Raw genomic sequence first — 72089 nt, 5'->3', positions numbered from 1 at the left:
AATATATAGACAGTGAGACAAACATTGACAAAAGCTATCTACATTCATACTTCTCATGTTGTTACATCAACACTAACGGCAACGTAATAATGTTTAGACACGTTCAGATTAACTTTCATGAACAACTTTCTAACATTTCGTTTAGACTTCTAACATCATTCTCTTCTTCGTACATGTAAATGTCAAACTTAGAAGATTTTCCATAGATAAGGATGAGTTAGTAGTTATTTCACCATGCAAAAACCAAATTTTGTAACTTTCATCAATTTCAGTGACATATTTGATCTCTAATATTAGTGCGACTTTGTTTTTGACAACTTGCACATTTCAAACAAGGATAACAAAAAACGAATCATTTGTATTAAAAAATTTAAAATTGATGAAGTTTTCTACACCCAATTCATACTCTTTGGATATCCTACCCTTAAGCACCCATGATTTGCATTAACTCTTAGTGAGCCTAGTGTCATCACATTCCAACGTGTCCACATGAATCTACATAATTTTACCCAAAATTCATAAATCACATTTACAACTTTGACTTTTCAAAAGTCAAAAGTCAACATTTTCACATTTTACAACTTTGACCATTTTCGTCATTTTTGAGCTTGTGAGCATAAGTCCACGTCCATAATTTTTATTTATTTAAACCATATTTAAAATATAAAGCCTTAACTCTAAATTGATAATATGCATCCATATTTGTTGGAGTGACTAGTTTTTCTTTCTTTCTTTTTATTTTATTTTATTTTTAAATTTGAAATAATACCAACATTGGCCTACACTTCATAGCAAGCAAAACCTATTTAAAAATGATACCACATTTGGTATTTCTCATCAAGCCTACTTAATTAGTCTAACTAATTGGTTTAAAAATGATAGGAGATGACAAAATAGATATTTAAGACAAAATAGATATTTAAAGTGTTTAGTTTAAAATAAACGAAAAGTAGGCATTAACAAAAAGAAAGAAAAAGGGTCAGCTGATGGTGTAAGTTAATATTCAAAATTTGAAATAAATTTGAGAAATGTTTAAGCATTTCATACACAAACTTAAATTTGGAAGGTAAGGAAGTTATTGCCAACCTTGAAACTGAAGATAATAATAATAAATATAATTTTTTTTTGTAGACTCCGTGATCCGCATTTCATTTCTTTAGTTACTTAAATATAAATATAAATTTTTGTAGACCTCCTGATCTGCATTGCATTTCTTTAGTTAGTTAAATATATATATTTCATTTCATTTCATTTTTTGAAAAGAGGGCAATAGTATTTAATAATTATAGTATTGTTACATGATATAGATCGTGCTGTTTGGCTAACTTCAACCATAACCATTGGGATTGTATCTACATGTATACATCAATAAATATTTGATTTTATTTATTAAAAGTCAAAAATGCTATTATTGCCAACCTTGAAAGTGAAGATAGAATAATAAATATAATTTTTTATAGACCCCATGATCCGCATTTGATTTCTATATATATATACTTATAGAGTCGTGACCCACGTTTCATCTGTTATTTAGGTTGAATATATAAAATAAAAATAAAATAATTAAAAAATTGTATAATGAGCAATCCAAAGATAAAAAAAAAATTAAAACAGAAAAAGAAGTAATAATTGGAGGTGGGTTGGGAATGGTAGTATAAATATGAACCTCTGTTGTTTGGATAGGAGAGGCACTTACTAATTACCCATATTTCATAAGTTTGTGTGTATTTCTAGTAAGCAAGGAAATTGAAATGTCGGATTATACTCCAGTTCAGGATCTTGATAATCCACACATAAAAGAATTAGCAGAATGGACGGTAGCAGAGTACAACAAAGAAGGAGGATATCAATTGGCATTGAGTAGTGTGGTCAAGTGCGAGTCGCAGATTGTGGCCGGAGTCAACTACCGTTTTATCTTAACGGCTAAGGATGAAAACGATAATGAGGGAAACTATGAAGCTGTTATCTGGGAGAAAGTATGGGACCAATTCCGTAAACTCATTTCCTTCCAACCTCTCTTGACATGATGAACAGAATCAAGCTCATGCCTATATTTATATGTTCAATAAAACTATCTCACTTAATTGCCACTTACAAAACATAAAGTTGAGTCAGTTAAGTTTGAAATAATTGTATGTGTTTGGGTGTGTACTTGAGTTGCTCTCATTTAGTTAACAAGTTTGTGGAGTGCAGAGTCTATGTGTTATAATTGAGTTAATTAATAATATTTTATGCATTTTCGTTTTCCATTAAAAAAACATATTTTATGTTTTTTTTTTCTTTTTTGATAATAAATAAATAAAAATATACGAAGAATAAGAAGTATTGTTAAATTTTAAATAAACAAACAAAAAAAAAGAATTGATAGCAACTCTAGAAATAATAATTAAGTGTATAATAACATTTTCAAAAAATTGTAAACTAAAGTCTATTTATAATAGATTCTTGTTATTTATAAATGACTGATTTGTAATTTTTTTAAAATTGTTGCTATATATTATAAAATTTTGAACCTAATTGTTATATTTGCAACTAATTTTTTTTGAAATATATAAACGAAACTAAAAACAGTCTATATATGTGTAGTTAGTTATTTGATTTTAAGATATAACTTTGTAGTTATCTAATGTGGTATCAAAGATTACGAAACCTTACCCTTTTTGTAGAACTCAGTATAGGGTTATCATGTTTCGGTTTTTTATTTCATTTTTTTTTTAAACTGAAATTTTTAAGCAAATCATGAGAAGATTATATTGGTATGTTAGCATTCAAGACGAGGTGAAATAAAACAAAAAAAAAAAAAAAAAAAACTAAATATAAGAACAACTCGTGTGGGAAATAAACTCAATAAAATTGTAAATAAATATTTTTATAATTAATAAATTTAATTAATATGATGAATTTAGACATAGTCATCCAAATACAAAAATCGTATCATTGTTATGTTAAAAAGTTAGTGAAATTTGAATGACACGAATGAAAGTAATTTATTTTCATCTAAAAGTTAAAGGACTGAAACGAAAATCTTTAAAAATCTAGAAACCAAAGTAGAATAAGATAACACCTCATTTTAATTATATATTGGATGAAAGTCTATGTTTATCCAGGACACATATTCAAAATAGTTGATCAATAGGTTGCATGTATTAAAAGAGGAAGACATTGGGGTTTAGGTGTGGGTGAGTTATCTTTAAACGAAATCATGTCTTGCGTTCAGAAAATTATGCAGCCAGTAGAATTGAAGATAAGTGCCAACAAATGCTATTATTTCATCAAAAACAATGTTTATCATTTTCCTAATGTTACTTCAATCATTCAAGACGTAGCAGTTGATGAAGGTGATTGGGACAATTGTAGTCATGACTCCATGAAAGTATGGAATTACACCATCGGTGAGTATCAACACCATCCATCTCATTAGCTATCTATATGTTGTTATATATTCACTTTAATTTTGTTAACTTCAAATTTTCTTTATTCAGTGAATATATAACATTTTATCTGAAAGTCTCTTTGATTTGTTTTGTATATGTGATTACATTATTTTGTTAACAAAAGATGGCAAGGCTGAGGTTTTGAAGGAACAATCGAAATTCGATGATGAAAAGCTTAAAGCAATTTTCACTGTGATAGAAGGAGATGTGGTAAAGAAATATAAAAGCTTCAAGATCACTCATCATCTCGTACCGAAGAGTACTCCTCAACAATGTGTGGTTTACATAACTATAGAATATGAAAAATATGATTCTACCACACCCGATCCATACAATTACCTTCAACTAATTGGCAAAGCTTATAAGGATGTGGAAGCCCATCTTATTCATGATTAGTGCAAATTAAATAAAACCATTCTCCCATCCTTCTGTAAAATAGATATAGATGGAAGCTCCACTGTTACGTTTGCCTTCTTCTTTTTCTATTTTTCTTATACATGGCCATTTATGGTCTTTCAAACAATAATAATAAAACATATATGACAATATTAATACCTTTGGTTTAATTTTTTTTTTTTCAATTTTAGACGTTAACAACCACAATTTTGGAAATAATATATATTTTATAGTTTTTTGTTTAGAATTTGTAATTTATTATTCTGTCGAATCTAGAGAAAATAACTTGAATGGGGTGGTTTCGACCGATGAAAGCAAAATGAAGAATCTATTCCTCAGAATATTATGACAAAGGAAATTGATATTTATTTATGATATAGATGAATAACTTTAAAATAATAAGAATATAGAAAGTGAGACAAACAGACAAAAGTTATCTACGTTCATACTTATCATGTTGTTACATCAACACTAATGGTAACGTAATAATGTTTAGACACGTTCAGATTAGTTGAACAACTTTCTAAGATTTCGTTTAGACTTCTAACATCATTCTCTTCATACATGTAAATGTCAAACTTAGAAGATTTTTTATACATAAGGATGAGTTAGTAGTTATTTCACCATGCAAAAACCAAATTTTGTAGCTTTCATCAATTTCATTGACATATTTGATCTCTAATATTAGTGCAACTTTGTTTTTCACAATTTTCACATTTCAAACATGCACAACAAAAAACGAATCATTTGTATTAGAAAATTCAAAATTGATGAAGCTTTTTACACCCAATTCATATTCTTTGGATAACCTACCCTTAAGATTTTCATACTTGGTTGGAATTGTGGCAAGAATTGGTTCAACGATATTCATACTGACTTGTGATGGTTGAAGTTGGTATGGGCCAAAAATCTGACTCCAATCAACTGATGATCACTTCTAATTTTTGGATAAAATGAGGGATTTATTTTAAAAATAATTTAAAATTTGAAACATATATAAAAAATAGGGTGGATGCAAAACTATTTTTAAAAATAGGTGATTTGAGGTGAAGTCGTGTACGGGGTGGTACACGACTTCCATGTAGTGGATCCCACATATTCTATTTTTTCCTTATTTTTATATTTATACTACACTGGACCCCACATTTTTTTATTTTCTCATTATTTATATACGTGGGTCCCACACATTTCACTTTTTCTCTTTACTTATATATACATACTCCCATATAATATAATATATATATTAAACATTTAAATTCTAAAAATATCTTTCTTTATTAAATTAATTAATTTTTTCTTTTTTCTTTATATATATTTAAATATCACAATTTTCCATCTTCAATTTTTCTACTTTAATTTATTTTTTTCTTAATCAAAATTATACATATCTTTTTCTTCAAATTTTAATTTTTTTAAAAAAACTCATATATTAACAAAATATGTTATTAAAAATATATTAAACAGATGAAAATAGAAATAATAGAAATACTAGTTCGAGCTTAGATAAGTGATTTCAAAACAAAAAAGTACTTACCAAATCCAAGTTTGTACATGGTGGTGGTCGGCTGGGCACACGATGGTGGTGAGGGTGGTGGATTCGAAGATGACTGGACACGAAGGATTCTTGTGGCAGAAGCATGACGATGATCGGGCAAGGTGGTGGATTCGAAGACAACTGGCACAATGGTGGATTTGAAGACGAATGGACAGGAGGAGTTTCTTGTAGCTGAAGCACGTCGGTGACTGACTTGAGGGATTAGTTTTGAGCACAATGGCGACTGGGCACGATGAAGATTGGTTGTCGTTCACAATCTAGGGTCACAGATTGAGAAGAGAAGAAAATTAGAAATCAACTTGGAGAGAAGAAAAGAGAAATTGATAGGAAAGAGTAAAGTAAGAAAGAGAGGAAAAATTTTAGTTTTTAAAACCTAAAAAGTTTTTAAAAATAAATTAAAAATGGGAAGGGTCATTAACGTTGGTTTTTACAAAATACAAAAAATTGAAGAAAAAAATTAAAAATTGGTGGATCATTAATGTCGGTTTAAAAACGACATTAAACCTTTATCATTAATGTTGGTTTTAAGACATTAATGATCCGTCTTTTCAAAAACGACATTAAAGACAATTTTTCATTTTTTGCACCTGACATTAAAGACCAGATTTCTTGTAGTGGTAGGACCAATAGGATTTAAGGTTATAAGAGAACTCCACTAGTAAAGTTATGTCTAAGGCTGAAGGTACTTAAGTTGACGATTTACGGAATACCTGTTACTTGGGAACTAAGTAGGAACCAATGTTGAATTAATCTTATTCCTATTACCATAAGGTTCCACTAGGTAAATTAAATGGTTTAATACACCTAGAAACTTTAAGAGTAAATAGAATTTAAGGTTATAAGGGAACTTCATCGATAAAGTTCTGCCTAAGGTTGGGGGTACTTAAGTTGACATTTTATAGAACACTTCCTACCTGAGAACTAGCTTAGAATCGGTGTTGATTAACCTTATTCCTATTAAGCATGAGACGTCACTAGGTAAATTAAATGGTTTAATATACCTAAAAACTTTAGAGTAATTTTTTTTTATATAAGAATATACTTAGATAGATTCATTTAGGCGAAATTTAGGTAAGTACAACAAACCCTAAACTAATAGAATATTTTAATGGGAGAAAAATGATATTTAGGATATATCATTTTTTAGCTCTCACGTCCCTAAGAGTTCACATGTGAGATTCATACTCGGCTTTGTGTCACCCTGGGAGCGGCCTCCCTCTGGAATGTGTTTCTATGAGTCAATAAGAAGGTGAATAGGGAAAATGTTCATAGTAAGTGAGAGAAGGACATGTGTCAATATATCTTACGATCTTCTCCATTAGGTTGCATCGTGAGATTTCTATAATCCGCATGCGTGTCATCCTATAGCGACCATCCCTTCGGAGAGCCTGATTATAGAAGTCGGAATAACACAAACTCCAAAAATGGATAGGGTTTCTTAGGTTAATTGATGTATTTAGCTTGTACTGTCCTTTACTCATTAGTTACTGTTCTATTAGCTACTCTGTTAAGTTACTGCTGTAGTTAGTCACTGTTCGGATATATTTTGGAAGCTTTATAATTAGGCAGTTGTAACTCGCTGACTTTTAGGGTTAGTATAGAAACCCTTAGTTTATCATTTGAAAAGAGGAGAAAAAAGAGAATAATAAAAATTCCAGAACAAAGACTTTAGTCTTTTTGAGTGTCTATGTCCAAGAGTTTGGACACACATCATTAGTCTTCAACAGTTGTCTTTCCTTTCGATAGTATGTTGAAGCGTACCTCTGGGATTTGAAAATGGTAAGGTCACATTTACGGGACTAATTAAGCTAGTTAATGAATCATTGACTGTACAACGATAGCTAAGAACTATTGGAGTATGAGTTATTCTTGTATTAATTATTAGTTGAGATTATCTCAATTTAGGAGAGGAGTAGCTGATCATCCTTCGATGGCTGTTCCTCTAAACTTTTAAAGTATCGTAGCAAAAACTAAATCATTTGTTTGATTAGGGTTCTTTGATTGCTTGTTTTTTCTGAATTGATTGGATTATTTTATTTAATGAGTTAAGACAAATATAACTAATAAGATCAATTGATTGTTTCAACATGTCTTCTTCAATTACTCAATTGCTTAAAAATAAAAAAATAATTTGTGAAAATTATGCTACAAACCTGAATATGATTCTGGTTAATGATGATCTACACTTCATCTTAATAAAGGAATGTCCTCCTTTTCCGACTCGTAATCCATCTCATAATGTCAGGGATGCATATAATAGTTGGACAATGTCTAATGACAAGACATGTATCTATCTCTTGTTCAGTATGTTTGACATACTAAGCAAGAAACATGAGACCATGATCACTACACATCAGATCATGGACTCCCTCCAAGAGATATTTAAAACGAATAAAAAATAAGGTAAATATGATTTACTTGTCTTAGAAACATGTTCAGTGCAAAATGACCAAAATGTTTGGATACTTGATCCAAGAGCCACTAGCCATGTTTGCTCTTCTTTAAAGGAAACTAGTTCCTTTAAGCAGCCCGTGTAGTGGGAGATGTTAAGTTGTATTTCATAAATAGATTTCTGTTTTTATAAAACTTGTACATGTAAGATTAAAAGGAATCGTATATCTATTTCTTGTCTTATTGAATAATCATATAATGTGACATTTTCTTTAAATGAATCGTTCAATTTCTAAGAATGGTGTACATATTTGTTTAGCTAAGCTTGAAGACAACTTGTATGTATTAAGACCTAATGAAGCAAAAGTAATTTTAAATCATGAGATGTTTAAAATTGCTAATACTAAAAATAGAAGGCAATGAATTTCTTCTAATAACAATAACTATCTTTGGCATTTAAGATTAGGTCACATTAATCTCGATAGGATCAGAAAATTGATCAAGAATGAACTTCTAAATGAGTTAGAAGATGATTCATTGCCTCCTTGTGAATATTGTCTTGAAGGAAATATGACTAAAAGACCTTTTACTGGAAAAGGTTATAGAGCCATAGAGCTCCTATAATTTATACATTCAGATCTTTGTCATCCGATGAATGTAAAAGCTAGAGAAGGTTTTGAATATTTCATCTCTATTATAGATGATTATTCAAGGTATGATTATTTATACTTAATGAGGATGATTATTTATACTTAATGGGGCATAAGACTGAAGCTTTTGAAAAGTTCAAGGAGTATAAGGTTGAAGTTAAAAATCTATTAAGTAAAAAGATTAAAATACATTGATCTGATCAAGGTGGAGAGTACATGGATTTGAGATTTCAAGACTATATGATAGAACATGGAATCCAATTCCAATTCTCAACACATGGTACATCTCAACAAAGTGGTGTATGAGAAAGGAGAAATAGAATCTTGTTAGACATGGTTTGTTCAATGATAACTATGCTCAATTGCCTAGCTCGTTTTAGGGGTATGCAACAGAGACTGTAGTTCATATCTTGAACAATGTTCCCTTCAAGAGTGTTTTTGAAACACCTTCCAAGCTATGGAGAGGACATAAACCTAGTTTAAGTCACTTCAAAATTCGAGGTTGTCCAGTACACGTGTTAGTGACAAATTTCAAGATGTTGAAAAAACGTTCAAGGTTATGTCAATTTGTTGGTTACCCTAAAGAAATGACAGGTAGTCCATTCTTCGACCCATAAGAAAATAGAGTGTTTGTATCAAAAAATGCTACTTTCTTAGAAGAAGGCCACATGAGAGATCATAAATCACAAAGAAAATTAATATTAAGTGAAGCTATTGATGAATCAACAAGGGTTGTCGATGAAGCTGGTCCCTCATCAAGAGTTGATGAAACCAACACATTAGGTCAGTCTCATCCTTCTCAATCGTTGAGAATGCCTCAATGCAGTGGGAGGATTTTATCACAACCTAACTATTATTTGGGTTTAACGAAAACTCAAGTTGTCATTCTAGATGATGGCGTTGAAGATCCATTGTCCCATAAACATGTAATGAATGAAGTAGACAAGAACCAATGGGTCAAAGCCATGAACGACCTTGAAATAGAGTCTATGTGCTTTAATTCAGTATGAGAGATTGTAGATCTACCTGAAGGAGTGAAACCTATAGGGTGAAAATGGATCTATAAGAGAAAAAGAGATTTAGCTGGGAAGGTACAGACCTTTAAAGCTAAACTTGTAGAAAAGGGGTATACCCAAAGGAAAGCGGTTGACTATGAGGAAACTTTTTTTCCTGTTGCTATGTTAAAGTCTATAAAGATTCTCTTGTCCATAGTCACTTTTTATGATTATGAAATATGACAAATAGATGTCATGACTGTTTTTCTAAATGACAATCTTGAAGAGATTATCTTTCTGTCTCAGTCTGAGGGGTTCATAACCCATGGTCAGTTGCAAAAAGTTTGCAAGATGAATCGATCCATTTAGATCTTGAAACATTAGATTTGATACTGTGATCAAATCTTACGGTTGTGACCAAAATGTTGATGAGCCTTGTGTATACAAGAAAAATAAACAAAGGTAAAATAGCTTTCTCAGTACTTTATGTGGATGATATCCTTCTCATTGGAAACGATGTAGGATACCTAACTGACGTTAAAACTTGGCTAGCAGTCCAATTCCAAATGAAAGATTTGGGAGAGGCACAATATGTTCTTGGGCTCCAAATCATAAGGGATCGTAAGAACAAAATGCTAGTATTGTCTTATGTAACCTATATCAACAAAATATTGGTTCGATATTCAATGCAAAACTCTAAGAATGATTTATTACCTTTCAGGCATGAGGTTCACTTGTCTAAGGAATAATGTCCTAAGACACCTCAAGAAGTTGAGGATATGAGACGTATTCCCTATGCCCCAACTGTGGACAACTTAATGTATACTATGCTCTACGCTAGGCCAAACATTTGTTATGCAATGGGAATAATCAGTAGTCCAGCCCAGGGTTAGACCATTGGATGACGCTTAAAAGTATTCTCAAGCATCTTAGAAGAGCAAGAGACTACATGTTTGTGTATGGAGCTAAGGATTTGATCCTTACAGGATACACTGACTCCGATTTTCAAACCAATAAGGACTCTAAAAAATCCACAATGGGATCAGTGTTCACCCTAAACGAAAAAGTTGTGGTATGGCGTAGCATCAAGCAAGGATGCATTGTAGACTCTACTATGAAGACTGAGTATGTCGTTGCTTGTGAAGTAGCAAAAGAAATAGTTTGGCTCAGGAAGTTCCTGCATGATTTGGAAGTTGTTCCAAACATGAACATGCTCATTACTTTATATTGTGATAATAGTGGGGCATATTGTTGATGCATTTACAAAAACTCTCATGGCTAAAGTGTTTGAGGGTCATCTAGAAAGTCTAGGTCTGCGTGTTATGTACATTAGGTAATCTAGGGCAAGTGGGAGATGTGTAATGGGTATGAAGATGCCCTAGTTTATTATTTTTGTATATATACGTTTTATGTAATATACTTGTACATTTCACCATTTCCAATGTTAGAGGATTAAATTTTTATGTACATTTCATAGAGACTAGAGTTTTAGTCCAAGTGAGAGTTTGTTGGGATTTATGTCCTAAAACTCGTAGAATGTAAATATAATTCATTGACCATTATTAATAAAGTGTTATTATTATAATTCTAATAAATGTTATTGATTATATTATTACTTTTCTATTAATAACCCAAATTCAATAAACTAACATCCTAAGTTGTTTGATGAGTCTTGAACAGTATGTATAGATTACAAAGATCAATGTTCGAAATCAGCTTAAAAGGTCTATAGTATAGGGATAAGGTTGGGTAACTTATCCTAGTAACACTATGGATATGGCTCACTTTGTATTTGATATAAACGCAATGATCCAACACGTTCATGTAGGTGACATGCGAGTTAAGGTATCCTATGAAATGAGTTTTCATAAGATCGGACTGTGAAATAATAACCACTAGATGTAACTCCGTTAACTAGTTAAGTTTCTATTTCATTAGAATAACCTAGGCAACTTAGTCTTAATCCTGAGTGTATTATGAGCTCCTGTTGGTGACGGATTGTCCTTTGATTTCTACGAGTGAGAGTGTCCAGATTGTCGACTCAATAAACTTATCATTTTGGGGACAAGATCCAGTCGGGAGATGATAACACAATTACACAAGATGTAATTCACTACTTCCCTACTTGAGGGTAAGTAGATTAGTGTTCCTTTAAATGGTATCTCAAGGACATAAACAAAGGGCTCTAATGTCTCTCTATGGCACAAGAGAAATTATTGTTTATTGTTGGACCATAAACAAGTTGTTCATTAGAGAAGCACTGATATTTAAGGATTAGACGTAACCTAGAGGTAAAACGGTAATTTGATCCACATGGTGTTACGAACAGTTGTGAATGAGTAAATTACTGTTATTGGTCTATATTGATGAACACAAAAATATATCTACAGTGAGAATAGTTCAACAGTGAGTCTTTAGTGAAATGTACACATAGTTAACGAATATTGATTAATGTGACTAATGAGTTTAGTCAATTAATCTCATATCGTTGTAATTAATCTTAGATCGTTATAGCTTCAGATCTGTAGGTCCATTAAGTTCTCTTTCTAGCTCGTAAAGGGTAATAAAATTTATTTATATTGGTTCTAATTTGAAATGTTTAAAATTACTTTGGGAATTAGTTTAATATATGTATAGTAATACATTATAATATAAAGTTTATCAAACTTTATTATATAAATTTATTTTTGGATATGATTCAAAATTAATTTATGAGAGATAAAAATATTTGAATGAGTTTAAATAGTAATTTGATGTGAACTGGATTTCTTTTAAAATTATTGGTTACGAGAGAAACTTATATTTGAATAATAATTCAAATTTAATTTAAGTTAAATATAAGAAATTTAATTTAACTATTAATTAATTTGTAAATTAATTAATAATTTAGTTTTATTTTATTTAATTAAGTATGGTTTAATTAAGTTAGTATAAAACTATAAAATATTGGAGACAGGTTAGTTAAATAAGATTTAAATGAAATATTAATTAAATAAATTTTAATTAATTATTAACTAATTGATTAATGGTAAATTAATTAGTTGATTTGAAATTTTTATTAATTTAATAATTTCTAAATTAATAGAATCTCAGGATTCTCTTCTACTCTCTTTCCTACTTCAAGAAATAGAGTTATAAATACCTAAAAGAAAACAGTTTTCTAATTTAACGATTCAATCAAAAGAAAAAAATGAATAATTTTGCTTTTCTGCAAAAGAGTTTCTCTAAATAATCTCTAAACTTTTTCCATCTCAAATTCTTCTCATAAACCAATCTCATCATAGAGGATAGGAAAGTCTTTGACAAGTGGTATCTCAATTTGGAGATTTATTTTATTTATTCAAACACATAAACAAGTAATTAGAAAACATGTTTAGTCTCTAAGTCTTAATAAGAAAACTAGTTTTTTTAATTATTTTTGCTAATGTACTGGTATTTTGGGATTCTCAAATTAAATTGAGAAATGATTATGTAAAATCTCTAAAGTACTTTTATCCCTTCAAAACTAAATTTCTCCGAAAATCTTGTGTGAACATTTAGATAAGACCTAAACTAGGACTATATTTACCTAACAATTTTTTTTTTATTTTGTCAAATTATGATTTATGAACGATAATTTGAATTTTTTTTTATCCAAGATTTATCTTTTTCCTCTTTTTCTTTGCAAATAAAAGTTTTGCTATTTATTTTAAACTAATAACCTCGACTTGGTATAAGAAGTTAGATCATTACAATTAGAAACTAGAGGAAGGCGCAACTACTATTTTGTTGAAATAAAATTCTTGGAACGTATTAACCGCATTAAATGTGATGGATAAACATGTACCTCCTTACAAGATGTCTATTTCAACTAAGGAAATTAAAATGTAGGCGTATGTGGGAGTTGAGGATTTTGAAAGTCCACACCTAAAAGAGTTAGCAGAATACACCAAACAAGGCATCAATTGAAATTTAGTAGTGTGGTAAAGTGTGAGTCGTAGATCATGTCCAGAGTCAGCTACCATTTTATGTTGACGGCTAAGGATTAAAACGATAACGAGGGAAACTATGAGATAGTTGTCTAGGAGAAACTATGGGAGCAATTCAGTAAACTCATTTTCATGCAACTTGATCTCTTGACATGATTAACACAATCAAGCAGTACCTGTTGCATTTATACATACATATATTTATATGTAAAAGTTGAGTAAGTTAAGTTTGTAATGATGGTTTGTATTTGGGTGTAGAGTTAAGTTGGTTGGATTTAATTAAGAAGTTTGCAGGGTGAGACTACACGTTGGATTATTGAGTTAAGAATATTTGATGCATTTTCTTGTGACCTTGAAAAACACATTTTATGTTTATTTTTTTCTTTTTTTATAATAAATAAATAGAAATATATTAAGAATAAGAAATATTGTTACAAATTAAATAAATAAACAAATAAAAGAGAGTAACTATAATAGGCAGCTATTTTAGAAATAATATGTAAATACCCAACTTTTCTACCTAGTTGAGGTCATTACACTTAAATAAATATAGATTTTTTTATTTAAAATAAAAGAAAATACAAAATTTAAAGAAAAGGTTTCAATTATTCATTTAAAGTCAATATTAAAGTATATAAAGAAAGAATATAATAGATAAATAAAATACTAAATAAAACACTAATTTGGGCCCTAATCAAAATAAAATGAAATATTTGAAATTGCTCATAGTTACGAAAATAAAATACTCAAATTTAAGTACTCAAACATAACATGCAAAAGAAAACTTTAAGTTGTTCCTTATGGTGAACCATGGTCACTTCTTGTCATTCGTCAATTTACTTTTACCTTTACCTTTTCTTGAAAATTAAACAATGAAAAAATGAGTATAAATTTATACTCAGTAAGAGACCCAGTACTATTAGTCCCACTATGTGTCTATTAACTTTCCATTAGAATCTTGTAATAAATTTATACTGCATACTATTGTGATATTGAACGCACGCTATCCAGTGGTCCCGTAGGAACACATCTGGACTCTCGGTGAACCCGAAGGAATCATCCTAAAGGATAGTTGGGCTGTAAGTGATCCCGTCAAATCACATATCAAAACTAGCCACACAAGCATACATAGGTGGTGATCTAAAGGGACACCCATATGGTACGATTGAAACGAGTAAATCTAATAGAACACCATAGCCTAATCATATTCCTCTAAAATACTCAACCCTAAACATGAACAAAATTTAAAATTAATAATTTTGTCAACTATCACCCACTGTTTAATTAGGCACCCAAACTTACCCCAAGACTGAGGTTGAATCAAACACAACTTTGAATGGAACATTTCACACCTCAAACACTCCCACAAGAATTTAGTCAATCTTCAAGTAAAAATATAATAAACTTAATCCAAATTGTGAATTTATCTCAAACCAATAATTATCATTTGATGGGTATACCTAACCAAATCAAATCTTACCAAAAATTGGCTAAAAGGTGAGTTACTTGGAGAAAACAAAGCTCGACACACTTTAAGGGAGTTTGGCTCGAAAATGGCTCACGGATGGAGGAGGCGTGCGACTCGCGTTTGGTAGGGAGGGGGCACGTGGCTCGCATTTGACTCGGATGGAGTCAAGAAGCTCGGTTACTGCAGACGAAGGCTTCGGTGATGTGGTGGTTGGGGCTGGAGCTACGACAATGCATCAACAAATGGAGAGAACTTCAACGTAGAGAATGTCATGCGTGAAGGAGACAACGACGTTGAGCGGCTGATGGAGGTGTGGACGAACGAGGAAGACTTGCATCGGCTGCTTCACGATGACAGGGACGGAGACCAGATTCTTGCGAGGACGGTCGATGGTGGAAGATAAACGGTGACGAGGCTTCACCTGAGGACTGTCGGACGGAGGCAACGCCTGGAAAAACCTTGACGTTGGCTAGGGTTTCTAAGGTTAGTTTTGTGTGATGAGAGGAAGAAGATGATGAATAGTGAACTTGAAGCATGGTTTACGAGATAGTCTTATTTAATAATATTATTATTATTCTATCTTTAACAATAAGAATCCAACATTTCCTCTCTCCTCGTTAACTCTAACCCATCAAATCAAACTTTTCATCTCTCTTTTAATCTTTATTAAATACTCCTCCAAAATACTTAATTTCCACAAATTCTCCAACAACACCCAAAATTCAACCTAACAAAATTAAAATTACCTTAATAGTTTTGGGGTATTACATAATCATTAAGTCTATAACAACACTTTTAAAAAATTGTAAAGCAAAATCTATCTGTAATAGATTCTTATAGTTTATAAGCTATTGACTTCTCATTTATAGATTTGGATAAATTTTGCTACATCTACAATTTTTTTTATAACATTGCTATATATATGATAATATTTTGAACCTAATTATTATATTTATAATTATCTCTAGAAAAAATATAGACGAAATTAAAAACAGTCTATACATATTTAGTGATTTGATTTTTAGATGTAACTTTGTATTTATCTAATGTGGTATCTACAAACCTTACAATTTTTTTTATAGAACTCATATAGGGTTGTCATCCAACAACTTTTATTTTCATTATTTTAAAATTGAAATTTTTAGGCAAATCATTAGAAGATTGAGTAAAATAAAAAATATAAAAAAATGAATTAGAACTCGCATATTGGTTTTAACATCAACAACCAAGTGAAATACAACTAAAAAATAAATTTAATAGCAACTCATATAGAAAAATAAACTCTATCAAATTACAAATAAATATTCTCACAATTAATGAATTTAATTATTATGATGAATCCAGAGCTTAGTCATCCAAATATAAAAGTCACATCATCATTCGATTAAATAATTAGTGAAATTCTAATGACAAGGATCAAGGTAAGTTCTTTTTTAAAATTTAAAGACTAAAAGGAAAATCTTTAAAAATTTAGAAATCAAAATAGAATATAAGAGACTAAACTAGAAAATCTTTAAAACTTTATAAATCAAAATAGAATATAATACTAAACTAATAGGATTGAAACCTAAATTTAATTATATATCAGGTTATGTAACAGATATGGTTGAAGTGTACAGTACCGAATGGATGAATAATCTTTGTCATTGCCAATTACTTTTAACTTTGGATGAAAGTCAATGATTATCCAATATAAATATTCAAAACAGTTGATCAATAGGTTGCATAAATAAAAGGAGGAAGGCATTGGGGTTTGTGTGTGGGTAAGTGATCTTTAAACGAAATCATGTCTTGCGTTCAGAAAATTATGCAGCCAGTAGAAATGAAGATAAGTGCCAACAAATACTATTATTTCGTCAAAAACAATGTTTATCATTTTCCTAATGTTACTTCAATCATTCAAGACGTAGCAGTTGATGAAGGTGATTGGGACAGTTGTAGTCATGACTCCATAAAAGTATGGAATTACACCATCGGTGAGTATCAACACCATCCATCTCATACCTCTCTCTACATCATATATTCACTTTAATTTTGTTAACTTTAATTTTGCTTTATTATTGAGTGAATATACTACATTTTTTCTGAAAGTGTCTTTGATATGTTTTGTATATGTGATTATATTATTTTGTTAAAAAAGATAGCAAAGCTGAGGTTTTGAAAGAACAACCGCAATTCGATGATGAAAAGCTTAAAATAAGTTTCACTGCGATTGGAGGAGATGTGTTAGAGAAATATAAAAGCTTCAAGATCACTCATCATCCCGTACCCAAGGGTCCTGAACAATGTGTGGTTTACATAACTATAGAATATGAAAAATATGATCCTACCACACCCGATCCATACAATTACATTCAATTAATTGCTAAATTAATAAAGGATGCGGGCGACCATCTTATTCATCATTAGTACAAATTAAATCGTTTAGTTAAGTTTATGGCTTTTGGTATCAAAATAAAACCACTCTCTCATCCTTCTGTAGAATATGTGTATATATAGATGGAGGGGCTCCATTGTTATGTTTGCCTTCTTCTTTTTCTATTTCTCTACATGGCCATTTCTGGTCTTTCACACACATATATATAATAAAACATATATAACAATGTGAATACCTTTGTTTTTTTTTTTTTTAATTTTTTCTTTCAATTTTAGACTTTAACAACCACAATTTTGGAAATAATATATTTTGGGATTTTCTGTTTAGAATTTGTAATTTACTATTATTCTAGAGAAAATAATTTGAATGGATGGTTTCGACCCAGGAAAGCAAAATGAAGAATACAAACTATTAGGACAAAGGAAATTGGTATTTATGATATAGATGAATAATTTTAAAATTAACAAAGACATAGATAGTGAGAGAAACAAAATAAAAATTATCTTAATTACATTCATATTTCTCATGTTGTAACATTAACACAATAGTACAATGTTTAGACACAATCAAATTAGTCCTCTTGACCAACTTCCAACGTTTCTTTTATACTTCCAACATCATTCTCTTCATATATGTAGAGTGTACATGTCAAACTAATTAGAAGATTCTCCATAAACATGAGTTAGGTAATTGTTCACCATACCGAAACAAAATTTTATAACTTTCATCAATTTAATATTTGTTTGACTTTGATTTTCACTATTTTTACATTTTCAAACAAGTATTAGAAAATTCAAAATTGATGAAAACTTTCTACATTCAATTTATAGTCTTCGGATAACCTAATTTTGGGCATCCATAATTTATCTATTAAATATAAATTCTAAGAAAAAATAATGAGTAATGATTTAATAGAAAGAACGAAAGAATACAAAGGGCGTAAGAAAATGAAAGAGTGCCTACTTAAACTTTATCATTTGGCTAAAAAAAACTATCATTTGGCCATGACACCACAGGAATAATGTTTTCAATATCCAACAAAGTCTACATTAGAACAATGAAAGTACTATAACTTTAATTAATATGTTTGCATTAACTCTTTAATTGCTTCATTTACTTTCCATCTATCAATCTCATATCCTTGAACTAAAGAAAACAACATATGATAATATATTCTCAATGTAAAGGTGGACATAGAGTGGCTAAATAGATGAAAATTTTATCTCGAAATAAATTAAATCATGATATATTTTTCAAGAGCCTGAAGAAATCCACCATAAAAAAAGAAATAAACATCAAATAACAATAAATTTGTTGGTCCTAATTCATAAAGAACTCCAAAAAATTTCAGAAAATCATAGAGAAACAATGTCACTTTACAAACAAATTGAGCAAAAAGCTTCGAGTAAACCTAGGGTGACCAGAGAGAGATGCAAACCCATCAACACATAACAAAAATAAACATTATCAAGTAGGACCAAATTTAGATCCATACTTTAGCAATATTAACTCAAAAAATCTCGAAATAAAATTAGAGAAACACAAATCTATAACATAAACATCTCAAAGAGTTCAGGACCTCGCCAACAAGCTAGCAAAACATACCAAGTAGAATCGAAATTTCAGACACATTAAAGTAAAAATCCCAAATGAACCCAAAGAGACCAACATTAGAAGAGAAATAGAGATGTGAGATTCAACATTTGAGGAAGAAGAAAAACATACGATTTGGCATCTAAAGTCAGATTTGGAGTCATCACATAGTAGCAGAGCTTGTGATGGAGTTCCTTTGTGGTGGAGTTTGGGGCAGCGTGTAACGACTTGAAAATAATGAGTTCCTTTGTCACGGGCCCTCCCTGTCGCTCGCCAGCTTTTCTATCTTATACCTTTGCCTGAAATATTAAACATAGAAAATAATGAGTATATAAATATACCCAGTAAGGAACCCACTAGATGATCTGTTAATTTCCTATTAGAAACATAATAATGGTGTCATGTGTCCAATGGAACACACCTGAGCAAGTGATATCATACGAGCACCCCTAATTGTGTGAGTGATTCCGTAGGGACACCCCTAATTGTCAAAAGTGATCGTAGATATACGCACTGAACGAAACCGTACGAATCCCCCTAATCGTGTGAGTGACTTGTACGAACATCCCTAGTCGTGTGAGTGATCGTAGGGACACACTCCTAAATATATCTGTGATACGTAGGTACACCTCTAATCGTGCGAGCGATCCTAAAGGAACACCCCTAGTTGTGTGAGTAACCCCTTAGATAGGATTACAATATAGGTGGGGTGAAAGCTCAACAGACAAAGTTAACAGACACACCACAATCTAAAGCATGTGAACATATCATAAAGATCATAAACATGACATCAATATTAATCATAACGTCCTTAAATGGAGTACGATTTAATCATTGAACATTCTTTCATACTTAGGGCTTGAAGAATCCTCGAGAGAGTGACAATGCTTGTTGAATTTTTATGAAAATGCAACATTGAAAAGGTATTACTTATGAGTATTTATGTTCAATCTTATTTTGTTGTGATCAATTGAGATGCATAATATGCACTAGAAATTTGTTAAAGTGCTAGACTTATATGTTTTTTTGATAGGGTTGGAAGGGCTCCAAGGTACGTTTTTAACTATTGAATTACAATGAAAATTGTTTGGACTTGTTAGTTCAAAGTTTAAATTGAGTTTAGCTTGTGAAACTCAAAGATTTCATTTGTATATTGATTATATATGTTGGTGTGGAATAGTTTATCTTGCGTGTACCTAACAAAATGATTATGTTTGCTTGATTATATTTTTATTTGTCCATTTTCTTAAAGGTTTTGAGTGAACTCAAGTTTATGGTAGATTGGGGTACATTAAAGTTTATTGAACTTATTTTTCATTGTCCCATTACATAATGTCCTATATAAGGTGTGTATATATATCTTGTTATATTTTTTTAATCTTTCTTAAAGTTTATAAACCATGGAAAGTAAGTTGAATAGTAGTTTCTTATTAGCTTTTGTTTCTAGAGACATGTCTTTTATGTACATAGTTCTCTTTCTCTGTTTGGTTCTCTTTCTCTATCTCGATGTTGGAAAAAAGCTAAATACTTGAGGCATTGATTTCAGGAATTGGTGCAAGGGTTTGATCAAGAGGCTGCTGCAGTTGTTGTGGCAAGATTAACTTCATAAAAAATGGAGATGGAGGTATTCTTAAATGCTTATATCACTTATATTTATTCGTTTACGTCACCAATAATTCTCTTCAACATTTTACATTCACATTACTACATGGCAGTCCTCCATTTTCTTCTTTGTTGTGGTAATGTTGGTTCACAAATGTATGTGTTATGGATGCTTATATTCATGTTGTCTTTGTAGGTTCAACCGGAGTCGACAACTTCATGAGTTTTCTTTCAAAGAACATTTTCATAGTAGAATATTATCGGTTGGTCGTTTATGCTTCTGCAGAAAATCTTGTTAGATGTATTCTAATGCTATTTAAAATATTTTTTGATTAAGGGTTGAGATTTCGTACTTGTAAATTGTTGACACTTGATTGGAAATGTACGAATATTATCAATTGTATTATATCGTGTATATATTAAAGTGTTGGCTACTTTTTTCTATATGGGTGTCAATATTATAAATTCAAAATTGTCATTCTCAGCTACATTATTGTCATTTAAATGGTTCGTGTAATGGTGGAGCGGCAAGGAGAACAGGAAAAATTGTAGTAAATTGAGAAATTTGCAACAGAAAATAAATGATTAATTGTTGTCAATTCGAAAACGATGACAGTTGTTTAATAAAATAAATTGTCACGATTGTCCTATATGTGACAAAAAAAAAAGTCGTCTATAGCAAAACCATGACATTTTTATACAAAAAAACTGTCGCGATTAACATATTCATGACAATTAAAAAATGTCACAATAAATGAATTCGCGACATTTATTTAACTGTCGTTAATACACAAATAATGATAGTTATTTGTTGTCATAAAATAAAATATGACAGTTATTTGACGTCGTTGAATTCTGATTAATGACATTTATTTCATGTCATAAAATAACTTATTGCAACAATTTTTAAAAACTGTCATCGAAGGACTTTCCATGACTCCCGCTTCTATGACTGAAAATAACTGTCGCGAATTTCGTTTACGACAGTAAATAACTGTCGTCGTAGACCACTTTTCTGCTAGTGTCTGTTGATCGGAAGTTCTTTTCATTAGGTTGTTGCTCTTAACAAAATTTGCATTTGAATATATATTAAACGAAAATACATTCCTTATCTACAATGGTTCATATGTATATATTTAAAAAGTATGCCTTATTCACAATGGTTGAAAGCTTCATCATGAATGTTTCTCTAATGTATTGACGTGTATAATTGTTGGAATTGATGCCCTAAATCTTGTGGTCTTGTAGTTTGTAATTGTATATATTATACAAACATTTTATTTATCTAATAAAATAAAATGTGTTAATTATTTGACATTTATTTGCATTAACCCACAAAACCAATAAACTAACATCCAAGGTTATCTTTTGTAACCTAAACATGTATGTGGAGACATACAAGTGGACCATGTTTGAATGGTAACCTAAATGGTCTGTAGTAGATGGATAAGGCTGGATGCCTTATCCTGGTGACACTACGAATATGGTCTGCTTTGTAGTTGTTACAATTGTTCTAAAGTGCTATAAATGATTTGATCCTAATCATGCATGTCAAGACATTAGAGCAGGGGTATTCTATACAAAGAGTTTGTATAAGATCGGACCATTGAATGAATAGTCTCTCTTATTAACACCGTTACTAGTTGAGACTACATTTCACCAAGATGACCATAGGTGACTTGACCTGAATCCTGAATGAGTTGTGAACTCCTGCCTATGAAGGTAGTCCTTTGATTTGCATGGGTGAGAGTGACCTATATTGCCGACTCAATAGGCCTGCCATTTTGGCGATTTGTTTGATTAGGAAGTTGGGAACACAATTACACAAGAAGGAACTCACTCCTTCTCTATAGATAGAGTAAGTAGAGAAATTGCTCTCTTAAGGGTTGATTCCAAGGCTTGAACAATGTGGCATCACACCCTCTCTTGTCCCGAGAGGAGTTCAGTTATAGTGAGACTATAACTATTGTTCATTAGAGGGATTGGTGGTACTTTAGGAGTTAGATGTAACTACAAGGGCAAAACGGTAATTTTTGGTCTAGCTGTACTTATGAACAATTTGTGAAGGGTCATTGCATTGTTGATTAGTTATATCTAATGGACACAAAATTATATCTACAGTAAGAAGAGTGCAACTATTGGTCTTTAGTGGAATGACTGATAGTTAATGAATAGTGATTAATTTAATTAAAGAGTTTAATTAATTAATCTCACATCATTTGAGCTTTAATCTATAGGTCTATAAGGTCCCCTTGTTAGATCAATAAAGATAAATGAGAATCAAATTTATTTTGGTTTAATTTGAATCGTTCAAATTGATTAAAGAGAGTAAATTGTATATGATACAATTAATATAATGTATTTGATACATTATAATATAAAATTTTTACGAGAGAAGTTAATATTTGAATATGATTCAAATAATAATAATATGAATAAGATTCATAAATAAACTATAGATTAAAAATTAATATGGATTTGATTCATATTAGAACTATAGATCACATGAGAAATCTAAATCATTGGTTATATTATATATGATATATTATAAAATATAATATCATTTGAATTTATATTAGATTTATATTAATATTAATTTAAATAAAAGAATAACTCCCAACGGAGTTATTCTACGTGATAGAGAGGGAGTTGATAACTTCCCTCTTCATCTCTCTTCCTATCTTTTGGTTAAGATATAGAAGGGAGGCATGCAATCTTTCCAGAAACGGATTTTGACGATCTGTTGGTTCCAAAAAGAAAAATCTCTCTGCAAATATTTTTCTCTTTAACGAAAAAAAAAAGAACACAGAAGCCCCACAAACTCTCTGTTGTCTTTTTTATCTTGAGAATAATAAGGAAGACTTCGTGTTGTTCTCCTCGTGGTATTCTTTGGGAGGTTCGAGAATTCTTGAAAAGTTCTACAAAGGTTAGTTTTTTTTTTTTTTTTTTTTTCTATAGAAGCATGTTTAGGTGTTTTCTCTATGTTTCAAGTTAAATTTCTTTTTTACGGCGTTCACACGCTTCCACTATCGGAAGTCCATTCGTTCAATAATTTGGTAGGGATGATGGAGATAAGTGGGTTGTTAATGACTCCAATCAAAGGCTAGCAACTATAGTCCTGCCATAAAAACATTGTTCTTTTTCTGTATAAAGAAGTTAAATACCTAGATGAAAATAAAAAGTCAATACTTGAAGTTATTGATTTTCAAGGCACGGGAAGTAACAACACTTTCATCATGTCATTGGTTCTTTTTTATTTTTGTATTAAAATAGTTGCTAAAGAAAATGTGGATCCTTCTTTGTTCCCTCGAGAGTTCTTGGTTTAACACTTCAAATTTGGTGGGAAATGATGATGAGGTTGTATCAACATAACCATCTTTGACTTAATTGCTTGTACGGTTTATAAATTCTTGATTATTTAGATAATGGATATTAAAGAGTTTGATTACTATATTATAGTTTATAGGGATGAAAGGTGCCAACTTGTTTCGATGATGGTATGGTTTATTGTAATATTTTAAGTACACAATTTAAATAAAATGAAGAGTTTTAAAAGGCTGAAGGTGGTTTTAGACATGGGAGAGGATTTCAGAGTGTGGACGCCTAATCCTTTAAAAGGATCCTCTTCCTCGAGTAGCTGCTTTTTTCGTAGGTTTATTGATCATTCTCTATTAGTTGATTCAACTTTTTCTGCTCTATAAATAAAAAGACAATACTAGAAACTACCAAGCTTGGACATAAAGTATCCATCTTGAAACCATAGCCTCATGAACCAAAATTATGTTAAGCCAATTATTTCTGTAGCTTTATTTTGGAGTTGACTTCCAAAAGAATTTTAACCAATGCGGATTGGTATATTCTTTAATCCCTTTATTTTTCTAGTTTAAGCCTGAGGCTATATATCATTTCTAACATGGCAGCTTTAAACTTGCATATTATTAAACAATTTTGTTTGTTTGTTTTGCATTATTGTATATTAAAATTTTCACTTAATTTCACCATTTTATTGGTCTTTCAGGGAATTGGTATCAGGAGGTGCCACTAGCATGGACATTACTGCATATTAACTTTATGGGAAGAGAACAACCTTCTTGGTACGTTTTCAAGTTTATTCTTCAAAAATTACATCATTTTAATATTATGGTTTAACATCATAATACTAGCGAACCTGAGTATACTTTACCTAGTAAAGATACAGACAAGAAATTAGAAGATTGAATTTCCCACCTTCATTTTGATGTTTTGTTGAACTGAAAAAAATGTTATAGCACTAAAAATATAAGTTTTGATGTGCTTTCATCCATGAGGTAGAGTAGATGCTAGAATCTAAAATTATATAATGTTTAAATGGTCCTCAGGTTCTTAGGATTTCAGTTTCTTTTTTCACTTTATTGCATTGTTGTTGAAAAATCATAATGAAATCCTACCAAAATTTATTTTTATAGTTGTCCTCTTTAATCTTCTCGCGGTTGGAAATATCTCAAAAGCATTATGTGGAGAGCAAGTGGGTATACTTATCAAGTCTTGCATTATGATCTGGTCATGTAAGACAAGGGGAATGAGCAACAGATGTTCTTAAAATCTGGTTAATTTCTATTCTTATTTATATGTTGATAAATTTGCTCATAGTCATTTGAGATATCCCTTGACTTTCACGGCACTTTGTTTGAACTTTTTCATTGTCAGTCTACAAAAGAATTTACGGAGAACAATGTTTTTTTTTTTTTTGTGTGTTTATAGGAGTTATTAGGGAGACTATTGACTGCTTTCTTCATTACTATTAATATTTTTTGTTTTTAGATCAAATGAGATCCTTTAGGAGCTCAAATACAGAAAATGCGAAGCCAAATTGAGAAGTTGCTAGTCGAGCTTGTGTTCTATAAGGTTTGATGCAATACAAAGGTCACCATTCCAGTTTTGGATATGATTAAAGTTTGATTTATTTGTATAGAAGGTCAATTATGTATTTTATGCTTGAAATATATACTCTGATGGTAGATATGTCATTGCCAAAGTATATTTACTATATTAATTAAATCTAAATGTTTTTTCAACAGTGTCGCCTTGCGATAAGAGTAAGCTTTAATGATGTGCAGCCTTATTCATACTATCTTGTGTTAGAAAAATGAAAGAAGGCATAGAAATGAGCTTGGTAACTTACAACATTCTTGGAGATGGATTTGCCAAAATGAAAAATGCAGAGTAAGTAATTATCATTAGATGTGCGCATGTGTAGGTTCATAAATTTTCATTATATATATACAAATATATTTCTTTTGCATATATAACGTTACGAAATATGGCCACAAGCATGTTGCACTCATAGGATTTTCAAGGTTTTTCGTGTTCTTTTACAATAGTTATTTTTCTTAGTCTAAAGCATAATTTTTTTTTTCTAATATAGTCTGATGAAATTTGAATGGCTAACTGAACCCACATTATTTGTTTGGAAGATTTAGTTAACAATTGTTCAATTATCGTGAATGTACTCAAAACTAATAATAATTGTGGGTTTAATTTTTAGACTCTTGAGCATAGATCACACACTATTTTAAAAAAAAAAATCATGTTATATTGATAAGAATTAGATCTAGCCCTTGGAATCTATTAGTAATAGAACATATCAGTTATAAGTTTTGTAGTGTGTCTTGATTGAGTTATGTAGTGTTCCTTGGAAGCTATTGAGTTATATAGTGTTCCTTTGAAGCTATTGAGTTCTATAGTGTTCCTTGATTGCTTTGTTCTTGATCATCTTTTCATTTGTTAGGTTTGATTTTTGCTGTGATCTACTATCTTTTAGTTATGAACTAAAGCTTGGTTTGATGTACTACTAGAATTTAACTGACTTTCTATTTGAAAATCTTATCAGTTCTGCTGGAGCCTTATCACCTGTTGTTCCAACAAACTTTGGAAGTGTTGATGGGTCAATTCGTGGGCTTGGTTCAAAAGTTGCGTCTTTCCACACATAAAAATAAATAAATTATCTGGCATTGAAGCAAAGGTAGGTCGTACAGTATCTTTCACTCTTATGAAAGGTGAGAAATATAAGTATACCCTTAAGCGATTGTGTAGATGGAAACGATGGATGAAAGTTGAAGACTATGAAGGCTTTTAGGATTTCTTATTTAAGTACTTTTCACTCTTATATAACTAGTCTTGTATTAGGATCTTGTTTCATGTATTATTGTAGAATGTATATACAAACACAATATCTTAATTAAGATTTCACTTTGTGTATACAAATGTAAAAGAAAAATATTGTACTTTCTAAAATAATATTAATTTTATTGATTTGTTGGCATGAGAAAAAAATATTTACCTACACGTATCCAATGTCGATTTATGAAAAATGAACAATGCAACAAATAAATAAAAATAGATCCAAAAACAAGACTTTAATGTCAGTTTAAAAAAATAATTTATAAAAATAGATAAAAAAACAAGACTTTAATGTCGATTTTAAAATGACATCAAAGGTCAACCGACACTAAAGATCTTCAATAACATCATAAAAAATGTCAGTTTAAAAACAATATTAAAGGCCTTTAATGTCGTTTTTAAACCGACATTAATGAGACCTTGAATGTTATTTTTAAACTGACATCAAAGCAGAAACGACATTAAAGATCTTTAATAATGCTAGCATAGATGTCGGTTGTCAACCAACAGTAAAGACCATTAATCTCAGTTATAAACTAACATTAAAGATCAAATTTCTTCTAGTATTAGCTTATTGATAGGAATAAGGCTTAAATCACATATAAGCATAACCATCATCAAACAAAGATAACAGTTTAGAACTTTGTATGGAGACATTAAAGTGGAGGAGATAAAACAAAAAGGTCGGACGGGAAACTTGGGAGACAAAACCCAAGATGGATCTATGCATACAGATTTGAAACAGGTTGTTATTATAATCACCCAACTTGTATCCACACAATCTTCTTAAACCTTGCTTAAATTCGTGACTAATTAAGACATATATATTAAAAGGTGGCTAACTACTAAAGTACAAAATTTTAAGCATCACTTTGGAAAAATCCCCACCAAGGCATTCTTTGGATGTACTCGTTACTAAAGACAAAGAAGGATCATTCTCACTAATCTCAATATTTAAAATAAATTTGAATTGTTTTTAAATTTTTTTTTCTTTAAATTGTTTGCTTCATCGTTCAATCTTAACTTTGATTGATATGTGAATTCGATAAATAAAAATATAATTTACAGTTGTTTATATATAAATATTGGACATTAATTAGATAGGCAAATTACTATAATAATCTTACAACGTACTTTAACAGTCGTGGAATGTATGTATTACATGCATAAGAAATACGCACATCATTAGGATTTATTGACATTTAAGAAAGGTAGGATATATATATATATATAAAATCATGGCCAAAATGAGTCAATTTAATGCATAAAAATATTGTGTTCACTAAAATAGTTAAGTCAGTCATTCATACCAAGTTGACAGAAACAACACCTCTTATTAAAATGAAGTGGGTTGTTAAGAAACAATTAGTTACCTTTATAAGAATGATCAGATTATCTATATACAATCTCTCAATATCAAAATTAATAAAAAAAAACTATTAAATACTTTAAACTAATAATTGCAATTTAAATACACTTTCTCCTACCAAGTTTTTCGATAGTATATTATTACTTGAGTTAGTTAGAGTCAGTTGTTCGAGGTGATCGTTGGAGTTGGCTACAAAATGTGGTCGTCTTTAAAGTTGACCGTTAGAGGTGGCTTTCTTCGAAATTGGTTATCTGAGGTGAATGTTAGTCTTGATTGTTAGACGTAGTTGTCATTAAAGTTGATCATTAAATGTGATTTTTATCCGAGTTTGTTATATGAGGTGGTTGGTGTGGAGACTAGAATAGGTCATTAAAAGTTGATTATTGTCCATTAGAGTTTGTAGTGAAATGTGGTTATTAGCGTTTGAAGTGACAAGAAGATGGCTGGGAGTTGGTTAGTAGAGTTTGTCATCAAAGGGGTTGTCGAAACCTATAGTTGGTCATATGAAGGTGGTCATCAAAATTGATCTAATGTAAGTAATTTTTGATCGAGTTTACAGTCAGAGGTGGTTCTCGAAGCATGAAAGAGGTTGTTGGAGTTGGTTATTTAGGTTTGGTCGTTGGAGGTGGTTTCTAGAGCCAAAATTTTCGTCATACATGGTTTTGGTTGCTTGAAGATGTATCAAAATTGGTCTTTGGTGGTGGTGGTGGATAGAGCTCGATGTTGGTCGTCAGAGTTGGACGTGGAAAAGCAGTTGTGCAGTTTGTTCTTAGAGTGTGGCAGCAATAGTCGTGAACTAGTTGATGAGTGGAGCTATTGAACACATTGGAAGCAGGGAGAGTGAGGATGAGTTGTGAAGAGATAAGGAAACACAAAATTTAGTTCTGGGTAAAAACTGAGTTATTAAATTTTGATTGACTCAATCGAACTCATATTGGTGGGTTGTCATAGAACAAAAAATAGCAAAAATAACAACCAAATAAGTCTTTTTCACCCTTCCTCCCCTTTCAGAAGTTATTTGGCAAAAGCTTTGAAAATCCACTAATTATGTGTATTTTGTAATTAGTGGCAATTTGAATTAAATGTCACATAAAGATGATAGCAAAAACATGAAACCAACCAATTGATTAAATTTACTTGCCAAAACATGAAACAAGTGCAAAATATTTTGTTTCTTTTAATAGAAAAAAACCCTTATATTAACGTATCAACTTAAATTAATTTTTTTAATGTATCAATCAAATTCTTAAATCTTTTTTCAGTATTTTATCATTTCGACTATCAATTGTAATTTCATTAACAATTTGTTCATTTTGTATGATTGACATTTGAACAATCCTGCACATGTATTGTTTGAATGAATGTTTTTGAAAGAAAAAGTATAATGTGTGGTAAAATATTTTATGTATTTTGCAAAGTTGTCAATGAGGTTTCTAATTTTGCAAAGTTAGCAAAATGTTAAGGTCTAATATTAACTTTTTCCAAATTTTAATTTTACCATTTTTTTTCTTCTCTTTCTCCAGCTTTCTCACCTTATTCTTATTCTTATTCATATTCATATTCTTATTATTTAAGTTTTTGAAGCATCCTCACCTTGTTAATCTATCATTGACTACTGGCTTTTGGCACATGTCTTTTACTAATGTTTCTTTTATTTTTCCCATTTGAAATTTGTAAAGTTTAAAATATCATTTAATTTTTCTTTCTCTTTATTGTTTGTTATAATATTCTCTTTTTTTCTTTGTTATATTATCACATGGTTAGTATAATTAATATAAACGATGTTGAATCTTTGTTTCTCCATATTCCAAAACTAGTTTTATTTTTGTATTTTAGAGTCTTATTCTAGAAAAACTATTTTAAATAACAAAACTTCTAAGAATAACTCTTGATACACTCGATACGTTTTGATACATACCTGAAACATTAGTAATATATGTTTGATATACCTGATCCATTATAGATACATTTAGTATTATTCACTTATACAATTGATTGATTAAATGCACTTGATATGCTTGAAGTTCTACTTATACACTTGATATATTATTAATGTACACTTGTAAACTTGATTCATATACTTGATACTGATATGCTTTAACAATATAATGTTGATATACTTGATCATGATACACTGAGTTAGATCATTCATTTACTTAATAATACTCGAATGAACAACATAAAATTTGAAAAAACGAAAATCATGTAGTAACTATATTAACCAACTAATACATATAATATAAATATCAAAACACTGATATACGAAACTGAGACAAAGTAAAACAAAAAAAAATTAATGTAAAAAAATAAAAATAAAAAATCATTTGGAATTAGGTTCAACACAAAATGCACATCAAAGAAAGTATAAAAAAATCACAAATGAAGTTAAATTACTCCAACCAACAACCATTATATTATATTTCGTATTGTAATTATTGTACTGTTGATATTTTAAAATTAATATTAAGATAGAAAGAAAAAATAATTTTTCTAGTATAAGAATAAACAATTAGTTAGGGCCTTAAAATCTGGGAGCATAAACAAATAATGAGTAGGGCATTTAAGAGAGAAAGAGAAATAAGTTATTGAAGAGTAGTTTAGGAATAATAACAAATTTAGGATGAAGTAGTAAAAATTTTGTCATATTTGCAAAATTCTAAAACAATGTGCTATAATTGCTATATCACATTCACAAAATACTATCCTATGTAATTTCCTTTTTATATTTTAGTTTATTTTTGGTGTATTTAAAAGCACTTTTTAGTTTATATTTTCCTTCTATCAAGACTAAACATAAACCTTTATTGAATTGTAATTGTTCACTCTGATTAATATTCAAAATATGAGGTCAATAGGTGAAGCTTAGAGATTGGTGCTTTAATCAGATGAGAATATCATAAGCTACAAACCATGGAAAAAATAATATAAGGTCATCATGTGACAACCAAAACCTAATCAAATGACAATTAGATAATATTCATGTTGGAATTTATGTCGTAAAACTTGTAGTTTGTAATCATATTCTATTTAATAAAGATATTATTGAGAAATTATTAGTGAAATGAACACTATAATCTTACATCCAATAAGATCCCGATGTTATTTTGCGTAAACATGAAATTTATGTACAGACATAAACGTGGATCAAGTTCGAATATATAACCTAAATATAGTTTATGATATACGAATAAGGTTAGGGACCTTATTTTGGAGACACTATGGGTGCAACTCGCTTTATAGTTAGTACAAACGATGTGATCCTAAATCATTCAGATAGATACATAAAAGTAGGGGCATCCTATATAAAGAGATTACATAAGCATGAACCATGAAATAGTCACTTTTATGTTATAATGTCGTTTTCTATTTAAAACCGACTCTTTCGATTATTGATGATCTGGGTAACTTAATCTTAATCTTGACCTAACTATATATGAATTATTGTTCAGTATACAAGATTATCCTTAAGTCTGCATAGGTGAGGGTAAATCATTAATGCTAGCCTAATAAGCCTTCCATTTTAGGGGTAAGATTAGGTGGATAGCTGGGGACATAGAGTGCAAGATGAAAGTCACTCTTGCCTGCTTTAGGGTTAGTAGGTAGGTCATTTCCTTAAGGACTAAATCCAATTCTTGAAGAAGGAGCCCCACCCTCTCATTGGCCTGAGAGAGATTTGATTTAAAGCTTGGACCATAAATCAATTGTTCAATAGTGAATTAGTGGGACTTAAGTGCAAGATGCAGTCTCAGGGGTAAAACGATATTTTTACTCAGTCGAGGTTACAAACAACCTATGAAGGATTAACTTACTGATCATGATTATATCAGATGGACACAAACATATATATAGTGAGTGGAGTGCAACTATGAGACTTTAGTGGAATGACCCATTAGTTAACGAATGTTGATTAGCTTGGTTTAAAAGGTTTAGCCAGTTAATCTCGGATCATTGGAGCCCATGATCTATAGGAGTGAAGGCTAAGTGAAAGCTAACAAAATCCAATATTTTGTTGGATAATCTCGCTAACTCTTAATGGGCTAAGTGAAGGCTCATGGTGATGACAAGGATTGTTTGTTGAATTACAACGTTATTAGAATGTAATAAAAAAAAATTGTAAAAAATAAAAGTCCTTGGAGTTGGAATCCCTAAACTAAAAGGCTTAGGACCATGCCAAAACAAAGAAACTGTCAAAGGATCACTTTTGATCAAAAAATAAAAATTGAGTCTGGGACATCGTCGTTTCGCCTTTGTCAACATTTTGACTTTTTAGAACTTTGACAATTTTCATCAATTTCGAGCTTCTGAATATGATTTCGTATTCATATTTTTAACATTTAAATCACATTTAAATATAAAGCAATCATCTCCTATTTAATATGATAAGATATCAAAGGGCAATCTGTTAAATTTGGAATGGTATCGCATTAAAATTGTTCCTCTTGAAAGCTGTTGAAGTTTTGAGGTTTCAATTGAAAAAGTATCAAGCCCACTAAGAGAAAATGCAATAATAAATAATTCAACTCGAAAAAAAATATATGTTAAATATCGCTTAGCTATACCACAAGTATACGACTATTTGTTTAACTAGTAGTTTAATAACAGAAGAACACAGTGCACTTTGTTAACCTAATTCAACAAAAATTCCCTACGTTTGTGGAGCTTTTCTGCTCAAATCCGGAATATTATTGAGATTCTTAACATGTAACTTAATCATAGGTTACATTAAACAATACAATCATGTGTATTAATGAAATCAGGCTCCCCTTGATTATGAGCATACTATACCCAGGCTCCTCCTAAGTAGTTGCAAAATCCCATCGAAACTTAAAGATTTGACAAAACAACATCCAACACAACTAATGGTTGGTAGATTATGAGGTGTTGGGTTTTGGTGATTCAATTACATGCAAATTTTGCATGTAATTTGTCTATAAAAAGGAGCCTTTTTTCAAATATTAAAAAACTTTTGACATTTTTTTCTTTTATTTACTTAAAAAAAATCGCCAAACTTTTGTCCTTCAAATTCCATCCCTCTTTCTCTCAAACCTCTCTCTTGTTTTCTTCACCCATCAGATTTCACAACCTGATTAGTCTGAAATATAGTAAGTCAACCCTAGCTCTGGTTGAAGCATGTAAGCTTTTATTCTATTCTCTTTTATTTATATTAATGTTTTTTAAGTTGCGAAAAAACCAGTTTAAAATCAATTGTCAATTCTTTAAGGTTGATTTATTTTTAGAAGAAAATGGAACAATGTTAGTTTGGTAAAAGACTTGAAAGTTTATTAAGTATTTGAAAGGTAGGGAGACAAGGACAAAAGTAAGTTTAGTTTAAAGTGAGGGACAACATGGTTATTTTCTGTATATTATTAATTTTTATTTTTATTTAGAAAATAAAAAAAAAGGGAAATAAAAAGTCTTCTTCTTCTGCTTCATGAAATTTCTCTTCGTTGCACCTCACTCCCTCTCTTCTTTGCATTGACGCCGCCACCTCAAGTCGGAGTTGACCGTTGACGCCAACATTGTCTTCACATTGTTGCCGCCCCACTTGTGTTGCATATGTTGTTCACATTCAAGCCAAGAGTCATCCTAATCGCGCATAGCAATTTTGCTACATTCGCATTAGCCACAAGTCGCTCTCCAACACCCGCCCCTTCAACTCTAGTGTGCAGTAACTCGATAGAAATCAATTCAGCCACTATTCATATCCATTCTCCATTTACCTTTACTGCTTCACATTTTAATTTTAGAGGAGTTTGAGCCATTATCTAGCCCTTCAAAAGATTGAAATTTGGTGTTTGGGCACAAGTTAGAGAGCTTGAAGTGGGAAAAGCGTATAATCCTGGATGATCGAGTCATTAATAATGAGTGACTCATTTTCAAGCTTTCTTTGTAGTTATATGTATCGACCCAACTTCTTATACTAAGTTGAGGTCATTACCAGTAAAGAGAATAAAGACTTTTTATGTAAAATAAAAAAAAAAAATGCTAAATTTTAAAGGAAACGCTTCAAATATTCATTTTTAAAAAAATGTAAAGTATGTAAAGAAAATAATAAATTAAATATTAGTTTAGGCCCTATTTAAAATAGATGGAAAATATCTAAATTACTCATGAGTTCTAAAATACATTACTGTAAATCAAATACTCAAAACATAAATGTGGAAGAAAACATAAATTGTCCTCTATGGCAAACTAGGGTCACTTCTTGTCATTCGTCAGTTTGGCTCTACCTCTATCCTTACTTAAAAAATTAGACATAGAAAAGAGTGAGTATAAATTTATACTCAGTAAGGGACCCACTACTAGTCCTACTACGTGTCTATTAACTTTCCGTTAGAGTCCTGTAAGAAAGTATCGCATAACTATTGTGCTCCTGAATGCACGCTATCCAGTGATCCCATAGGGACACATCTGGGATCTCGAGTTGTAAGTGATCCCATTGAATCACATATAAAAGTTGACCACACAGGCATATACATATAACATCGCAAAAATATCATATTTCAATCAAAATATATCTCAACCATGGTATATTTCATTCATACCATATCATGATCATCACATATCTCAGTCATACATAACGGTTGTCTATGTAGCTATCAATATCAATCATTCCTAACAGTCACATCATTCATCATAGCTAAGTTAATGCAAAATAAGGGGAAACATAATATCAAGGGTCTAATAGTAGAATCTTTTACCTGGAGATAGCTAAAGTTCTTGTCCACAGTAAATTCCCAATTAACATAGTCTTAAATATGAACAAAATTAAGACTATTAATTTTGTCGACCAAACATCCAATTATTTACTAAGTGTCCAAGTTTACCCCAAGCTAAGGTTAAAACCAAAATCACCTTCAATGGGAACAATTTCACAACTCAAATCCTCAAATTAAAACTTGGCCAACCTAACGTTCAAGCAAAAATAATCCAACTTACAATCAATATAATTTTATTCTAAACCAATAGTTATGGTATACTTAAACCCTTCAAAACTTACCAAAAATGGCTAAAAAAAGGATTAAATGGCTAAAGGAAAAGAGAAAGGACTCACGACTTGCCTAAAAGTGTCTATGGCTCAAGTTCAGCTTATCCACGCGTGCGGCTCGGAGTAGGGAGGAAGACAGCTTAACTTGCTCAAAAGAGAATGGAAGCTTCACACAGTTGGGAGGTGGGGAACTTCGGCTCACAATGGAGATGGATGGGCTCGTGCTTCTAAATATGTACTGTGCGCAGCGGTAACTATCTGACTTCAACTGAGTCAGTCAAAAATAGAGAAATATGGATGGAGTACACTAAATGAAGAGGAACGCGACTGGTGTGTGCAACGATAGAGGAACGTCATGGCCCAAACTCGACCTTACTTCATTCTAGCTATGGATGCACGACGTGAAAGGAAAAATCTGGAGATTGTGCTTGGCTTGACGAAACAAAAGGTGGATGGAGAGAACGGCTTAAACACGGATGGCAGCGGTGAAAAATGGGATGGCAGCGGTAGGGTTCTTTGAATGAAGAAGAAGGTGAATGGGGAGGAAGATGAAGCACGCTGAACGAGATGCCCTTAATTAATTACATTAAATAATAATAATAATAATCATTTAATTTCCTAACAAAACTACATTTTCTCTTTTCTCCAAATTAATAAAATGATATTATAATTAATCATATTATCCCAAAATACAATATGTTTTCAAAATAATTATATTTTATAATATAATTGTTTTCTTCTTTTTTTTCCTCAATAATATATTTTCTTCCAAAATTATTATTATCCTTTCAAATATCAATAATATAATATTCCTAATAATTATATTATCCCAATAATATAACTATTCTTAATCTTCCACAACTTAATTAATTATATATACACATATATATAATTACCCATATTTTCACCAAATTAAGTTATCAAATAATCCTCAACAAAAAAATCTCAAATCACTTCCAATAATTCTAACACTATTAAATTAAACCAAGATAATCAAAATTTAAAATTGTCTTATTTTTGGGACGTTACATTATATATTTTATTTTATGATATTGTTTGGAAACGACTGTTACTTAAAAAATTTTATTGACTACGTTTTCATTTTTGTTTAAACGATGTGTTTACTAATCATGATTTTAAGAATATGTATGACTTGGATTTCATAAAAATATGTTTCAAATTTTGATTGTACTAGGTTTTTAAAATATGACTATGATGTTTATGATGAACGAGAAGGTGATTTCCTTAAGGTTATGTGAATGTACTTCTGTAGCCTACTTATGTTTGTTAGATGATTCTGGAGCTGAAAGAGGCCATGATCGAAGATTTAAGAGTCTGAGTATAGGTGAGGACATGGATGTAGGATGTGATTTTGGCTTCGGGCCTAGTTTAACCCATGGTGGGTGGCTCTATATGCACATAGGAGCGGATACCGAGTTTATTACCATGGTAGGTGCTAAGTATGTGTGAGCTCAGTTTGGCCGAGTGTTTTCATATAGATATGGATCACGTGCGAGTATTTCTCAACTACGTATTTAGTATTCTATCATAGTTGGATTTGATGGAGGTTGTCACTGTGGCAGGTACTAAATATGCGTAAGCTCAGTCTGGCCACGTGTTTTCTTATGGATATGGATCATGTATGAGATATTCTCGACGATGTATTTAGTATTCTACCATGTTCAGACTGGATGAAGGTTGCGAATGTGGCAGGTACTAAATTTGCGTGAGCTTAGTTTGGCCGCATGATTCATTAATCATGTGCAAGCTACTTTTTGTCGTATATTTAAGCGTTTTCTATGGTTGGATTGAGTATAAGTTTTTTGGCTTTACTTGTGATTTATAGTATCATGTGATGATAGCGTTTTAATTATTATTTTTACTATCGATGTACATTTACACATTTTTTAGAGCATGTTTTACGAGTTCTTACTTTTAAAAACTCACAACTCACTAAGTTTTAAGCTCACGTTTTCAATGTTTTCTTTCTGCCCAGGTAGCAATCAAGGACCAAACATTGGTTGAACCCCTTCATTTGTAGATTTTTATTTTGTATGTACATACTTAACTTTTGTGTTGCATCATGAGGTGGTTAGATGTAGTGAGAGTAACGCTAAGGACTTGTGTTTTGAGAGATATATCCCTCTTTAGATCGTAATTATTTTGTAAGTAATATCCAGTTTGGATTTAAGCTCTATTTGAAGCTCTAAAACAATTTGCATGAGTGTATGGTGAAACACACTTGTTGTGATTTTGAATCTAAAGATTACGTGTATATATATATAGAAGTGAAAATCTCTCTATTTTTAAGTTTGGCTAACAACCTAAATTTTAGGGGAGATGTTGTAAAAATTTATGTAGGATTTCTTAATACTTGCTCTATAGAAGTTTAAGTTGAAAAAGATTGTTTTTTAGAAAGTGTTTTCATGTCACGGTCTAGGTTAGAGAGAAAACATAGAACGGGGAGTGACATCTTGGTATCAGAGCATGATTTTGAGGATTTTAGGGGCTATTATACATTTTGAGAGTTCATATGTTTTGTAGTGATTGAGTAAGTTGATGGGTCCTCTTTACTAAATAAGTGTGTTCTATCATTCCTTTATACGAATTATACCTCGAGGTAGACCTTGAAAGTGCCCTATTACAAAAGCTAGTAACGCTAGTAGAGGAGGAGCTATCGAGAGTGAGGAGTCTGATTCTAAATCTAGTCGTCGTAATGTTGATCAACTATTAGCTTCAAGGATTATATTAGCTTCAAGGAACTATCGTAATGTTGATCAACTCATGAGGGTAACGTAAAAGAGTAGTTGCTAGATAGACTTGCTCAAATATTAGCTTCAAGGATTATATTGGCATAATCAGACCCATAAAAGAAGTATGAAATAGAATGATTGAAGGCCTTAGGTGCAACCACTTTTGCAGGGACAACAAATCCCATGGATACTAAAGCGTTGCTTACTTTTCTTTAAAAGTGCTTTAGAGCGATGAGATGTCTGAAGGACAAAAAAGTGGAGCTTATTGTTTTTCTACTCTAAAATTGAGCTGAAGATTGGTGGCACATGATAGAAAGTAGACGATGAGCTATTGGTGATATAAGTTGGGATGAGTTTAAAAAGAAATTCTTTGATATATTTTATCCAAGCTCTTTCCGTGATGCAAAATGAAGTGAGTTCTTGAAGCACACTCAAGGCCTAATGACTATAGCTGAATATGAGAAGAAGTATAAAAAATTATATGAGCATGCCACTAGTGTGATTGAGGATGAGGCTAAAGATTGCAAGCGAGTTGAAGAGGGATTACGAGAGGAAATTCGTACTTCTGTGACACCTTGTGCAAAGTGGATTGATTTCTCCAAATTAGTGGAGGCAGCAATAAGAGTACAAATAAATGTACATGAAAGGAAGCTTGAAAGTGAAGCTTTAAAAAATGTACGTACGTTCAACACGTCGAGTAATCATCAAAACCTATCAAGGAATGGAAGAAGTGGGATATTTGTACCAAGTGTGTCCAGTAGAGGAAATTTTCAATACAGTGGTTCTTTTATTTTTAAATTTGGATCAGGTTGAAGAGCTCAAAAATCGAGTAGTTCTAGTCATTCTATATGTCCTACGGTAGGTTGTCATGTTATTCGATCTAATGGGGTGGTATCAGGATCTGGCAAGAGCAGTGTATGTTATTGCTATGGTCAGCCAGGTCATCCTCATAGAGATTGTCTGCATTTGATACCATAGGGTAATACCCTTCAGAAAACTACTTCTCATATAGCAAGTCAGTAGCCAAAATCCACAAGAACAAGTGGTGAAGGCTCTAGTGGGGTAAAATAGAAAGGACCAAGGCGTCGATCTCGTCAGGAAGGGAAGATTTTTGCAAGGACACAATATGAGACAACAAATGCACCAAGCGTGGTGACTAGTACGTTAACTGTATTTAGTAAGTCTGCACATGTCTTAATGGATCCTTGCGCTATACATTCTTTTGTTTCTATTATCTTTATGATTGAGGTTCATAAGAACTTAGAATGTCTGACTGAGGAATTGTTGATAATTACACCTGTAGGTGACCGTTTTATAGCCAATAGTGTGTATCAAGATTGCATTGTGCATATTGATGGTGAAACATTACTAGTGGATATTTGATTCCATTAGACATTTAGGAGTTTGATGTTATCATAATAATGGATTTTCTATCTAATCAGTATGGCTCCTTAAATTGTCATAAGAAAAAGATTGTTTTAAACAACAAAGAAATAATTACATTATTTTTCGCAATGATAGAAAAATATTTTCCACCTGTGTGATTTCGACCTTAAAAGCTGGTAAATTGTCGTGGAAGGTTTATGAATGTAACATAGCTTTTGTTTGTTTCTCTCACTCTCTATATCCTTATTAATTTTAGAATTATTCATCTATATCATAAATTTCAATCTCTTTTGTCCTAATATTTTAAGGAATAATAGATTATTTATTTTGCTTTCATTGGTCTAAACCACCCATTCAAATTATTTTCTCTAGATTCGATGGAATAATAAATTACAAATTCTAAACAGAAAATTATGGAATATATATTATTTCCAAAATTATGGCTATTAATTAACGTCTAAAATTGAAAAAATAAAATAAAATAAACCAACGGTATGAATATTGTAATATATGTTTTATTAGTATATATATATATTTTGAAAGACCATAAATGGCCATGTAGAAAAATAGAAAAAGAAGAAGGCAAACATAACAGTAGATCTTCCATCTATATCTATTTTACAGAAGGATGGGAGAGGGTTTTTATTTTGCTACAGAAAACCATAAACTTAACTAAACCATTTAATTTGTACTAATGATGAATAAGATAGTTCTCCAAATCCTTAATAGCTTTAGCAATTAATTGAAGGTAATTGTATGGATCAGGTGTGGTAGGATCATATTTTTCATATTCTAAAGTTACGTAAAGCACACATTGTTGAGGACCCTTTGGTACGGAATGATAACTAATCTTCATGCTTCTATATTTCTTCAACATATCTCCTTCAATCACAGTGAAACTTATTTGAAGATTTTCATCATCGAATGTGGGTTGTTCTTTCATAACCTCAGCTTTACCATCTTTTTTAACAAAATAATATAATCACATATACAAAACAATTCAAAGACACTTTCAGAAAAAATGTAATACAGTCACTCAATAATAATGCAAAATTAAAGTTAACAAAATTAAAAGGAATACATAATGTATATAGAGGTATGAAATGGATGGTGTTGATACTCACCGATGGTGTAATTCCATACTTTTATGGAGTCATGACTACAATTGTCCCAATCACCTTCATGAATTGCTACGTCTTGAATGGTTGAAATAATATTAGGAGCATGATAAACGTTATCTTTCAAGAAATGATAGTATTTCTCGCGACCTATCTTCAATTCTACTGGCTCCATAATTTTTTGAACAGAAGGCATGATTTCGTTTAAAGATAAAACTCACCCACACACAAATCTGAATGCCTTTCCTCCTCTTATATATGCAACCTATTGATCAACTATTTTGTATATTTATATTCGATAAACATAGACTTTAATCCAACGTTTAAAGTAATGTGCAATGACAAAGATTCATCCATCATCCATCAACAACTACCGTTTCAACTTTATATCGGATTCTATTTTAGTCTCTAAACTTTTTAAAATTTTCGCTTTAGTCCCTCAACTTTTAGAAATAACTTACTTTGGTGCTTGTCATTAGAATTTGTCATCTTTTCAACCGAACAATGGTGATGCGATTTTTATGTTTGGATGACTAAACTCTAGATTTATTAATATTAATTAAATATTTCATTAACCGTGAAAATATTTATTTGCAATTTCGTAAAGTTTGTTTCTTATAGGAAGTTGTTATTAGATTTATGTTTTAAGTTTTATTTCTCGTTCTAATTTATTTTTTTACTTTTTTATTTTTCTCAATGATATTATGATTTGCTTCAAAATTTTAATTTTTTAAAAATAAAAATAAAATGGTAAGGTTTCATTAACTTTAATACCATATAATAGATAAATATGAAGTTTTTTTTTTATATATAGTCGAAAATATAATAATTAAATTCAAAATATTATCATATATAATAACATTTTTAAAAAATTGCAAATATAATAAAATTTGTCTAAGGTTATCAAATGAGAAGTCTATCACTTATAGACAATAAGAATCTATCAGTAATAAAAGTCTATTACAGACAGACCTTGCTTTACAATTTTTAAAAAATGTTGTTGTACACTTAATTATTATTCTTAAAATTGGTGCCTATTATAATAGACTTTGATACCTATTGGTTGAGTTTTTCTATTGCTGCCTATTATTATTCCAAGCAGTGCAAAGCCAATTTATCCCACTTTTGGTGAGTATTGGTTGAGTTTTTAGATTGGATTTTGAATATATCCATCAAATATTAAACTTTTGTTCTAAATAAATTAATTTTGGACTAAAGTTCAATTCTTGTCTTTAAAGGTTTTATTGGCAATCTTGGAAGGACTAATTTTTGTTTTTTTTCATCAAAGGTTGAATTGGTTTCGATCTATCACTTGGTTAGATAAATTGAAATAATTTTTGGATGCTAGTCATTGGTAATTTTATCAATTAAGGTTATTGAAATTTTCCCTTACTAATTTTTAGGATTTGTTTAATTGAAAAAAATTTGGCTGTCAGTGAAAGGATAATTCTTTTGCTAATCTAAGGTAAGAGATTCCACTACTGAACCTTCAAATGTAAAATTAAGAGCATGCATGTGATTATGCATTGATGGTAGCTAAAATGCATATTTAAGTTGTAGTTGTTGGCTGATCTTATTTGACGTTTATGCATGTTTGATGGATTACATGATTAGACTGTTATGATTGATGTTTCATGTCATATTTATGATGATTATTACATGTTTTTAGACTATGGTGTTTGTTAACTTTGGCTAGTAGGACGTGTACCTATACATACAATGTCCCCCAGAATCACCATCTTTGACAATTTAGTTGTATTCGTTCGACGAGACCACTAGTTTGTCATTCCATGTTTCATTTGTAGTTCGATGGGATCACTATATTACCCAGACTATTGTATGCTCCTTTAAGATCATGAGACTAATAAGTGTTCCCAGGATCACTAGATCATGTGTGTTCCTTTGCTTCATGAGATATATTATGACAGAGTACCTTATAATGGGAAGTTAATATATCACCTTGTGGGACCAATAGTGGGTCCCTTACTGGGTACATGTTCACACTCACTCTTTTCTATGATTAACATTTCTAGCAAAGATAGAGGAAATGGAAAGCTTGACCAGCGACAAGAAGAGTCTGTGACATGTCAAATGAGGACTTAGTTTGTTATTTCGCTTTTCATTACATTTTTTTTTGTAATGACTCAACCTCTTAAACTAAATGAGGTAATTACTGAAAAGGTAAATGAGAAAAATAAATTCTTATTAGAGTAATATCAAATATATGTTTATAAATCATAAAATTGACAAATTGTTGTAAAAACATGATATGTGGTTCTAACAATTTTAAAGAAACTAAAGATAAATATATAAGGTAAATTTTTTAAAAAGATGTCTCAAAATCAAATTACTCAAAAAGTACTAATGAAGAAAGGCAGAAGAAGAATAAGTCCTCATATGGCATGCCACGGTCCGCTTTCCAAATCTTGTAGCAATTTGCCGAAAATATTAAACATAGAAAAATTGTGGGTACATAAAAATATACCCAATAAAAGACCCACAACTAGTTACGCTAGATGATCTGTTAACTTCCCGTTAGGAGATACCATAAGGTAATAAAATGTCATGTGTCCAATAGAGCACACCTGAGCGAGTGGTACCGTAGGAACATCCTTAATCGTGCAAGTGATCATGTAGGAACACCCCAAGTTATATGAGTGATCTGTAGGTACATACTCCTAATGTGTCTGTGATTTGAAGTTACACCCATAATCGTGCAAGCTAGTCATGCGAGTAACCCCATTTAATAAAATTAACAATTGACTATTGTCCTAAATTTCATCCAAATTAACTTACCCAAAGTTGAGGTTGAAACCAATTCAACCTTGATGAGAATAAAATGCACATATTACTTCTCCAAAAATTTAGCCAATTGAATCTTCAAGAAAAAACTACAGGTATAATTGGGTTGGGTTGAGTCGCTTTTGTTGGGTTTTATGTTCTACAACTCATAGATAGTAAATGTAATCCACTGATCGTTATTAATCAAGTGTTATTATAATAATTTCAATAAAGTGTTATTGATTATTTGATTAGTTTTGTCCTAATAACCAAAATCCAATAAACTAACATCCTAAGCTGTTTGATGAGTCTTAAACAGTATATAGAGACATACAGGGATCAATGTTCGAGATATAACTTAAAGGGTCTATAGTATAGGGATAAGGTTTTGGGAACCTTATCCTGGTAACATTATAGATACGACTCACTTTGTATTTAATACAAATGCAATGATCGAATGCGTTCATGTAAGTGACATGCGAGTGATGGTACAATGTAATGAATTTGCTTAAGGCAGGACCACAAAATAGTAACCACTAGATGTAACTCTGTTAATTAGTAGGTTTCTATTTCATTTGAATGACCTATGTAACTCTGTCTTAATCCTGAGTGTATTATGAACTCCTGTTCGCGAGAGATTGTTCTTTGATTTGTATGAGTGATAATGGTCAGATTACCGATTCAATATGCTTTTTATTTTGAGGATAAGATTGAGTGGGAATGTGGGAACATAATCACACAAGATGGAATTCACTCCTTTCCGAATTTAGGGTAAGTAGATTAGTGTTTTCTTAAATCGTGTCTAGAGGACATGAACAAATCGCTCTACCCTCTCCATGGCACGAGAGAGATTTTTGCTTATTGGTTGGACCATAAATAGATTGTTTATTAGAGAAGCACTGGTATTTAAGGACTAGAAGTAATCCAACTGTAAAACGGTAATTTGACCTAACTTGTGTTACAAACACTTGTGAAGAACTAACTTAGTATTATTGATCTATATTCGTGGGCAGATAAATATATCTACAGTGAGAAGAATTCAGATGTGAGTTTTTAATGAAGTGTACACACAATTAACAAATATTGACTAATGTGGTTAATGAGTTTAGCCTATTAATCTCATATCATTGTAGCTTCTGATCTATAGATCCACAAGGTTTCCTTCCTAGCTCATAAAGGGAAATGAAGTTTATAAATATTGATTGTAATTTGAAATGTCCAAATTTACTTTGAAAATTAATATATTGCATGGTGATACATTGTAATATAAACTTTATATTTTAATTAAACTTTATTATATAAATTTAATTTTTGATATGATTCAAAATTAATTTATGAGAGAATAAAATATTTGAATGAGTTGAAATATTAGTTTAATGTAAATTGGATTCATATTAAAACTATAGGTTTAAATTAATATATATATATGATACACATTCAAACTATAGGTGATGTGAGAGATATTCGTTTAAGTACGATGTAAATGAAATATGATTTAATTTAAATTAATTAATTATTTTAATATTCATTTACTTTTAACTAAATTAAAGTATATGACAGAATGGTTCCCAAAATCTCATTACGAAAGCATAGTATGGTTTCAAAGCGGTAGTGTTGAACCACAAACCCAAAATCTCATTATGAGAGCATAGTATGATTTCAAAGCAGTAGTGTTGAAAATTGGTGATTGGCAGATACAGAGACTTCAATGAGCCTAAGTGTCTTTTTCTCTTCTCTCTCTTAGCCATAGAGATTTAGTTTTTGTTTGATTTTTCTATAATCAGTATTTTTAAATTTCCAACTAAATTGAGTTTATTAGTTATGATTAATTTTATTATGATGCGTAGGGCTCTTATCTCTTCGCTTTTCCTTCAAAACTAACTTCACCTGAACTGTACGATTTCTAGGCTTCCAGTGCTCAACCCAATAGATCTGCATTCAAGTCGGGTCAAGTCAGGTTTGGTTGGGTTGTTTTTTATTTTTTTTGGAAATAGTGTGTGTTTACTATCATAATTTACATGTGTTATATTAGAATGATGCCAATATAATGAAAGTATCAAACCTCCAAATCAATTGAAAGAATCTAACGTTGTTGTGGGTCATGTTTATACTTTATTTCTAAAGTCAACTCTGGTAAGAATCAATTCAAAAAATGATTTCAATTTTTAATAATTTTTATCAAGCATATTATTTTATTAAAATTGTCGACGATGGAATTTTAAAATATTCAGAGTCACAGTTTTTAAAATTCTAGAGGTAAGGAGTCGATCTTGGAGAGTCCAATCAAATTCCAATAGATTATTAAAACCCTAATACATCATTTTATGTTTGCTTAATTTGGTATGATGCTTCTTTTCTCTTCTTTTAGGGTTATTTCACTTTGTTATGGATGTTAACACCACTATGTGATTTCTTTTCTTTTTTTCAACTTAATGTTCTTATCATCTTAAAAATTCCAATTTTAAGAAAATAAAAATAAATGATGTGTGAGCTAGGGAAGGGACGCGAGAGAGATGAGTTTTGGAGAAAAAAAAAAAGAGCAAACTTAATTTTGGTTTATTTGATTCAAGTGTGTGTTGAATATATTTTTGTGCGTTGTAAAAGATTCATAGAATAAATTAGCAAGATTTTTTGGCTATTTATCAATTTAGTTAATATGATAAATCTAAAATCTAATCATCCAAATATTGAAAATCACATTATCATTCCATTAAAGAGTTACGAAATCTTAATGACGAAGATGAAAGTAAAGGTAGCTCTTTTAAGAAATGTAGAAACAAAAATAGACGTTTTTAAAAGTTAAATGATGAAAATATAACGAGGATACAAGTGTAGCGATCAAAATAGGATTTAAATCTTAAATTTACCTTTACCCATAACTTTGAGTTTTTGAATGAAAATAATTGATTAATTAACTAAGAAGACTTAAACCGATCAAAATAGGATTTAAATCTTAAACTAGTTTGTTACTCTACTTTCGTTGCATGTGTTATGTAAAAATTAAAAAGAAAACTAAACTATAATGGTTTAATAATACAACTTTCATTAATGAATAAGAGAGTTTTCTTAAAAAACAAATCAGTTAGAAACTCAAATAAAGAAATGTGAATATTAAAAATATAACAAACCCGTAAAAATAGCTTTGTTTTGTTTTTGTTTGATATGATTCAAAATTAATTTATGAAAGATAAAATATTTGAATGAATTCAAATATTATGTTAACGTGAATTGGATTCATATTAAAATTATTGGTTAAGAAAGGAACTTCTATATAAATTTGATTCAAATTTAATTTAGGTTAAATATAAGATGCTAATACTTAATTTAGCTATTAATTAATTAGAGAATTAATTAATAATTTAGTTTTATTTAATTAAATCTATTGGAGAGATTTTTATTAATGAAATATTAATTAAATATAATTTAATCAACTATATTAATATAAATTTATAAGATATTAGATAGATATTCATTCAAATAAGATTTGAATGAAATATTGATTAAATATGATTTGATTAATTATATTAATGTAAATCTATAAGATATTAGAGATATTCATTCAAATAAAATTTGAATAAAATATGATTTAACTAACTTGTAGTTTTGAACTTTACTTCTAATGCTATTGTACACACAATATTATTTAAGTGAAGTTCTAAACTAGCCCTTACTTTATGGCCTTGCACGTATATCCTAGTTTAGTGAATGCTCTATGCATCTGCCCAGAATTTCATAGGAAGCGACTCTCACTTCCACATTCACAAAGGTGAATCTATCAAAAGTACTCATGTAGCTAGGTACCCTACTTGATATCAAGTATAGATTTTATTAAGAACAAAGTTCAGCCTCCTCGTATGCTTTAGGATATCATGCTACACTAAATCATAAGAATGGAACTCCTTATTTAGCATGATTCTCGTTATATTGCTTGTGATCAATTATTATCCATTGAACTTGTTTCTTGGAATCTTCAGTCTTAGAAGTTGGGTTTACCTCAAAGTAATTCATTTTTCAATAGGCTTGAGTCACATTCTTTCTGAGGTTTTAAAAACCTTCTCTCCGGCTAGTTCTTTCATCAAAGGATCAACCAAGTTGTCATCAGACCGTACATAATCCACTATCACTACACCAGTAGTGAGAAATTCTCTAATGGTACTATGTTTACGACGTATTTGTCATCTCTTACCGTTATAATAATGATTCTAAACTTCTGCGACAACTACAATACTATCACAATGGATTAGTATGTCTGATACTAGTCTTTCCCAAGTGGGAATATCTGGTAGCAAGTTTCGAAGCCAATTCACTAGCAGTAGCTAATGCTATCATCTCTGACTCCAACGTTCCCTAGGCTAAAATTGTTTGTTTCTTGGATTTCCAAACAACAATTCCTCCTGCTACATTAAAAATATAGTCATTTGTAGCCTTTGAGTCATTTGAGAGGGAACTCCAATCAACATCCCTATAACCTTCAAGTAAAGCGGGAAACTTTTTATAATGTAATCCTAGATTTTGTGTCTTCTTGAGATATCTCATTACCCGTTCTATAGTATTCCAGTTTTCTAGACTACGTCTGTTAGTAAACCTACATAGTAATCCTATAGCATAAGTCATGTCTGGTCTAGTGCAATCAACAGCATACCTTAGACTACCTATAATACTAGCATACACGAATTGGTTAACACTGTGACCAATGTTTTTGAATAATTTAATACTAGAGTCATAAGGTGTACAAGCTGGTTTACTATCAAATTAATTATACTTCTTAAGAATCTTTTCTATGTAAAGAGATTTATCAAAGGAAATTCCATTTTCAGTTCTTGTAATCTTGATACCTAGGATTACATCAGCTTCTCCTAAGTCTGTAATGTCAAATTTTGCACTCAACATAGATTTTATATCATTTATGACATGCAAGTTTGATCCAAAGATTAACATGTGATCTACGTATAAGCACATGATAATGCGACAGACGATACTATGATTGTGATCCTGTTCTTCTTGCCGCTTTGCCATTACACTAACCAATTCAATAACAATAATGTTCTAATATATCACACTCATATGAAAACAAAGAGTAAACACTTTAATACATATACGTAATAATACACTCTGTAATATTCGTACACCCATTGACTAATAGCCATTTTTTGTTAAAAGGTAGCTTACATAAAAAAAAAAAAAAAAAGAATAAATATTGATATCTTTAGCTACCAACAAGCTTAAAATAAGTATATTAGAATCAAGGTTTTGTTACCAGCCATACAAAAAGTCTTATATAAATCAATTGCTCCAAGTTGGCTTCACTACTCCAATGTATTCTTCCAAACCTAATAAGAAAACAAATCTCATTTTAGAGTATAACTAAAAAACATTTCCAAAGCAAATCAATTCACAAGTAAATAAAAACTTAGTTTGTGCACCTAAATCCCTCCACCCCTCCACCTTAATCCCCTCTAGCCCTTAATTCTCCCAATTCAACTCTTAATCATAATAATAAGATTATCATATTGAAAATTAAGCATCTAACAAACATCCTAGTATATATCTATTGACCAATAACTCAACCTAACAGCAGCAAAGCAACTGCTTTACTAACAATATTTGAGCACAATTAAACAAAGCATGTTATTGTCCTTCACAAATTTACATTATTCTAATCGAACAAAATTTGACCTTGACTAAAGCGAAATATAAAGGATATATTCTATATTAATATAATAGCAGTTTTCAGACCACAACTCTCATATCCATATTTTATTCTAAGAATCTTATTAACAACTTACAATCCCTTAATATTAGAGACTCAAATAACAATTCAGTTTACTAAGGGGTATATTTGAAAAAAAAAAATTACTTCTAAACATGACTTTAGACTAAAAACATTTTTTATCTTACCGGAAAGATCCAAAGTGTTAGAGGATTATTCAAGATTATTAACAATCCACGAGCGTTCAAATTGAATACATCTAAGACATCAAATACACCTGAAACAAGATCTTTATCAGCATATGCTAAGACGTCGAATACACCTAAGACAACAAAAACATCAAGAATACTTGATTGAGAGTATGATTTGAACTTAAATCCCATAAGAAAAATATACATATGTATAGCTCATTCAAGTGTTCAAATCATTTATAAAAAGTAACAATTTCATGGTGGAACTTATGTAACCATCCCACTGATTCATAAGTTAGCCTAAAAATATAAAACTTCACATGTGAAACTAAATCTCCAAAATAGCAAATGCAACCTCAACAATAAAAAAGAGAGAAAAAAGTTCTTTTTTATAATTAAATTTACAATCTAAGGACAACTATTGGTAGCAGTAACTAGAAACAAGGAAGCCCAAAACGATAACTAAAAATTAGATACAAAAACAAGCAAATTACCCAACAGGAATTAAACTAAAGAAGTGAAATAAGCTTTAGAAAGAACTCAAAAGGCCATAGGCACCTTAGCTTTCCTCCCAAGAAACCCTTTTATTCTTCAAAACTCAACAACGACCAAATAAAAACCAAAGAGAAAAACATCATAAGCACACTAGTACGAATACATCCCCCACATTAATGAACTTGTTCATTGAAACTTAAAAGGATGCAAAAACTCACATGAACCTAATCCAAAATTCAAATGCAAGAAGAGAGTGATGGAAAGCAAATTAGAGAGATATTAATTAAAACCTTTGCATTTTCTTCACAGAAGCCTGATTATAGATTTTTCGTTGTTTAACATGATAAGAAGAGAGATAAGAACTTTAAAGCAAACAAAAAAACCTCACTATGAATTTTTGCAATATGACAAGCCGGACCGATCTTAGAGAATTTTGTTTTTGCATCAACAAAATACAATGGTCCATGATTGCAGAAAAGTCCTACCATTTACATGAATTGCAGCGGCCAAACAAGGTCAGTATGTTCTCAAACAAACCACCAAAGGATCTAAAGAAAATTAAATATCTAAAGAAGTGTTCTCTTATGCATATTAAAATTCAATTACAACAAGGAAACTTAGGATTTAAAGCTATATATATATAGAATGTCCAATCACAATTCCATTTTAACACTTCTATAACCAAACTTCATTCCAGAACCTCAAATTTTTTAAGATCCAATCTTCTAGCTTTTAATTCAACATCATGAACAATTTAAATCTACAATACTGTCCTTGGGTTGTTACAAAGAATCAAAGTTCATAACAGCTTAAGACAAGGTTGCAGTTGCAACTGACATTTTCCAAATGATTCACAGATGCCCAATTCACAATCATTCCTCTTCAAATACCAAAATAAAAGCCAATTCGAAATTCAGAAGTACATGCCTCTCCAATTCTCCACTTTGTCTTCTTCATCAATCTCTCTGTTTTGTGTAATAGAATTTGTTCTTTTGGTACCTGAAAATGTCGCACCCATTAAACCGGGCTAACGAGAACAGCCCCTATGGAGAGCTAACAAGGGAAGAATTCTACAAGAAACACAATGTTACTCACCATGAAAGCTTCATCCTCAATGCACAGAAGATGAAGATCTTCACTCAATCTTGGCGCGACCTGATTCTGATTCAAAGCTCAAACATAAGCAAGTTCTTGTGATGGGCTGTATAAACCCAACTTTTGACACTGTTAGTTACTCTTCATGAAAATTATATCCAAATCTTAGGTTACTTCTTAAGCCCATTAACTAAACCTCCAGTCAATGATTATCAATAATATTGCAATCCGAGTAGTCTACATTGATGCAACGTCAATAATTTTCAAACAATTAAAATGAACAACAAGCACAACTATATGGTAAACATTAATTTTAGTTGACTTGCTAAGTTTCAATAATTGAAAAATTAGGAACTATTATAAAAAGAATAAAACAGTTATTTCAACCAGAAAGGAACCATATGCAAACCCTAAGTATGGGAAAAAGAGTATGGGCATAAAGACCAAGTTATAGAAACATATAACTATATATAGATAGAGAAAATATAATCACCAAGAAAATGTGAAACCGTAAAAGCAACATCCTTAGTGGCTCTATCAATAAAACTTGATCAAGATCATCATCAAAGTTATTAAACATCTCATTTTATCCTTGCTACTTGTCCTCTCGGATAGTTGGCAATTCACACTGGCCAAGTGATGAATATAGCTCAATTAATGTGATAAGACTTATAAACTAGACTCTTTATCAAGAACTTATCACAAATCTAACTACTAGTAATAACATATTGACAAGTGAAAAGTCGAGAAATGATGGATTCAAAAGGTATGAACATATAATATATATATAAAGAATATAGGCATTTGGCTATTGTAAAATATGAACATATATTACAAAGAAGTGGAAAAACGAAGAGAAAGAAGAGTGGAAAAGTATTACAAGTTAGGGGGCAGCGGGAGTGTGGATTCTTTCCTACTCAAATGTTGAGCTTTTGCTTTTACAACTGATTGGATAAGAATAAGAAAATGTTACAGACGACGGAAAGACTATTCCTTTCTATCACACACTCTCTTTCTAGGGATTGGCCTTCTTAGGCCTTTTATCCCCTACAGGCATCTACCGGTCCTATGCAGGCCTCTTTTGGGTCCATTTAGACTTCCTCCTTGTGGTGGTGGTGAAGTCCTTTTATAGGCAACTTTTGACGAGCAATTTTGTTCTTCTGAGCGTGTAAGCGTCAATTGTAGCCTTGTGAAGTCACATAAACTCCAACTACCATTCTTCTCTTCTAGTAAGCCCTCCTTACATGATGATATGGCTCCTCGCCTGGAAATGTTATTTGCTAGGCAAGTTCCTATCGCGTGGCCTTTGTGCAAGATGTCTTTTGTGATTCACTAGCTTCTTCCTTCCTACTTATTATGCATTTAAACATTGTAATCGTGTAAAACAAGCATGGTGCTTATGTAATATGTATTTCTAAATACTTATGAATTTACAATATAAGTTACGCATTTTGATCCTCTTATTATGTGTTTTTGCCTCATTATTTCAATAAAATGGACTATAATAATGGGTATTTATACACGTTATCATGTGTTAAGAAGGGTAGTTAAGCAACCTAGACAAAGGAGGAGATGCTACGCTTATACCTCTAGGTACCCCCTTATAGAGAGCAACATTAGTTGGGAAAAGCAAGGAAGAATAGGATGATAAGAAGTCAAATATGATCTTAGGGGCCATTTGGAGGAAGGAAAAGAAAGGATAGTCCTTTCCTTGTTTGGCCCATGGATTAGGGGGGGAAAGAATACCCTTAATCCTCCTTATTCTTTCTCTTTCCTTATTTATTACCCCACTTTCCCCACTTAATCATTTTATTTTTCAATATAATCATTCCATTTTCCAATATAATCTTTCTCTTCTTCTCTTTCTTCTCCTTCTTCTCTTTCCTCCTTTATTTATTCTTCTCTCCAAATTAATCCTTTTATTTCTTCTCTTTCCCAAACAAACTAACAAATTAATTCACATCTCTTCTTCTTCATTCTTTTTGTGCCAAACAAATTAGTCATCTTCTCGTATGTTGTTTATCGTTCTCATGAAGAAAAAATATTAAAAACAAAATAAAAATATTAAAAATGAAAGAAAAAATAAAAAACAACATAATACAATTTTTTATTGTACAGGATGATGATTCAAATTTAAAATACAAAATTTATTTTTGTATTCTATTTACATTACAATTTAATCAGGGTAATTGTAATGGATAGCTATTTGAATAATAATAATTAAGGATATAGCAACATTTAAATTTTTTTACAAATATAGCAAAACTATCGTTGATAGACTTGTATCGCTGATAGACTCATTATAGTCTATCAGTGATAGACCAATATTTACAACATGGTCTATCGGTGATAGACTTATATCATTGATAGAATTTGACAAATTTTGCTATATTTGCAAATTTTTTAAAATGTTGCTATATACTTAATTATTTTCAATTTAATTGCTAAATTTGCAACTATCCCATTTAATAAACATATTTTACATAAATGGAAAAAAAATACAATTTGTTTGTATTATGTATTGTGTGTACGATCCAAATTTTTTTATACAAAATAAATTTAAAAATTCATGCATATTTTTTGTGTGTTGGGGTTACAATATAAACATTATTTTAATACAATTTTTCGTCGTTTTAGAAAACAGTACGAACAAAATAAATAAGTTTAGACAAACGCAAAAAAAAAAATAATACAATTTTTGTTTGTATTTGGTTTATAGAAAACATTCCATAAGCATTTCTTACACATTGAAAGAAAAATGTGATTCAATTTATTTCATATGGGGCTGCAGTAGAAAAACAAATATTTGCCATAAATTAAAAAAAATAACATATTTTTTTAATGTATTGGATTTACATATCAAATTGAACTACAAATTGACCACCAATGAAAAATTAAATAATACAATTTAGGTGTGAATTGAATTTACCGTATAAATTTCATAAACATATTTTACACAAAAAAAAAATTAATACACTTTATTTTGTGCACTTGATTTAATGTTAAAAAAGAAAGAAAAAACTGCTATACAAATTATTAAAAAAATACTCTACTTTTGAAAATATATTAGGTGTAAGTTACAAGTAAAAAAAATATTTATACAAAATCAACGAAAGAAAATCAATACAAATTTTTTGTGAATGGTTGGATTATGGTACAACCTAACTAAAAAATGAATTTGAATACAACTTTTGGTTGCAAAGGTTTTGTGGTACGAACAATTTACACAAATGCAAAAAATATTGTCACATTTTTCATTTTGTATTAGCTTCGCGAAAAAAAAAAGAGCAATAATTTCATTTCCAGAAAAAAAAAATGTATCTTTTCTCATATGGGGTTAACGTACAAATAAAAAAAGAATTACATAAATGAAAAAAAATACAATTTTTTTTGTCATAATCCTTCCCCCAAATAATTCTTCTCCCAAACAAGAATTATAATAATTTCTCATAATCCTTTCACTTAATCATTCCCCCAAACAAAGATTATAAATAATCGTCCATATTCCTTTCACTTAATTCTTCCCCCAAACAAAGATTATAATAATCCTTTCCTCCACTTAATCCTCCTTTTTTCTTATTCATTTTCCTCCTTATTCCTTTCCTTCCCCCAAACGGCCCCTTAGAGACCAAAAGAATCGAAGAGTTGAGCCAAAGGAAAGCATGCCTCACACATTTAAGTAACCATCTCAAGAAGTAATACCAGACGGTAGGTGAGGAAGGACATAGGTACTAGGTAAGTGGTAGTCAAGTATCAGTGTCAAGAGAGTTCAAGAGTGTCAAGAGAGTTCAAGAGTTGCAATTGTAATGCCCAAAATTGTAAAAAGTGTTAAGTTAATAAAGAGAAGAAGTACTTATGTTATTCGGCCACATTGTTATTACTATTTGAGTTTATCGCTTAAAAGCTAAAATTGGTTTGTATTATGTAAATAGTACTAGGCGATGGAGCAAAGTCTTAATTTGTAACTTTTTCGCTGAGTTAAGAAAGTTTAAGTCCAAGGCAAAGACTTCGCGAAAGGGCAAGTTAAGTAGGATGTTCCACTTACTAGGTGTTTAATTTGTTACCTTGCAGGAAGAACACAATAAAGGTCTAGGCAGAATGCCTCCACTTAGTCACTGGAAGTAACTTTGAAGTGGAGTGTGGCAACATGACTCGGTTGGGAAAGGGAAAATGGCTTGGACAAAAGGTGGCACACGACTCTCAACTTAGAGACGGAAAGGTCTCCTTAGACGGAGGGCAAGACAGAAATTGGCGTGCAACTTGGCTAAGCTAGGAACGAAGAGGTCAACTTTCATCTTGACTGGGTAACTCCCGAAGAGGAAACACACGCAACGCATAGGCTTTGACTTGGAGAGAAGGAGTTAGCATACATTCGCTTGATATGGCAAACGGCGCAGTGGACGGTCAACAAAGAAGAAAGCTTTCAGCGGCTAGGATTCTTTGTTAAGGACGATGAGAAAATTGATTAGTACGGTGATCAAGACACCTATAAATAAATAATAATAACACCAACAATAATAATAATAAATTTTATTATTATTAGAAATTCTAGGGGTGTACATAAGTCAGATTAGGTGAGGTTGGAGAAAAATTAATGACCAACACAAAGTATTCGGGTTGACAAAAAATGAACCTTATTGGTTCAATATGCAATGATTCACCCAACCTAACCTAAACCAAAAAATCCGAGTTAGGTCAGGTTTAGTTGGCAAGTTGATTTTTTTCACATCTTTCCATAATTTAAACAAAGTCTCATATTGTTTTTCAATATGCAAGGTGAACAAAATGTCATTTAAGATGAAGGTGACATATGTTATACATTCAAACTTTAAGTCTACATTATCCATTCAAAAGGAAACTTACTTTTAGGTTTTAGGTTTATATATATTATATACAAAATCGAGTTGGGTCGAATCAACCCGATCCCTTACTTGCACAATTCGACTACCTGACTCAATTTTTTCTCCAATTTTCTAAGTTATAACTCAACCCAACCTTTACCGTTTGTGTTGGATAATCTGAGTTAGTTGGGTTACCGATTTTTTTAACACCCCTAATTAATTCATTTTCCTTTTTACTTTTACTTTTTTCCTTTTTAACTAAGTAATACCTTCAATTGTATTCCATTTTATATTTCTCTTGTATTGTTTTTGTAAAATATACATCATAGCCGAAAGGCCTAAAGTTATATTTATGAAAGCAATGCATTTCTTCTTTCATTCTCCTATCTTTCTTTTACTTTTCATGTTCAATATGTTTGGTTAGCTTATGAGCAAAGATGTGTGTTTTTTATAACTAGAGAATCATAGTGTTTGCGTTATGGGTGTTGTTGAGTTAAACGTGAATATCAAAGCATTGTAAATTCGAGAGAAGAACAATGACATTGATGTAAGAACCTGACAAGTGAAAACACACATTTAGCTAACCAAGTGACGAGAAGATTGTAGCGATACAATCTTGTCGCCAATTTTGTCCTTTGCATACATTATAGATATGCTAATGTGTGTGGCGAAAGCAGCGAGAGGTTGTCCAACTTAATCTTGTCGTCGCTCGTCCTAATTCGAAGTTAATATATGCTTTGTATCGCCTTGAATTATTGAACCACAAATCATTGCTATTAGATAATTAGACTACCTTCCTCGTCATGCCTAAAAATGTGTTCTTTTTCCACTTCTATTTTCTCGCCATGCTCACCTTGCATCGACAAGCACCTTATTGTAAATAATTAGGATAGAAGTATATTGTGCATAACATTATTGTATAGCTTATACCGCATGATTTAGTTGCATGATGAGACAATTAGGAACTTTAGATTCTCTGTGTTCAACCCTGGACTTACCAAGAAACTTCTCTTCGCTTGCAGTTGGACGATAGAGAGAAAAACTTGCACGACATGCATATCTTTAGAAATTAGCAACATATGAATAGGAATGTACCTTTTATCACATAATATTTGGAAACAAAAATTAAAATTATCTCATAACGCATAAAAGCATTGGGAATGAGAACCCTTCTCCTCACATTTTAAGCACAACGTTAGGGAAGCCATTTCCGATGCCACGTCGGAAGTTCCTTTCTACTAACTCTGAGATAGGCATGTCGAGCGTTACCTTTCACCAACGTGCTCCATCCATCGAGATGCCTGACGTCAAGAGAAAGGAACTCTCAATGACCGACGTCTTTATGTTTGTGCGTCGGGAATTACTCCCCCGATGTAATACTTTTGACTTCCTTCTTGACGATCCTATATACGCCGAAAGATCCTTTTTTGATGCCCTTTGGCATATATGTAGACACTTTACCTCGTCGAGAGAACCCCTATTTCTTGTAGTGAAACGTACTCTTCAACTAAAAGATTTAATATTTAATAGAACATGAATATGTCTAAATATAAAGAAATGAATATACAAATAAATATTAGAATACGTTAACGTTTGATGCAAGTTTAAGGATATTGACTTCCAACTTTTGTAAGTCTTAGGCTTCAGATGGTAAAATATAGAGTTTCACTATAAAACAAATTATACTATTTATAAAAAGTAAATATATTTAATTCAGTCATACGTTTTCATTTGGTATTTCTTTGTAAACCCTAAATTTTCTTACGCTTTGATTTGGTAAATTGTATAGAAAAAAAAGTTGTAAATCCTTTGACAATACATTGCTTGGCTAGCATGTTGCAGTATGCGGCTAAGTAAGAGCTATGTGAACCTCCAAATTAAGGTGTGGTGCTAGACGGTCAAGCATGCTAGGTGGCAAGGCATGTGGATGAGCCAAAAACAGGTGGAAGAAGTGCCAAAAACCTTTATGCGACAACAAAGAACCCCTAGTTGTTGAGGTTAGATGGCATGGGGGCATGAGTGCGTCATGCGGCCATAAGCCATTGAGTCTACAAGTATTAAATTCCGACAAGTAGAAGGTGTCACTAGGCAACCATGCACAAATAATTGTATAACGGTAACTTCAAAATTCAACTGCTTTTGTTTGGTTCGTGACAATTTTTTCTTCCTTCCTTTTAGCTTTGGATTGTATTAAAATGTCATACAATGTCAGTTTTGTTGTAGTGTAGTAGTTAGTTAAGTACAAGATTATGAAGTATCGTTGAGAGGAGGACGATATTCAGTAGCTAATTAAACGTAGGAGAACGATATTTGTTGGCTTCACACTATCTCTTGTATATATAAGAGAAGGTAGTATGGGGGTGTGACCAATGGCGGATCCAGAAATTTTATATAGGAGCACTAGACACTATATAATAAACACATTAAAAATATTTAAAAAAATATATTGACGTTTTACTGATGCTCCAATAACATTCACTACATTTGTAACAATAAAGAAAGACCAACAATTTTCATATGGTTTTTTGTTATGTAAACATGTGAATTTAAAATTTGCATCAAAAAAAGAAAAGAAAAAAGAAAAATAAATACAATTTTCATGAAATATTGTTAAGAGAGTGGAAGTTTAGATCACCAACTGTGTTGCATTTTTTTAAAAAATTTTGTTAGATAACAAATGAGGACTAGAAAATAAGTTAGATTTTTATCTTAAATGAATTTTTCTCTCTCTTTATCTTCCTCTTATGAAATTAAATTACCTTTATGAAATTAAATTATCTTTCTTTTAGGAAATCAAATTATCTTTCTTTTAGAAAATCATTAAAATTTAGGAAGAAAATTAATATAAAAGGAAATCATTGAAATTTGGAAAGAAATTTGATATAAAAGAAAATCATTGATATTTGAGAAAAAAAAATTATCGATGTTTTGAATAAAGGGTTTTGCAGTGACACAACCACGACAACAGAAGTAGAATTTAACTAAATAAAATTTAAATTTAATATATATATTGTAATATAAACACTTTAAAATTAATATTAAAATACAAAAATCGATAATGTGAGGGAGACATGTGTCTCTTGATCTCTTAAAAAATCCGCCCCTGGTATGATATATTCTCGTTATATAATTTTTTAACGATGTATAAATGAATTTCAAAGTTAGAAATTATGTATAGCTTGTGATGGAGACTACTAAATTGTAGCTTATAATAAATACTCACTTTATATAAATATATATTTGACCTTTTAATTATATGGTAGCTATAAAGGTTGTCTTGACTTCAACGTCAAACTTCTCATTAAACATCAAGGACAATTCGAGAACAAATTATAGTCTTGCCATTTGTGTGCTCTTAAACATATTCACAATATATGTTCATTAAAATCAATCTAATCAAATATATATTTTTAAGAAGAATAAAAAGCAGTGATTTAGATTCATTTGAAAAAAGAAGTGTTCTAGTTCATGAAAGTTGATTTTTATTTAAACTCTTTCTCTAATATTTTAACATTTAAAAATTTATACATAATTCAAGAAAATAAATTAATTCAACTTATAATATCAAATATTTATCCAAAAATAGATTTTTTATTGAAAAAAAAATAGTCACTCTCTATTCATATACACACATTCATGGGGATGCCCATACAAATCTTCAATATATTATTTTATTTTTTAGAAAAATCTTTAATATGTTAATATTTGAAACCAACTTAAAAAAATTTAAGAGTCGTGTTTGGATTATTTTTAATTGGAGATGACGTTTGAATTTATAATAATTTATAATGATAATAATAATAATGGAAAAGAAAAAAAAAAAGAAGAATAGTTTTAGTTCACACGTTATTGACTATAAATCAAGTCTTAAAAAGAAAAAAAAAAAGTAAATAAACTAAGTCTTATTCGTCTCTGTCATTCCGGGATGAATTGCAGATCCTATACCACATTCCAAATGGAATCATGGCATAATATAATTTACCAAAATTTTAGTTTATACTGTGCTTATTCACATGTTAATTGCAATATTGTCAAAAAAAATAAAGTCCATGGTCCAAAGGTTTGAAGTTTTGTAAGACATTCAGCCCAATTTAAAAGAAGGATTGGAATAGAAAAGCCTAAAATTGTAAGAACACACATTTTCAAACTAAACTGAGATATTCCTTTGCAATATATTATGTCAAACCGAGACATTTTTGTATTTGAATTTTGTATATCTCGGACTGCACGGTAAACCATGAAGCTATAAACTGGTGGGATAAGACAATTAAGATGAAGTCAGTTTACAGGAAGGATTGAGTCAACCACATTAGGTATTCTGACCTTCTCGTATATTAAATCCGATAATAAGCTTTATTGGGAAGTTTTTTAGGAAATGGGGAATGTCTTATCACTCGTTAAAGATCTTAGACTTTCAAGACGAAAAATGAGTGTGTCGTACCTCGAGCCATGAGTTGTCTGTCAGGTTATCACGTCATATTTAAGTCGATATGACCTTAAAAGTATGGTAACCAAACCTTTAATTCTAGCTAAGAGAGCCTATTTAAACCTAGCTACCAAAATCATAAACCTCGACATTTAGCCAAACACAACATGTCACGAAACCATAAATTGCTTAATCCTTCAAATCACTACCATTCCAAAAATTCTTCTCCTAGTTCATCAAGATATTCCTTTTTATCATTCACTGAGAAATCCTTATAAAACCTCTCATAAGACTACCATGTCCTAAATACCAAGTGACACACCTTCTCGCCTCATTATGCGATAAACTCACAAAAGATGAAGGACGGCAAGATAGGTTAAGAAGAACTGATGGAGAAAATATGGGAATAAAAGAAAATGTAAAGGAAGAAGCAAAAGAAAGTGAAAAGATAAATATGAATAAAAGAAAAGGTAATAAGAAAAATAGGAGAAGAGGCAAATCAGCCGTGTGAGGGAAGGGGATCTTAAACTTCCAATGAAGGACACTTGCTTGCCTGATGCTGATTTTAAAAGTTTAGAAATAGGGACCCAAGAAAGGTCAACAAAAGAAATTTTGGCTTCAAAAAAAGAGGTGGAAGAAAATTGGGGGTGGAGGAAGAAATCCCCGAGGGGTTTGAGAAAGGGGTTGAAAGAAGCTACCTGTCGGAGGAGAAAGTGTTCAAATGTAAGAAGAGAAGAAGACAAATACAATTAAAAATCTCTTGCAACCACTAGTAGAGGTACATAAGAGAAGGAAAAAGGGACCTCATCACTATCGATACAACAAAGGATAAATCAAAATACCCTAACACCAGCTAAGAATATAAAGGGGTTGAAAAAAGGGATGTGATGAAGTAAAGACAAAAAGAGGAGGAAGCCTTAGAATCAAAGAGAGGACAATTCTTTAAAGTCGAGGAATTCAATGACATCTCGTCACATGCCCACCACCTTGACCTCTACGCTACAAGTTATAGCCTCCAAGGACAAATCACTCAAACCCCTCACAAGTCCAAATCGCCAACACTCCCCATCCGCAACTCTTTCAAGAAAAGCCTATTCGCCTACTCCCAACCTTAGCAAGTCCAGTGAGGCGTTGTGACCCAGTAGCAAAACTAAGGATAACTCTATCATAACCATCCTTACAGAAACCTCCTTTACTGCCGTAATCATAAAAGGATATGCTAAGTGTCATCAATTGTGCCGTATTTTAACAATGTCTTGTGTAATTTTAGTTTCTTTTTACTTATGACCATTACAATACAAGTCACAACTTAAGATACAATTCTTTCGCATTTAGTCTCTCTTGTCGCAAGCTTGGCTCCCCACTTTGTAGTATTCTAATTTTTCTTTGTGATTCAATAACACTTCAATGAAATAAATTATGCAAAATAAAGTTTTATTTGTTATTCAGGCGTTTAACTTGTTAATGAACATTACTTGAAAAATATTTCTCTAGTTTACTAGGTGAGCAAGCTTTACCTCAAATCTCTTTTGTAAAATTTTTATGCGAATAATCTTACCATTCAATTTTAACAATGAGAACATCGCTAATCTCTAACCTCAACATCTGACCTAATCTCTAACCTCAACATCTAACCTACTCACCTCATCGTATAGTAATGCATATTATTCCTCTCCACCTCGCCAGACGCTGCTTCTTGAGACTAGGTACTTCGAGGCTTGAAAACTCCACTTTTTCAAATATTCAACGATCCACTCTAAAGATAGTGTTTATGGCTTCTTTCTAACATGCATGGAGTTACCCAATCCTTGATTCAGTGCTCTGGCTCTCTAACTTTCCAAGCTTAGCTATGTTTGCCTAGGTATTGCACTTGCTTCCCTTCTGAGCTGAGTCATGCATGCAGAGGAGCGATGCGCTTACCAATTGGCTCTTCAAGTGTAATAGAAATTTCCATGGCCAATGCGCCATGTAAGACTATGGAGACACTCTGTCTTCCTTCCTTAGCTTGACTATGTAGCCTTAGAACAATACTTTACATGGCCTCTACCCCTAACAACATAGATACACTCAATCTCAAGCCCTAACTTCTCCATTTTGGGACATTCATTCTCCCTAGCAGTTCTCTTATTTTGTCATTCCATACTTATTTCCTCTTCTTTTTTTCCTCTGAAATTATCATTCCCTTCCTTTCTCCTCCTCTGGCCCCTCTTTCCTTGATTTTTAGCTCTATTTATAGTGGTCTTCTCGTCAAAGGGTCACTTCCACACTTTACACGCGTCTCCTCGCCTTTTTGCCGCATCATGTAGCCAACCCACACTCAACACATGGTCTAACTATTAACGATGATTTGACTTTCTATTGAGATGCACACCTTATCTCCTTGAAAAGCCAAACTTCATTAAATCGCTTGACTCTTTTTATCTCCTCGAGAAGCTGCAAGCCTTTATTTCTCTTGTTAAAGTCGTCTAGTCTTGTCAACAAAATACTAAAGCTTCATAGACATAAGCGCTTCTTCTTGCACCACGATGTCAAACACCTAACTTTCGACATCCAATATAGGCTCATTCTCGCTACTTGTCTTTATCGCGTTGTTTGCATTTGCACAATATAACTTATACAAGTATTTCTCTTCATGCCACCTTTTTCTTTCTTTTACGCTCTTCTTCGCACACTATACTCACTTATACAAGTATTTATCTTCGTGCCACCTTTTTTCTTATTTTGCGCTTTTCTTCGCAGACAACACTCTTGCCTGAGTGGTTTCTCTACAATGATTTTCCTCAATCGAACTTCCTTCTTTGGGGTCAGGTCGTGTACATGTACTCCCTCTTCGAGAGTCATTGTCGTGTTAGTTATACGGGATCAAGGTCTTACACCTATCTTCTTCCTTCCAATCCTAACTTATTTTAGTAATTTTTTTTTTTTAGCTACTTTTGATACGTTTTGGACGTGTTTTTTTGTGGGTTCTGGATATACCCATCAAATGACAGTTTTTTGCTTTAAAATAATTTAATTTGGATTCTAATTTGAAGTTTTTCATTTAAGGTTTAATTAACTAATTTTGGAATCTGAGGAAATTTTACTATCAAGGTTGAATTGGTTTCATCCCTAATTCTTGGTAAGTTAATTAGGAAGAATTTTTTTTTGTTTTATGTTAGTCATTATTAATTAAGTTATTAAAATTTTCTTACTATTTAGAATATGTTTAATTGGAAAATTTTGACTAACAGCCCTGGAATATTTTTTTTTAGCTAATCTATCAGGTTCATCTACTAGATCTTTGAATCTAAATTTAAGAGCATGCATGTATTTACTGATTTTTCATTGATAGTAGCTAAAAATACATAATGAGATATTGTAGTTTATGGTTGATGATGGTGATCATGCATGTTCTATGAGATTATGGACTGGTATAATTGATGTTTTCTGTCATGTTTATGATGATTGTTTCATTTTGGAATGTGGTGTCTATTAACTTTGGCTATTAGGTTGTGTATCTCACATGTACAATGTCTCTCAAGATCATCACCTTATACAGCTCTATGACCATGTACGTTTGACTAGACCATTAGTCTGTTAGTCTTTGGGTGTTTCTTTGGGATCATTAGATTATGAGTGTGAGGCTATGATAAAAAAAAGGGAGTCCAGTTGAAGAGAAACTCCACTGAGATAGGTTATTTTGACAAAGTATAGAAAGAGGAATTTTGTGAAGAAGGATGTGATTGGAGAATGGGTGATGCAAAGAGAAGTATTTGAGTTTAGGAGCCATTGCGTGGAAGTAGGTAACGTGTTGAGGATATTGGTGAAGAATAATGTTGTTTAACGTTAAGGACTAGGTGATTGGGGATAGCAATCTGAGAGAAGTACCAATGTCTAAGAGTGTGGCAGTGAGGTAGGTGTTTAGTTGAGGTGACTACACAGTCCTCTAGGAGAAAGTAAATGCTTGTTGCTTCTCGAGAAGAGAGTCAAACGATGTAAAGGAGTTTAGCTTTACAAAGAGATTAGGTTAGTCTCTCAAGGTAAGTGTCTATTCATAACTGATGTTTGGCTTACATGTCGAGTTGGAGTTGGTTACATAGGATGGGGAAACTATAAGATGACACTTGTAAAGCGGAAAAGTAACCTCTGGATGTGAAAGGTCGCTATAAATAGAACCAAATGTCAAAAGAAAAGGGCGGAAAATGCCTTTTACTGAGTTGTTGAGAGGAGATTTCGAAGAATTGAAAAGTCGACTGAGGGAAACCACTAGGCAAGAAAAGGATGTCGAAAGCCAAGGGAGAAAGAATTGAGGCTAAGTATTGTAGCGGTGATCCTTATAAATGATTAATTGTCTGTGAATGATTTCATGTATTATCTTTCTAAATGATGCATGTTGTTTATCACAGTAACGTTGTAATTTATGACCTTTTCAAATAAAAGAATGTACCTTATGAATGTTTGGTACACGATCGTTTAGAATTGGTAGATGATCGTTTAGATTTGGCTACCCAAAGCTAAACGATTGTTTTTTAAAATTAGTTTGTATACACTACAAGAAATTGGGGTTCTCCCGACACACAAAATACCATCGGGGTAAGGGAAGCTGGGAAACATGACTTACATCAACGTCGTAATGGAGGCGCTGGCCGAGTGAATCTTTTCTCACATTTGTCTTCTAACGTCGGGCAAAGCCCACCCATCCTCGACGTTAGACATCAAAACGTGGAGAAAAAGGAATAATTAAATAATAATTTCCTTTTCCCCAACGCCAGGCAAACATATGTCAAGAATGGGTCAATATCCATTCTCGATGCAGACATTTACGGTGTTGGAGGAAAGAAAATTATTATTTAATTATTTCCCTTTTCCTGACGCCATGCATACATACATCGGGCATGAGTCACACATTTTCGACTTGGTCATCCACAACATCGAAGGAAATGAAACAATTAAATAATAATTTTCATTTCCCTCGACTTCAATTGCATGGTGTCGAAAATATGGGTAATTATGTCTGACTCCATTAGTAATACATCGAGAATAAGTGTATATTTTCTCAGCGTTTTACTAACAACGTCAGAAATATAGGGGTTCACTCAACGTTTTTCTGATGTGTCGAGAGTTCCCACATAAAAATACTCTTTCAGTTCTGTAATTCACAGAACCGAAAGAGAAGAGAAAGCTAGAGAGAATTGCAAATGAGAGACCAAAAAGGAGAGAACTTCACTGCTGACGCCGTCCCACCGTTCGTCATCGTCTACCGCCACCACTCTTCATTCCAATAAATGGCTTCGTTACTTATTGTTTTGTTTTAGTTTTATATTTATATTTTGAATTAGTTTTAGGTTTTAATATTGAATTTGAATTTGAGGTCTTTTTAGGATTTAAGATTGAATTTGAATTTGAAAATTTGTGAGGGGTTATATTGAATTTGAGTGGCCAGTTTGCTTTATAAGCGGTCGCGCTGATGCTCATTTAGGTTTATGAAATGCTTTTTTTGTATTTTCTACTTTTAATTGTCAATTCGTTTGGTGCAGAATCAAATGTTGGAACTTCAATCCCAACTTACCCTAGAAGGTTCTCCAACCCCCCTCTGGAGACGAGATATGCAAGACCATTTTGGATAAACGATCGGGCTACTCGAAAGGTCTTGCTTGGGGCTCCAAGCTCAAGTCCCAAAAGGTTGATAGGAGTTCTTCATCTTGATATGAGCAAGAAATGCACTCTGGAGAGATTAGCGTCTAAGAGATATGAAAGCATTCAATGATTAATTGAAGAACAATGAAGAACATCAAAGTTGCATGCCAGACAAATGGAAGAAATGAATAAGATGATTAAGAAAATGAGTCGGACATAGAAAGAACCTTGAACACTTGCATAACGTATTTTTCAACTTTTAATTTATTTAATTTTTTTCAATAATATATATCTAAATTTACTTTCATGTCATTGTAGATAGGGAGCCATTGGGAATATAGTGTCCCTGGTAATTAGAAAATAATGCATTTTTTTCTTTTTTATCTAATTTTTGAACCTAGAATTTGTAATTATTGAATATTTAGATTTTATTTCTAATATAAATTTGATTTGGTATTTTAATAATTTTTTATTTATTTTGCATTAGTTGTTATTCAAAATTTGATTGAATATAAATCGAATCAAAACCCAAAAGAGTACGTTATGAAAAAATTAAATATAATAATTTAAAAATTATATAATAAAATATCTCCCTACACTTTTTGTGTGTCGTTGGGACTGAGATCCCTACCCCGACTCTGAAAGTCCAGTATTACCGGCATCAGAAGAGGATGCTAGAAGTTGCAAATTGCCGACATAGGGATGGGACGTTGGAAGTCCCCAGTTGCCAACATGCTACTTCCGTCAGCATTGCACGTGTTGGGAGAAATGCATTCCTGACACCTTCTCGCTGTCGAGTTGGGAATGACTTCCTTGACGCACTACTATCGACGTTCTTTCTGACGACACAATGTATTTCGGGAGAGCCTTTCCCAAAGTTGTTTGTTATATATACTGACACCTTCTTGCATATGGAGACTCTTGAATTCTTGTAGTGACGATCATTTAGACTTAACTATTTTTTGTACACAATCGTTTATATTTGTCTTCTCAAATCTAAGCAATGATTGTGTACCAATATCTCAACGATTTTTTCAAGATATTTTATATTTTATACACGATCTTAAACAACTAAGTAACAACTTAAAAGATAAAAGAAAATTTTTAGAAGAAGAAGAGAAAATGACGATGGAAAGAAAAAGAAAAGTGCAGAACAAAGAAAATGGAAATGAATGCAAAGCTGGAATATTTTTTTAAAAAAAATAGCCGGCTTCATGAACTTTTTGATTTTGTTACACGAGTCGTAAATATTTTGGTGTTTTGCTATATTTATGAAAATTTTCCTTAAAAAAACTTCAAACAAATTGATGTCATATTAATTATTAGGAGAATTTTTTTACTTTTAAAAAGTTTAAAGTTATTTTTGTGGTGAGGAATTAAATTTTTTTATTCATATTACTAACTGTGGAAGTATTTTTTAATTTTTATTAAGTTAAGTATATTTTCGCAATTTTTGAAAGTTTAGAAATATTTTTTAAACAAACTTTAATGTTTTCATTCAAACCTAAAGTATTTTTTAAAAACTCCTTTGAAAAGTTTAAGGACCGTTTCCGAGAAGAAAAGGATTAAAGAAAAAAAGGAATAAGAAAAAGGGGATTAAATGGAGGAAATGATTATTATAATCCTTGTTTAGGGGAAGGATTAAGTGAAATGATTATGAGGGACTATTATAATCTTTATTTAGGAGAAGGATTATTTGGGGAGAAGGATTATGTGGGAAGGATTATAACAAAAAAATTTGTATTTTTTTTATTTGTGTAATTTTTTTTATTTGTTCGTTAACCCAATATGAAAAAAAAATACATAATAATTTTTTTTTTGAAAATGAAATTTTGTTCTTTGTTTGTCCCGAACCCAATACAAAATGAAAAATGTGCTAATATTTTTTTCATTTGTGTAAATTGTTGGTACCATAAAATTTCTACAACCAAAAATTGTATTCAAATTCATTTTTTTAGTTAGGTTGTACCGTAATCCAAGCATTCACAAAAAAATTGTATTGATTTCTTTTTGTTGATTTTGTATAAATATATTTTTTAATTGTAACATACACCTAATATACTTTCAAAAGTAAAGTTTTTTCTCATTTGTACCGTAGTTTTTCTTTATTTTTTAACATTAAATCAAGTACACAAAATAAAGTGTATTGATTTTTTTTTTTTTTTTTGCTGTGTAAAATATGTTTATGAAATTTATACCGTAAATTCAATTCACACAGAAATTGTGTTCTTTAATTTTTGATTTGTCTTCAATTTGTAGTTCAATTTGATCCATAAATCCAATACATTAAAAAAAATATGCTTTTTTTTAATGGGTAAGAAATACTTATGGAATGTTTTATGTAAACCAAATACAAACAAAAATTATATTAACTTTATTTTTTTGCGTTTGTCTAAACTTATTTATTTTGTTCGTACTGTTTTCCAAAACGACGAAAAATTGTATTAAAATAATGTTTATACTTCATTTTTACTGTAACCCCAACACACAACAAATATGTATTAATTTTAAATTGATTTTATATATAAAAAAGAAAATTGGACCATACACACAATACACAATACAAACAAATTGTATGATTGTTTTTTATTTATGTAAAATATGTTTCTTCAAATTATACCGTAAATAGAATACAAAAAAATATTGTATTTTAAGTTTGTATCATCAATCCTATACAATAACTAAATTGTATTATGTTGTTTTTATTTTTTTCCTTCGTTTATTAATTTTTTTTCTTTATGAGAACGATAAGCAACATACTAAAAAAGAGGACTAATTTGTTTGGCACAAAGAAAATGAGAAGAAGAGAGGTGGATTAATTTGTTTGAAAAAGAAAAGAAATAAGAACGAAGAGAGATGAATTAATTTGTTTGGAAAAAAAAAGAAATAAGATGATTAATTTGGAGAGAAAAAGAGAAAAATGAGAAGAAAGAGAAGTATTATATTGAAAAATGAAAGGATTAAACGAAAAAAATGAGATTTATATAAACGTAGAAAGAAAAAAAATAAGGAGATTAAGAGTATTACTTTCTCTTACCTTAATCCATGGACAAAACAAGGAAATGACTGATCTAACATTTAAATTTTTTAAAATTGAAAGAACACTTTTTAACACAAATAATAAAGGTGATGAACAATTTGTATAATTTAAAGGAGATTACAATTCAAACAAAAAGATTTTCTTTAAGAAGAAAAGAAAAAAATCTCTAAAAACAAGAATATAATTATAGGGTCACGAAATATTTTTGTTTATTTTTTGTTTAAAAATAATAATAAAAGACTTGGTCAAGGATGGGTCGTTGTCATTCCATCGTGTAAGGAAAGGAAAAAGAAGATTATAATAAAAGCAAAGAATTTGCAAAGCAATTCAGCGTATGGGAACAACCCTCCGCCACTCCTTTCTTGTTCCTCCCTCCCTCCCAATACTCCAAAACTAACACACAAATTTTCCTCTACCATTCAAATTATAAACCATATATATTTTTCATTTTTATTAAACAAATATCCACTCTTCAATATTTAGTTATTTAACTCTTAATCATTCCTCACTCTCCTCTAAATAAACATTGAATCCGATAGTTTAACTAATCAACACATATATCATTTATCGATCAAATATCTCACTTCTACCAAGGTTTGAACTCGAACAAACGTTTTTAAGCATAAAACCGTGGACTCAAACGTTCAAATTCCTATATACATCTTTCTGAGCATGTATTACGTGAGATATGGGTTTAATGTTTATAATGACATTTTGCAATTCCGAGCTTTAAGTCTACAGTTAGTCATATAACAGCGAGTCTTCGTCGTTTTTCTCTAGGCTTTAATATAATTGTCTTCTTCTTCTTTCTCTATATTATCTCATCACACCAGCTCAGAACTTGCCAACCCATTTTTTCAATTATGTTACTTTGAGTTCCTCACAGACCCTTTTAACAATTTCTATATATTTCTGTTTTTCTTGTTCATTGTTTGTTCATAATCTGTCGGTTTAGAGATGAAGGAGATGGAAAACAGAACTTTCTCAGAGGTTGTGTCTGAAATTATAGCATCTACAGATGAGTTAGCTTCCATATCCAAGAATTCAGAAACAGAGAACGAGATGTTCACTGAATTAGCTCTTGTTTTGGAAAAAATTCCACCAATTTTCAATGATTTGAGAGACTATGACAAGATCGTGGACACCCCAACAATCAGAAAAGCAGTTGAATCTCTTGAGAAGGAGATAAAGCGTGCCAAGTGTTCAATAAAAGTCCACAACCAAAAAGTGAAACATGTTGAATCTATTGCTCATGATCTTGGTCGGTCCTTGGGCCTTGTTTTGTTTGCTACTGTTGAGGTCTCAACGCAATTCAAAACAAAGATTGGAGAGCTTCACAAGGAACTCATGAACATGAAGTTTGATGAGAATTGCAGTCCAACTTCAACTTCAAGTCGAACCACAGAGTTCATATGTGATTTGAGAGTGGAGGAGATTGAAGAAGAACGAACTAGCGTTAAAGCTTGTGACATTGCACTGCATCTCAAGTATGGAAATGACGATGAATTCAAGCTTGCAGTTGCTGGGTTGAAAGACTTGATACAGAATAAAAATGTTGATGATGGATGGCTCAATGAAGAGGGAATTGTTTCAATTTTGCTCAATCGTTTGGGTTCGAACAAATCTGTTAACCGACCACTAATCATTCAAGTACTTAGGTATCTTGTTTGGAACAATCCTGCAAGCAAGGTAGAACCATAAGTGAAACTGACTATTGCACCCTTTTTGAGACCGTTATTTTTTATCCACTGAAACACAATAATTTGCAGGAAATGATGGCAGATGTTGGACCTTTGTCAACATTGGTCAAGTCTTTGGCTGGGGATGAGGAGGAGAGGAGGGAAGTTGTGGGACTGTTATTGGAACTCTGTGATTTTGTTAACGTACGGCGCCGGCTTGGCAGAATTCAGGGTTGTATTGTTATGTTAGTTTCCATTCTCAAAGGGGACGATCAAATTGCTTCCTATGATGCAAGAAAATTGTTGAATGTATTGTCAGGGAACACCCAGAATGTGCTTTATATGGCAGAGGCTGGTTATTTTAAGCCAATGGTGCAGCATTTGATAGAAGGTAAAGTGAGAGAACAAAACCAAAAACTCTAACCAGTATTCAATTTGTTTATTCCTTCAGAACATGCTTTGAGAACTAGACACTTGGGAGTAATTATAGTATGCTTTATCTTAATATCATGTCTATAATCTGTTGGAGATCTCTGCATTACTAATCATGTTGTTCAAAACTTAAAATCATTTGATTAACTTAATTTTTTGGATTGTTGGGAGTGCGACCAAAGTTTGCCTCATTCGCTAGATAATGAGAAGATCGTACTTATGAATATAAGTGAATGAAACTATCTCCACTTATATGAGAAACCACAATAGTTATGAGACACAAATGTGGAGATATGGGGAGATTCTAGCATCCCTCTAATATCCCTTCAACCGCAAATCTAGATTTCAAGCTCATGAAAAGAAGTATGATATTTATACTTTTGAAATCAAGCAATTCATGAGTTCTTAATGTCAAATGGTTTCCATGTGTTTAGGTTCTGACATGAATAAGATCCTTATGGCAACGGGACTTTCAAGGATGGAGCACACTGAACAAAGTAAGGCCTCACTAGGAGAAGAAGGGGTAATTGAACCTCTTGTCCAAATGTTCCGTACTGAAAAACTTGAAGCTAAATTATCAGCATTGAGCGCATTGCAAAGCCTCTCCGGTTTGAAGGAAAATGTCCAACGATTGATTAGTTCTGGGATTGTCGTTTCACTGCTTCAGCTTCTATTCTCTGTAACCTCTGTGCTTATGACTCTACGAGAGCCTGCAGCTGCAATTCTTGCAAAGATTTCTGAATCAGAATCAATCCTGACGAACTACGATGTGGCTCTCCAAATGCTCTCACTTCTGAATTTATCAAGTCCTATAATTCAGAATCACCTCTTGCAAGCACTCAATAACATTGCTGCTAATCCCAGTGCGCTTGAAGTTCGAAAAAAGATGGTGGAGAGTGGTGCAATCCAGCTTCTCTTTCCGTTTTTGATGGAAGATAATACTAAGGTCAAGAGTGGGGCCTTGAAATTGCTTTACACTTTATCGAAAGACGCACCAGAAGAGCTAGAAGAGAGCCACATCAGTCTAATTCTGAATATAATTTCCTCTACTGATTGTAAATCTGAAAGGGTCTTTGCAGTTGGTATACTGAGCAATGTTCCTGTAACTCAAAAGAAAATTACTGATTTGCTGAGAAAAGCAAATCTCGTGCCCATCTTGATTTCGATTATGAATTCCAGCTCGGCTAATTCAGATATTTTTGCATCTTTATCATCTGAAAGTGTAGCAGGTTTATTGGTACGGTTTACAAATCCATTCGATAGGAAACTACAACTTCATTCAGTAGAACAAGGGGTGATTCCTTTACTAGTGAAGTTGCTGTCAAGCGAGTCGCCCGTTGCTCAGAGCAAAGCAGCAATTTCACTAGCTCAATTGTCACAGAACTCGCTCTCTCTTAGCAAGTCCCGGACATCAAGGTGGTTATGTGTGCCTCCTTCAAAAGATTCAATTTGTGAAGTTCATGGAAGGCAATGCTTGACAAAAAGAACATTTTGTTTGGTGAAGGCTGATGCAATCCGTCCTATGATCGAAATTTTGGAAGGAAAAGAAAGCGAAGTAGATGAAGCTGTTCTTAGCGCCCT

General features: G+C 31.4%; 4 protein-coding genes and 1 long non-coding RNA gene across 5 annotated transcripts in view; 4 read left to right on the top strand and 1 right to left on the bottom strand.

Annotated features, from left to right (window-relative positions):
• Window positions 1–3075: 3075 nt before the first annotated feature.
• On the top strand, window positions 3076–3988 carry LOC116403755 (MLP-like protein 329). Its single transcript, XM_031885298.1, has 2 exons — window positions 3076–3392; window positions 3559–3988. Exons 1-2 carry the CDS (start codon window positions 3203–3205, stop codon window positions 3828–3830), a joined length of 462 nt encoding a protein of 153 aa, XP_031741158.1. The 5' UTR covers window positions 3076–3202; the 3' UTR covers window positions 3831–3988.
• A 12613-nt stretch (window positions 3989–16601) lies between these two features.
• Window positions 16602–17468, top strand: LOC101206447 (MLP-like protein 328). The gene is made up of 2 exons (XM_031886098.1): window positions 16602–16833; window positions 16998–17468. The coding sequence occupies exons 1-2, from the start codon at window positions 16644–16646 to the stop codon at window positions 17264–17266; spliced, it is 459 nt and encodes a 152-aa protein (XP_031741958.1). The 5' UTR covers window positions 16602–16643; the 3' UTR covers window positions 17267–17468.
• A 2172-nt stretch (window positions 17469–19640) lies between these two features.
• On the top strand, window positions 19641–20676 carry LOC116404087. The gene is made up of 3 exons (XR_004217021.1): window positions 19641–19750; window positions 20374–20451; window positions 20626–20676. It is a non-coding gene; the product is annotated as an uncharacterized LOC116404087 (long non-coding RNA).
• Window positions 20677–39581: 18905 nt separating this feature from the next.
• LOC101206213 (MLP-like protein 329) lies at window positions 39582–40451 on the bottom strand. Its single transcript, XM_004142230.3, has 2 exons — window positions 40209–40451; window positions 39582–40044 (listed from the first exon to the last, which is right to left on the bottom strand). Exons 1-2 carry the CDS (start codon window positions 40396–40398, stop codon window positions 39776–39778), a joined length of 459 nt encoding a protein of 152 aa, XP_004142278.2. The 5' UTR covers window positions 40399–40451; the 3' UTR covers window positions 39582–39775.
• Window positions 40452–69091: 28640 nt separating this feature from the next.
• The window catches only part of LOC101217510 (U-box domain-containing protein 44), a 3575-nt gene continuing 577 nt past the window's right edge, over window positions 69092–72089 (top strand). Inside the window, exons 1-3 of the mRNA XM_011656175.2 lie at window positions 69092–70086; window positions 70167–70467; window positions 70943–72089. The exon at window positions 70943–72089 is cut by the window's right edge and continues 577 nt beyond it. Coding sequence (XP_011654477.1) covers window positions 69355–70086; window positions 70167–70467; window positions 70943–72089 — 2180 coding nt within the window. The 5' untranslated portion in view covers window positions 69092–69354. The remainder of the gene's footprint in view (window positions 70087–70166; window positions 70468–70942) is intronic.

Source organism: Cucumis sativus, chromosome 5 (genome assembly GCF_000004075.3).
Source record: "Cucumis sativus cultivar 9930 chromosome 5, Cucumber_9930_V3, whole genome shotgun sequence".
Taxonomy (NCBI): Eukaryota; Viridiplantae; Streptophyta; class Magnoliopsida; order Cucurbitales; family Cucurbitaceae; genus Cucumis; species Cucumis sativus.
The sequence above is the reverse complement of the archived record's forward strand: the minus strand, read 5'-3'. Positions and strand labels throughout refer to the sequence as shown.

What these genes read in the sequence shown, in the direction of transcription:
- LOC116403755 (XM_031885298.1), top strand. Translation starts at nt 3,203, where the DNA reads ATGTCTTGCGTTCAGAAAATTATGCAGCCAGTAGAATTGAAGATAAGT. An exon ending in AGTATGGAATTACACCATCG is followed by an intron (nt 3,393 to 3,558) that starts GTGAGTATCAAC and finishes TGTTAACAAAAG; the next exon opens with ATGGCAAGGCTGAGGTTTTG.
- LOC101206213 (XM_004142230.3), bottom strand. Translation starts at nt 40,398, where the DNA reads ATGCCTTCTGTTCAAAAAATTATGGAGCCAGTAGAATTGAAGATAGGT. An exon ending in AGTATGGAATTACACCATCG is followed by an intron (nt 40,045 to 40,208) that starts GTGAGTATCAAC and finishes TTGTTAAAAAAG; the next exon opens with ATGGTAAAGCTGAGGTTATG.
- LOC101206447 (XM_031886098.1), top strand. Translation starts at nt 16,644, where the DNA reads ATGTCTTGCGTTCAGAAAATTATGCAGCCAGTAGAAATGAAGATAAGT. An exon ending in AGTATGGAATTACACCATCG is followed by an intron (nt 16,834 to 16,997) that starts GTGAGTATCAAC and finishes TTGTTAAAAAAG; the next exon opens with ATAGCAAAGCTGAGGTTTTG.